Genomic DNA, 72,089 nt, shown 5'->3' on the forward strand with positions numbered 1-72,089 from the left:
GGTGGATATTGGGTAAGCCTTTCACCATCTTCTTGCTTCCCAATTGTTTCAAACTTTGAAAATTCATATGTCCATACCTAAGATTCCATAGCCAGTCTTTGTCTCTGATGATAGTGCTAAAACACCTTGGCGTGTCATGTTGGATGGTAAGCGGAAATATTCAATTCTTTGCCATTTGAACTCGAGTAACAAGCTTTCCTCGAGCTTCTGTTATCACCATCTGCTTATCACTAAGGCTAATTCAGTAGCCTCTCTCCATGAGCTGTCCGAGACTAAGTATATTAGTCTTCATGGCTGGCACATAGTAGACGTTGGAGATGTAAGCATGATCTCTGGACTTCTATTTGATCAAAACGTCTCCTCTCCCTCGAACTGAGAATTTAGAATTATCGCCAAAAGAGATCTCGCCTCTGAACTTTCTCATCAAGTTCAAAGAATAGGTTCTTTCTAACAGTCATATAGTTGCTGGCTCCAAAATCAAGATACCACACACTTTGGTCTTGAGGAGTTGAATCGTGTGCCATCAGCATCAACAACTCTCCATCTGCATGTTCAGTTTAGGCAAGGTTAGCCTCCTCGCTAACCTTTTCTTATTGTCGCCCCCAACACTTATTGCTATAGTGTCTGTACTTATAACAGTTGTAGCATTGAACGTTTCTTTTGTCTACATTCAGGCGATTATTGTATCCCCCTCTTCTTCCTTATCCTCTGCCTCATGGGACATAGTTATGTTGATTGCATCCTTCTCTAGCGGGACCTCTTCCGCCTCTGCCACCTCTTCTGGAGTCAAAATTTCCATAATTTCTTCCACGGGATCCTCGGCCTCGTCCTCTTCCTTGCTGTGACGTCCCCCTTTGTCGTATCTATCTATAGTGAGTGACAGCTTTGTTTGGAGGGCTTGCTCTAGTGCTTTATTATCACTTCTTTTTTTAACTTTCTGTTCATGGGCTTGGAGTGAGTCCACAAGTTCTTCTACAAACATGGTTTCCAAATCTTTTGTTTCTTTCAGGGTCACAGCTATATAATCATATTTTGGATCTAGAGATCACAAAATTTTCTCACAAATTCTCCCGTCATTGAGAGTCTCTCTATTTATTCTCAATTGATTTTATACTACCATAACTCGTGTATAGTAGTCAACAATAGATTCAGTAGATTTCATTTTTAAAGATTCGAACTCACCTCACAGTGTTTAAAGACGAATTTTCTTCACTTTGTCTGCACCTTTTTGTATTTGATGGAGAGAGTCCCAAACTTCTTTGGATGTCTTGGTGGAGGAGATAATTTTGAACATGGCCTCATCAAGACCTTGGTAGATTATGAACTTCGCTTTGCAATCCTTCTTTCAGTCGGCTCACAAGGTCATTCTTTTAAGCATCCGACATAGCTGCTTTGGCTTCTTTTGATGGGCTTCCTCTATACCCATATTTAATGATGTCTATGACATCCTGAGCACCTAGAAGGGCTCTCATTTGAATCGACCAGTTGTCATAATTCTCCCGGGTCAAATTTGGAATGACCACTTGGGCAGCACCATTCGCCATTGAATTTAACATATAAAAACAGAGAGATGGAGGCTGATTTTGGAAAATCTGATCTCACCAATGTGTTCAAAAGGTCGAAAAACCTTAGGAACTAGTTTTGGGTTGCAACAAATCGGTCTAAAAATTACTGAACCAACTACAAGAATTTCGGGTGGTTTTTAAACTGGCCAGTTTAACTTAATGGTCGTTTAACGGCGTTAATCCTTACCGTTGAGCCACATGGCAGCGTCTCCACGTGCCGCATGTTGGTGCTGGATGCAGGTCGAAAGCAGGTCGGGTCTTGGGTACTAATCTGGGTTGTAGGTCTCGGGTTGCTAAGCCGAGTCCCGGGTTGATGGGTCACGAGTTGCTGGTCGGGTCGGATCTCACCAAATTAGCGAGGAAGACTCGTGCGAGGCATGTGGAGCGCGTGTCACCAGCTACCGGAGTCTACGTCAGCACGTATGGCACGTGGTAAAGGCGTTGACGACGCTAGAGGCGCGTGTGAGCGTGTGTTGCACTTCCTGATGTCTGTTGGAGATGTGGTTTCCACCGTTGGAATCGTCTTGAGGCGAATTTCATAATGGTAGGCTCAATTTTGGATTTTGAGCAACCTCAAATCTGAGAGGAAAATGAATTTTTTCTCTGTTAGTCTCTCTTTGGTAGATTTCAATGTTTTTGGACTCTCCAATACCACTAATGGGTGGAGTGGAACGCTCAGTCACTAGTGTGACTGAAACTCAGTGAGAAACAGATAAACACTATCAATTTATTTCAAAATTGAATTAAAGAGGAATCAAAACACTCGCTCACTGGCTACTCTCTCTACACGCCATCTTACACTGCACACAAACACACCTATTTATAGCAAATTGTAAATCAAATAATCAACAATTGTGGGAGTAAATCTTCAACGGAGTTGTTGTCACGCCCAAAACCCGAAAATGGGATGCGGGGGTGAATTTGAGTAACCTAACCTGTCTCTGTATCAATTTAAACGTACATGATACAATACAAAAAGAGGGTCCGACCCCGTGGGGTGAACGGATGCCCACATACATACATACAACCATCCATACTCATCCATAATATGCAGCGAAATACGGTCTTTTATACATAAACAGTATCATACCAGAGTCTATACAAACTAGGATATACATTCCCATAATTACAACACATACTCCAAGTGTCCACAAAACTATCCCGACAACCTGGATACCAAAACTTGTACCTAGTAGGTACTAGCAATAGCTACGACACCCTTGCTCCCAAATGCTAGGATGCTACTTACGGCTACTTAAGGGACCTGAAAAACATTGTATGTACATTCAGGGTGAGACACCTCTCGGCAAGGAAGAAAGTAGGTTATATCAGTGTATGGTATACCAGTGTTATTTTACATAATTCATAACACTATGAAAGATACGATACAATTGAAACATTTCTATACAGTTTCATACATACACATACAGTTCTAGTATTTTCAAAAAAACCATTCCAGTACATACGATGCCCAAAACATACGGTCAGTGTCGTCACACTAGTTCGCAACAACACAAAGTCACCTCGTCTCACAGCGATTACATTGCTACATACGCAACTACGCTATGACGCCCGAGGCCCAACAGTGATTACATTGCTCCATACGCAACTACACAAGGTCACCTAGTTTTACATCGATTACAATGTTATATACGCAACTACAATGTGCTAACTCAGGCCCAATAGTGATTACATTGCTCCACACGCAACTACACAAGGTCACCTAGTTTCACAGCGATTACATTGCTACACACGCAACTATGAAGTGACAACTCAGGCCCACAGTGATTACATTTCCACATACGCAACTACACAAGGTCACCCAGTCTCACCACGATTACATTGTCACATGCACAACTACGCTGCGAAGACCTAGGCCCACAGTGATTACATTACTACATACGGTGTAGAACACACCCTTCTGTGACCAGCCGGATCATATTGGTGATATTTCACACCCTGGATATAGAGCCGGCCACTCTCGCCCACGGCAGTTAACTGATACATGACTATTTTACAAATCCCTGGAATCATTTTCGAACTCACGTTCCTATACATTTCAGCGTACGGTAATTAGCCACCACATAGCTGTTTTACAAACACCTGAAACAATTACATACAACCATACATACCACACTTATTTGGTTTACAGCAAATCATATCATTTACAATTTCAAGTATATAGTTTATGCAAATATGGATTACGGTTAGCTCAATAATACAGTTTTAACACAATTAACAGTTTTCCAAACAAAATAGAGATGATACCTGAAATCCCCAATTTTCCCAAAAAATTGTAACCCAAAAATCCCTCATTTTTACCCGATAGATTTCCCCAAATAAGTAGTCAAAACATACATACGATCGTAGCCTACAATCTTACCGATCCTGATTTCAAAAATGAACTGATATAAATAGAATCCCCTTACCTTAACCTAAAAACCAACTACGAACTCTACGGTCCTCAAAACTACGAACCGGGACTCCAAAACCTTCAAACCACAGTAAAGTTCATGCTTACAATCCGTACTACTACTCATATACCGAATCAGAAATGAAAACCGAGTCTTATCTCGATTTTAGCCCGAATCCCAAAATCCTCCGAAACGAGATTCAGATCTACTAGAAACGTAGAAAATCCTTCATTGATCCTAACAGTAACTTTGGATTTGCGATTCAGGCAACAAATGGCAAAGAAATCGAGGAGAGAGAGAGAGAGAGAGAGAGAGAGAGAGAAAGAAAGAGAGGAAAAAATAACTTAAGCAAGAAGAAACTACAAATATCCTTATAAAGACCTTTGACTCAGGGGATTTCATCGACGAGATGGCATCCTCATCGATGAGGCCTTCAAAAATTTTATCAACGAGACGGCAATTTCATCAACAAATCCTGATATTTCCAACTTTCCAGACCTCTCGGCTTTTTCTAGTCAACGAGCCTCTAAATTTCATCGACGAGAAGCCTTCTACCTTCGTTGATGAATTATGACCTCGTCGACGAAGTCTGTGCAAATTCCATTTTTACCCCTCTTTTACATAATAAACCCACATCTCACGGTTCGGGTTCTTACAACCTCCCCTGCTTACAAAAATTTCGTCCTCGAAATTTGCCATCTCTTATTTATATACTCATACATACCATCACACATACGTACCACTATAGAGCGAAACTGGCAGCCATTACAGCATAGCCCCATCACAATCCATATATACATACTCTGAGGTGAAACGGTGGCCTTTTGTACGTAGCCCTGTTATGATACGTGCATACATACTCTAGAGAATACGATGGCCATTTATACGTAGCCCTATTATGATACATACATACATACTCTAAAAATATGGCGACCATTTATACGCAGCCCTGTTACGATACATACATACATTTCCTCACTTATGGCGGAGGAATACTGTGGTCACATACATACAAGGTCTCGGGAGCTTATAATACCACAAGACCCTCCCAGAGACTAACCAAACAATACTAATATGATAACAGAGGTTTACATATATACATACATACTCATACCACCTTGTTATCCAACTACTACTAAGAATATCTGCGGATACTTCCACCATATTTCCGTTTCCAGTTCCTAAGAAGCTTCCTCAACTTCGTGGTTTTGCCACAATACCTTCACCAATGGTATTTTTTTAGTACGAAGCTTCTGAACTTTACGGTCCAAAACTTGAACAGGTATCTCCTAAAACACTAAAGTATCCCCGACTTCCAACTCATTATAACTAATAACATGAGATAGATCCAACACGTACCTTCTCAACATGGATATGTGAAACACATCATTGACCCTCGAGAGTGTTGGGGGTAGTGCAACTCTATAGGCTACCGGACCCACTTGCTCAATGACTTCGAATGGTCCAATATACCTCAGGCTCAACTTGCCTTTCCTTTCGAATCTCATCCCTCCCTTCATCGAAGCGATTCTAAGGAATACTTTACCCCCTACCTCAAACTCCAACTCATGACGGCAAACATCCGCGTAACTCTTCTGCCGACTCTGAGCTGATCTAATCCTCTCCCGGATCAAACCTACCTTCTCAGATGCCTACTGCACGAGTTCAGGTCCTAAAACATGATGTTCACCGACCTCATCCCAATACAAAGGGGATCAACACCTCCGACCATACAAAGCCTTGAATGGTGCCATCCCTAAACTAACTTGGAAGCTATTGTTATAGGCAAACTCCACTAGTGGCAGAAACTGAATCCAACTACCACCAAAGTCTAATACACAAGCCCGTAACATATCCTCCAAGATCTGTATTGTCCTCTCCGACTATCCATTAGTCTGGGGGTGGAACTTTGTACTAAAAGTAAGCTTCATCCCCAACGCTTCCTGTAAGCTCTTCCAAAATCGGGAAGTAAATCTCGGATCCCGATCGGAAACAATGGACACCGGCACTCCGTGCATTCTCACTATCTCATGCACATACAGGTTCGCTAGCCTACTCAAAGGGTAGCTGACCTTTATAGGTACAAAGTGAGTAGATTTCGTCAACCTGTCCACGATTACCCAAATAGCATTCTGCCCGTGAAGCGCTATCGGTAATCCGATAACAAAGTCCATGGAAATATGCTCCCATTTATACACCGGTATAGGTAAAGGCTACAACGGCCCTGTTGGCCTATGACGTTCAACTTTCACCTGCTAACACGTCAGACACTGCTCCACAAACCAGGAAATATCCCTCTTTATACCACTCTACTAGAAAGACTTGCGCAAATCTCGATACATCTTCATACTACCCAGATGTACCGTATACAAAGAACAATGCACTTCTTCCAGAATCATCCTTTTGATCTCATCGTCTTTTGGAACACACAGCCTAATCCCAAACCTCAACACACCTCTATCAGAGATGTTAAAATCTGCAGCCAAACCTTGTTGCACTTTCTCCACAATCTCAGCCAACTCTGCATCACTAGCCTGTGCGGCTTTAATACGCTCAAACAAGGTCGATTGGATCACCAAGCTAGCAATGAAAGTCTGATGATCACTAGATACCAACTCTACGCCAAGGCTTTCCAAATCTCGTTTGATATGATGCTGAGCTACAACTGCAGTTATTTTTGCATGTTCTGACTTCCGACTCAATGCATCTGCTACCACATTAGCCTTCCCTGGGTGATAACTGATCGGGCAATCGTAGTCCTTAATCAACTCTAGCCACCGCCTTTGCCTCATATTCAACTCCTTCTGCATAAAAAAGTACCTGAGGCTTTTGTGGTCAGTGAAAATCTCACACTGAACAACGTACAGGTAGTATCACTAGATCTTTAAGGCATAAACAATAGCAGCTAACTCTAAATTATGCGTAGGGTAATTCCTCTCATACTTCTTAAGTTGTCGAGAAGCATAAGCTACCACCTTACCCTGTTGCATAAGCACACACCCCAAACCCTTCAGGGACGCATCACTATAAATCACAAAACCCTCATTCCCCGAAGGAATGGTCAATATTGGCGCAGTAACCAGCCGGTGCTTCAACTCAAGAATACACTGCTCGCAATCACTAGTCCAGTCAAACTTCACTCCCTACTTAGTCAATCGTGTCAAAGATCCAAACAATTTAGAGAATCCCTCCACGAATCGACGATAATAACCCACCAGTCCTAGAAAACTACGAACCTCCTATACACTCTTCGGTCTAGCCCAGTCGATCACAGCTTCAATCTTACTGGGATCAACAGAGATACCGCCCTCAGACACCACATGGCCTAAGAATGTGACCTGATTCAACCAAAACTCACACTTCTTCAGCTTAGCATACAGCTTCTTCTCCCGCAGAATCTATAACACTAACCTCAAATGTTCCACATGCTCTTCCGTACTCCTCGAGTATACCAAAATGTCGTCAATGAATACCACTACGAATCGATCTTGGTACTCATGGAAAACCCTGTTCATTAGATCCATGAACACCGTCGGAGGATTCATCAACCCAAAAGGCATGACTAAGAACTCGTAATGGCCATATCTGGTTCAGAAAGCAGTCTTCGCTACATCCTCCGCTCTAACCCTCACCTGATGATATTCTGACCACAAATCGATCTTTGAAAAGACCCAAGTTCCCTCCAACTGGTCAAAAAGATCATCTATACGAGGATAAGGGTAACAGTTCTTCACGGTCACTTTGTTGATCTCACGGTAATCAATGCACATCCGCATCGACCCATCCTTCTTCTTCACAAAAAATACTGGAGCTCCCCAAGGCGAAACACTAGGTCAAATGAATCCCCTGTCCAGTAATTCCTACAATTTCTCCTTTAACTCCCAAAGTTCTGCTGGAGCCACCTGGTACAAAGCTTTAGAGATCGGTGCCTTACCAGGCAGCAACTTTATCGCAAACTCCACCTCCCGATCTAGAAGTAAACCAGGTAGTTCTTTAGGAAACATATCCGGAAACTCGTTAACCACCCGAATGTCCTCGAGTCTCAACACATCCCGTGGTGGTTTCTTTATGAAAGCTAGGTACCCCTGAAAACAATCCAAGAGTAACCTCCTCGCTTGTAGTGTCGACAGAATTTGTGGCGTCGAACGCACACACGATCCCACAAATTCATACTCTTACTCCCCAAGAGGTGTGAACACTACTACCTTCTTACGACAATCAATCACTACATAGCTGGAGAACAACTAATCCATTCCCAATATGACATCGAAACCCGACATGTCGTATACCACAAGATTTGCCAATAGCAGTCTCTCCTGAATCACAACTGGGAAGTTTCCTAACATCTTAATACAAATTGTTACACTCCCAGTAGGCGTAGTCACAAACAATATTTCATTTATCACAGCAGATTCCACCCCACACAATTTCACAAAACTAGCAGATATGAACGAATAGGTTGCCCCCGAATCAAATAAAACAACAGCTCTATTCGAAAGCAATAACATGGTACCTGTCACCACATTCCCAGCGTGTTCTGCATCTGCTGGAGTAAGTGAATATACTCTCGCCGGAGCCGTGGTTGCCTGGTAGTTCCTTCGACGCATTTGATTACTCCCACGGTTCTACCTCTGTGCAGGCATATCCTTCCTCAGTTCCTAACAGCTATTCGCCATGTGGCCTGACTTGCCACAGTTGTAGCAAACACCCTAGAATGGCTGACATTCGCCATCATGCCATTTATGGCATTTGGAGCATGGTGCGGAGGATAGATCCCCCTAAGAACTTGGCCACTTGGTGTTCAACTGATAACCATAATTGTAATTCTTCTTCTTCTTCCACTGACTCTACTGATGCCCACTCTGAGGACCAGAAGATACTAGCCTCTTCCCCTGAACTTGCACTACCTCATCTCCCCGAAGGTCGGTATCAACTATGGTGGCTTTATCCACCAGAACAGAGAACTCACAAATCTGCAGCATCCCCACAAGACAGTGGATGTCTTTCCTTAGACCCCTCTCAAATCTCTGAGACTTCTCGTGCTCATTTGGAACTAGGTACGGAACAAATCGAGACAACTCAATAAACCTGGCAGCATACTTCTGCACCATCAAAGTTCTCTATATCAGGCCCGAAAACTCATCGACCTTCGCATCCCGTGTGGAGATCGGAAAGTATCTTTTGAAAAATACCTCCTTGAAGTGGCCCCACGTCATACCATATAGACCAGCTCTCTGCCTCTCCAGCAGGCTCACTACTGTCCACCATCGCCCTACCTCCCCAATCAGCTGGAAGGTGATGTACAAAACCTTTTGCTTCTCAGTGCAGTGGAGAACTTCCAAAATCCTCTTGGTCTTTTCGACCCAGTCCTCCGCCACCATAGGATTTGGTCCTCTCGTAAATGTCGGAGGGTACATGCGTGCGAACCTCTCGATGGTACACCCTGCATCAGTAGAAGAGCTCTTACATCTCCTAACACTCTGCCCAATTTCTCAAATCACCTGTCTTGCTAAACCACGAGACACAGAAGGAGACTCATCACTCACTGTCTCCTCGGAGCCACTCTCTAAGTTATTATCTTTGGGCTCCATTCTAAAAACAGAATAGGAATCGGTTAGAATTCCTATATCGTACACAGTTAACACAATCATACACCTAATCATGTCAACTATTACTCTCACAAGTCTAAGCCTATCCCGTCACACCGACACGAAAGTCATCAATGGTCTGCCCTGCCTTTACTGGAATCATCATCCTAGGAAAAACATGGAATACTGCCGACAAATTTGGGTCTAGCAACAGAACAATCCTCAACTAACACTACCCATTTCCTACATCCTATACTCTGGTATGTACATGTCAATACTCCTAACCAAGTCTACAAGACCTAACAACCTGGTTAGCTCTGATACCAAACTATCACGCCCCGAACCTAGAAATGGGACACGAGGGTGAATTCGAGTAACCTAACCTATCTCTGTATCAATTTAAACGTACATGCTACAATACAAAAAGAGGGTCCGACCCCGTGGGGTGAACGGATGCCCACATACATACATACAACCATCCATACTCATCCATAATATGCAGCAGAATACGGTCTTTTATACATAAACAGTATCATACCAGAGTCTATACAAACTAGGATATTTATTCCCATAATTACAACACATACTCCAGGTGTCCACAAAACTATCCCGACAACCAGGATACCAAAACTTGTACCTAGTAGGTACTAGCAGTAGCTATGACACCCTTGCTCCCAGATGCTAGGATGCTACTTACGGCTACTTGAGGGACCTGAAAAGCATTGTACATACATTCGGGATAAGACACCTCTCAGGAAGGAAGAAAGCAGGTTATATCAGTGTGTGGCATACAAGTGTTATTTTATATACTTCATAACACTATAAAAGATACGATACAGTTGAAACATTTCCATACAGTTTCATACATATACATACAGTTCCAGTATTTTCACAAAAACCATTCCAATACATACGATGCCCAAAACATACGGTCAGTGTCGTCACACTAGTTTGCAACTACACAAGGTCACCTCGTATCACAGCGATTACATTGCTACATACGCAACTACGCTGCGACGCCCGAGGCCCATTAGTGATTACATTGCTCCATGCGCAACTAAACAAGCTCACCTAGTCTCATATCGATTACATTGCTACATAAGCAACTACAATGCGATGACTCAGGCCCAATAGTGATTACATTGCTCCATACGCAACTACACAAGGTCACCTAGTCTCACAGCGATTACATTACTACACACGCAACTATGAAGCGATGACTCAGGCCACAGTGATTACATTGCCACATATGCAACTACACAAGGTCAACCAATCTCACCACGATTACATTGCCAGATGCACTACGCTGCGATGACCTAGGCCCACAGTGATTACATTGCTACATACGGTGTAGAACACACCCTTCGGTGACCAACCGGATCATACTGGTGATATTTCACACCCCGGATATAAAGCCTACCACTCTCGCCCACTATAGTTAACCGATACATGGCTGTTTTACAAATCCCTGGAATCATTTTGGAACTCACATTCCGATACATTTCAGCGTATGGTAATTAGCCGCCACATAGCTGTTTTACAAATACTTGGAACAATTACATACAACCATACATACCACACTTATTTGGTTTATGGCAAATCATATCATTTACAATTTCAAGTATACAGTTTAGGTAAATATGGATTACGGTCATCTCAATAATACAATTTTAACACAGCCAAAAGTTTTCCAAACAAAATAGAGATGATACCCGAAATCCCCAATTTTTCCGAAAAAATATAACCCAAAAATCCCCCATTTTTACCTAATAGATTTCCCCAAATAAGTAGTAAAAACATACATATCATCATAGCCTACAATCTTACCGATCTTGATTTTGAAAATGAATTGATATAAACAGAATCCCCTTACCTTAACCCAAAATCCAACTACGAACTCTACAGTCCTCAAAACTAAGAACCAGGACTCCAAAACCTACAAACCACAGTAGTTCATGCTTACAATCTGTACTACTACACATAGACCGAATCAGAAATGAAAGCCGAGTCTTACCTCGATTTTAGCCTGAAACCCAAAATCCTCTGAAACGAGATTCCGATTCGCTAGAAACGTAGTGAATCCTTCACTGATCCTCATAGTAACTTCGGATTTGCGATTGAGGTGACAAATGGCGAAGCAATCAAGGAGAGAGAGAAAAAGAGAGAGAGAGAGAGAGAGAGAGAGAGAGATAGAGAGAGAGAGAGAGAGGAAAACCATAACTTAACCAAGAAGAAACTACAAATATACTTATAAAGACCTTTGACCCGGGGGATTTCGTTGACGAGATGGCGTCCTTGTCGACGAGGTCTTCAGAAATTTCGTTGACGAGACAGCGATTTCGTCGATGAATCCTGATATTTCCAACTTCCAGGCCTCTCAGCTTTTTCTCGTCGACGAGTCTCTGAATTTCGTCGATGAGAAGCCTTGTACCTTCATCGACAAATTATGGCCTCGTCGACGAAGTGTGTGCAAATTCTATTTTTACCCCTCTTTTACATAATACACTCAAATCTCACGGTTCGAGTTCTTACGGTTGGTTGGTGGAGTAGGTTGCCTACCGACTCCAGAAAAATTAATAGCAGTGGCCTGCCAACCATCTCCAGTCAAGTTTACTATTTTAACATAATCTAATTTTTTTTTTTTTTTAATCAATATCAGTCTTACAAGTATGAGAAGGGCACGTGATTAGGGATAGAAAAAAAATAGATTGTTTAAATAAATCAAGTCTACATTTGTTGAAGGTGAAGTTTGGAAATCTACCTACCATTTTTGGCAAGTGCAATTAAGATTTAAGGTGGCATTCAATATCCCACGCAGAAAATTTAATGTCACTTAAATTGTATTTGTGGATTTGACTTTGCAAAAATTTAGATAAAATTCAAATTAATTTTATACTTAATTTTGTTTAAAATCTATATAAATTTCAAAGTCAATGTTGAAAATTCAAAGGATTAGAATATAACATAGCAGTTAAATTAAGGGTCTATTTATTTGTGGAAATATTTTTTTTAGGTTTTAAATTTCCTTATACATTTTTTTTTCTACAAAATTAGCTTTTTTTAAAAAAAAATCTAACTTTGTATAAAAAAAAATGTATAAAATAAAGAGTTCATCAAATGTTCAAAATTTATTTTTTTTATTTTTTATTTCTAGATCCAAGATAATCATGAAAAAAAAAAAAACTTGTTTTTGAATTTTTTGAAATTTGTCAAAAGAAATATTTGAAATGATAGATTTTGGACTTAAATTTAGATTTAAGTGAATTTTAAAGAAAAATTATACATAATCTACACAAATTAGAGTCAAATGTCTAAATTCCATACTCCTATGTGTTAAATAAATCAGAAATCTTGAAAAATAATGAAAATGTGTTTTCCAAAATTTCCCTATAAATTTGAAAAAATAGAGAAAAATGTAGCATTTTTATAATTGCTTGAAAATTAAAGTTAAAAATAAAGCTATTTTTACAAGAAAATAGTATCAAAACTGTTGACTTTGGTGTATTCCCAAGAGGGAGGGTGAATTGGGTATTTAAAATTTATTTCAAAGTTCAACTAAGTCAACAACAGTATTTCACAACCTAGGGTCTTTCTATATATACAAACCCAAATGCGTAGATAATATGCGAAAATTAAATCATACACTATGACATACACGTGCAGAAATATAAAGTGCTGAAAATATAAGGTACACGCACGATATGTGTTAGAATTGGTGTATTCCCAAGAAGGGGGTGAATTGGAAATTTAAATTTCTTTCCTAGGTTAAACTAGATGTCAGCTGAATGTAACAACCTAGGGTCTTTCTATTCAGTTCCAAATACGCTAATTTATGCAATATGCGAAAATTTAAATCAAGCGCGTCATTTACATAATAACATACACGTGTGATAACTATAAAGTGCAATGGTATACACAACTCACGATATGTTATCAGAGTTCGGTCAACTGTGCCTACGTCCTCGCCTCTAGCTCGCAAGCCCGAGGATTCCACTAATAGCTCACTTAAGGGTGGAGCGACACCGATTACAACCAGGTCAAATTAACACAGGGCTGACCTCAACCTTAACCAGGTCAATTAGCAGGGCTGACCTCAACCTGCACGCCTTAGTAGGACGACGCACCTAACTTTCCTAACTGGGTCTAAGCCAATCCGGGACTATTCCAGGGCTAGTCTCCCTCTTCAGGCCCGTGCCTAGAAGTACAACAGATGTGTATTACAATCAAACCGTACAGTGATTGTGCTTTCGTGTAAAGCAGATATGTACCCAGATACACGCAATACCATAAACCACAATATGATTCAATATGTAAGCTCAGTGTGGTCTAGTTCAACTCTCAAAGGTATTTTCTATCAATGTAATGTGTACGTGAGAGTGTCAAACAAGCAATCTTTGTTTCACAATATATTCAACCAATAAGTTCACACAAAGATATCAAGTCTCAAGCATTTCAATCAGCAGGATGTCTCAAGCATGTAAGTATCAAATGATGTATATGCTTGGTTTGCAAAAGATGTGTAATCTTTGTATTCAGCAAAATATATAAGTGAGTGAATGTTGCAACAAAGATCACTATCAAACGAAAAAATATCTTTTCAAATATATTTTTCAGTATAAAACACAATAGATATTTGAAAGTAATTATGAAAGGATTTTGCAACCAAAATTCTATACGATCTTCTCAAGATATTGCAATGAATGTACAACCTTAGAAGATCAAATGAAAGTCTTATTAGGAGAGACTTATTAACGAAGCCCCCTAAGAGTACTTAGGTTTTGCTCTCAATAAAATCGTATCAATCAAGCAAGACAAGGAGAGCAAACCTATGGAAACAAACACTCAATCCACTTACAAATGATATAGGCACTAGTAGATAGTAAGCAAGAGTGAATGAGGCTAAGAAATGAGTAGTATAGGCTTTTGGATTTTCAGAGAATTCTCCCCTAATCAAAGTAACTAATCCATTATCATTTTCACAAAATGATCTCATATATATAGGCATAGGAGAAAATATGACCGTTGAGGACCTATTGGGTATTTATTAGGGAAGTTTAATGATGTTTAAAGCATTTTAACCCTATTTAAAAATTATTTAACCGCGATAAAAATCAGGGCAACCCGAGAGGTCCGATCGACCAGATTAGTTTCAGTCGACTAGGACTCATATGGTTCAGTCGACCAGGAGAGGGCGATTTTTTAATTTTTCGAGGTTCGTTTGACCGAGCTAATTTGAACTGGTTGGTTCAGTCGACCAGACCGCTAGGATTTCTCCTAAGGACCCTCGGTCGACCAAATAGTTGGAGTTCATTTTTGTCTTGGTCGACCAGATGGTCAAATATTTGACCCTAGGGGGGTTTTGGTCGACCGGGGCTTTTTGAACTACCTAGTTCGGTTAACTAGGACCTTGGTCAACTGTTGACCCAGATCCGGTTCGGTGACCAGGCCAAAATGAACTATGTTGGCCGGTCAACTGAAAGTGCACCAAGTGTGCATTTTGTTCACATTTCGAAACATATGAACTCTATTCAGGTGCCAAGCAAACATATGTGCAAATGTACATGTCCTAGGATCACTTGGGGTCCAATTTTGAAGACACCGAAAAAGTCCGGTGTCGGTCAACCGAATCCTAAGGTCATTTCTCATTTACGGTTTGTTTGAGCTTACTTAATAAATCATACATGTGATGTGTGTGAGCTTATTACAAACCAGAGCCCTCCTTACTATTACAGACCAATTTTCACAAATGAATTATATTACAATTAAGATCGATAATTGATCTTCAAACTTTACTTGCTTTGTGCCCATCTTGATCTTAACAATCTTAATTCCTACACAAAACCTCAAACACCCATTAGATATAATGAGTATTTGTCATAACCAAAACTGGTCCCCTATAAATTTGAAAAAGTAAAGAAAAATGTAACATTTTTATAATTGCTTGAAAATTAAAGTTAAAAATAAAGCTATTTTTACAAGAAAATAGTATCAAAACTGTTAACTTTGGTGTATTCCCAAGAAGGAGGGTGAATTGCGTATTTAAAATTTATTCCAAAGTTTAACTAAGTCAACAGCAGTATTTCACAACCTAGGGTCTTTCTATATATACAAACCCAAATGCGTAGATAATATGCTAAAATTAAATTATGCGCTATGACATACACGTGCAGAAACATAAAGTACTGAAAATATAAGGTACATGCACGATATGTTATCGGAGTTCGGCCAATTGTGCCTACGTCCCCGCCTCTAACTCGCAAGCCCGAGGATTCCACTAATACTCACTTAATGGGTGGAGCGGCACTGGTTACAACTAGGTCAATTAACGGGGCTGACCTCAACCAACACACCTTACTAGGATGGCGCACCTAACTTTCCTAACCGGGTCTAAGCCAATCCAAGACTATTTACCAAGGCTAGTCTCCCTCTTGAGGCCCATGCCTAGAATACAAAAAATATTCAATATGAATCGCGTACAAGTAAAGTGCTTCTTACACTAAGCAAATTTGTACCAATATGCTCAATCAAATAATGCACTCATAGATGGTAAGATATTAAGTTCAAGTGAGATTTTGTTAACTCAAGTGTTAACTCTCAATCAAATGTATATCAATGTATGTGTGTGAGAGTCAGACTCTTGATATCAACCTAATATGCTTCTTGTGGGAACAATCAAATAGTCTCTACAACTCCAAATAGATATCACAAAAATATTTCTCAAATATCAAGTACAGTAGATAATAGGGTTTATAAGCTTGTTATAGATGCTATCGTCAAAGCACAAATCAAGCTTAAGAACACTTGCAATGAGGATGCAAGGTTCCCAGCCACTCAAGGGTTTTTCCTAATCAAATATTTATGAGTGAAATATAATGGAAAAACCTTAGGTATCTCTTCAAAAATCAATACATGAAACAATTTGAAACAAGAGAGAGAATAACCTATGTAAGAGATATAAGAAATACTACCTTTCAAGTTAAGTAGATAGATGAACCCAAGAGATAGAACTTTAGCAATAGATTTGAAGGATAATAGGAGTATGAGGATTTTGGCCTTCTAAGGATTTTTCTTAATCATAAACTCTAATCTCTTACTAATCTTTGCAAATGATGGGCTATATATAGAGGTTGGAAAAATTATAGTCGTTAAGGACACGCTGGGTATTTTTGAAAAAGTTTTAAGTAAGTTTAATTAAAATGAACCCAATTTAGTTCTCGATAAAAAAATTAAGCAACCCAAGAGGGTCGGTCGACCGAACTTAAGGATCGGTTGACCAAGTGTCCAAGTTCAATCGACCAAGGAGAAAATGAACTAAGAGTTCGATCGACCATCTCAGGAGATTTGAAAGTGATTTTCTAATTTAGCGCGGTCTGGTCGAACTGGACACTTTGAATTATGAAGTTCAGTCGACCAAGACGTTGGGGCATCTCTTGAGGACCTTCAGTCGACAAGGACGTTGAAGTACTTTCCTAGTCGGTCGACCGAAATGTCAAAGTGTTGACTAGGGGAAGTTCGGTCGACCAGCATAATTAAACTAGTCATGTTCGGTCGACTGAGCCATGGTCAAACTGTTGACCACTTCTCAATTCGGTCGACCAAATGCTTTTCAAGCATTCAGGTTCGATCAATCAAACATGCATCTTTGATGCATATTAGTTATGATCCCTTTATATATAAAGTCTATTCATATGATGATTAAATTTAAGAAGATATGACATATTTTTAGGTAGTATAGGGGGTCCTATGGTCAGTTTAAGGCATTTGAGAATTAATCCCAAAAATTTGGTATCGGTCGACCGAAGGGTGATCCTTAAGGTCTAGCTATGGTCATTGAACTTATCTGTCCTATCATGCATGAAATGCATTAATTATTACAGATTATATAAGATTACAAACCCAAATGATAAAATAAAAACATAATATAACTTGAAATATAAATCGATCTTCATGCGTGATTCCTTTACAATTTCATGGAATACACCGAGATATGCTTGTTCAGGTGCTCTTACGCGTCCACCTCTCATTTGTCAACCATGTTTAGAAACATACACCTGTTCATACACTTAGCACATAGATGAAATACTGTAGTTTGTTATAATTACAACAGGAAATAGACTCAAAAAGTCAACAAAAACTATTTATTATTATTATTATTCATTTATTTCATAAAAAAGTTGTAAAAATAAAAAAATAAAAAATTAACTTACCTTTTTGTAATTTTTTTTGAAAAATTAACATGAAAAATAAAAATTATTTTCAAAATGTTTACTTATTCCGTAATTTAAAGGGTGCTTAAATTTGGATAAGTTGTAATATAAAATTGTATTAAAATTTATTTAAATTTAAAATTTAAAATTTACGTTTCTTGTTAGTATCTTCTCAAGAATGAAAAGGAATAAATCATGAATCCTGGCCAGACCTCCAACATAAAAAATTAAAGGGGTGGAAATTTACACAACAATAGGCTTTATGTCCACCCAGCAAAAACCATAACTAATAAATTAGTCTTAGGCATAAAGTGATGATGCTTTGCGCTGTCATTAACCTAGTGGTCCAAATTATTGAGGCGCAGCAATAATGCACACCATCACAATTTATTAATTTGTTGTCTGAAATTTTATTGCATAACCCAACCAACCTTCATGTGATACCCGTGATAGAAAAATTTAAAAAGATTAGATTTTACTATTCATATCAATAATGCATACCTTTTTTTTTCGAAAACCTTCTTATAAGAACGTCACGATTAAGCGTACTTAATTTGGTGAAATCTTGTAATAGGTGATTTTCTAAAAAATTTTCTCTAGGAAATATGTGAATGGGGATAAAACATACTGAAAAAGATATGCGTTGATCTGTGGGACTAGTCATCAGTTCGATAAGACACATTTTCCTGTTGTTTGGTCCAGATAGAGGAGGAGAGATATAATGCTCTCTAACAGACTCAAATTGGGACGTTACAAAAACAAAGTTCATTTTGTGTTAATATTTTATACTTTGCAATGATAACAATAAATTGTGGTAACAAAACGTTTTTGACCTTTGACAATAGATGACTGTTTCAATATAAATTCTATGAGGTATTTCTTCTTTCCTATTATTATATGATTTTGACTTTAAGACTGAAATAAAGACTTTTAAAAGTAAGCTTTGTGGTAATTTATGTCTAAACTAAATAATCAAAAAACAAAAAAAAAAAAAAAATTATGAGCAAAATAATGCATATACACAACTCTACCATATCCATATGAACCCAGAGGATACGTCTAAGTAATCTAGGCTAATGGGTATTATCCACGGCTCACCTTTACTTTACTATAGAAAATTTGAAAAGTTAAAAGTAATTTATAAAATCAAATCAAATTAAATTAAGATATTAGTTAAAATTTTTTTTTTTCTAATTTTAATTTTTGGCTATCAGCTTGGTTTCGGCTAATTCAGCAATCATGGTTAATTGAACTAAATCGATATACTGCAAGTATATAAAAATACTTATTATATATAGTTTTCATAAACTAAATTTAAAAAAATTTATTACTTTAAGATTGACTCTTAGGTTTTTAATAACGATTAAAGTCAACTTTACGTGTGGATTACTCTAAAAGAAAAAAATTAATTTGTAGTGCTTCAAAATTTTAAATTCAATTTAACAATTTGATTCAGCGTACTAATTATTCGATATTAGTTTATTAAATCTTGGTTAACTGTTTGAAACAATTCATTTCGATTGACATTTTTTAGTAGATCAAATCATCAATTTAATTAATGTTCGGAAGGGATGGTTTAGCTACTGGAATCATATCCATCCTTATTACAAATTCTAAAATTACTTGGGCCTTCAATTAATTTATCAAAATAATTTAATTGTATTTTTATTCCTTGTCACTTAAATAGGAAGGTTTTATCTTAATTGAAAAGTTGTAACCTTCACGACGTGAACCTTAGGGTGCTTGGTTGATCTTTCAAAGTTCTTTGAAATGTGACACCTTTGACATTTCATTGCTACATTTACTTAAACATGAAAATCTAACTTACAGGAATGTTCGTAATGAAAGGATCCTCGTAAAACATTAACATTCTATCCCACCCTCAGCCCTACCATGGTTAAATTTCATGAGAATCTCATTTCTAAGAAAGTCTCACTTTTTGAACCAAATTATCATCACTACTCTAGTAGATTGGACAACAATGCTCCTACAATGAAATAATAAATTATTAATAAGATAAAAGTAATATTATTATTATGTCACAATAATTTAATATAATAGATAAAATTTAGACATTATATTGCTCTCAATTATTTCAAGTGTTAAATTTCTTATATTCATGATAGTTAAAAACTTTAGGACATGGATTTAGTTAAGTATCAAAAACTTTAGGACATGTATTTAGTTGACAATATATTCTTAGTAAGTTTTTGTATTTAAAATATAATTACTATTCATATATTGGTTACGCAAACATCATCAAGGGTATAGTGCTCTTCTTCCTAAAATATATGTCAAGATTCCCAAACATTGACATGTGATTATGTATATTTTAGGGAATCTTACCACGTGAACTAAACAAAAATATTTCATGAGGCCGGAATCCCATTCCCAATAATAAGACTTCAAAGAATATCATTCCAAGGGTTATGTAGACATCTAATTTTATCTGGGCCTTATATAGAGAAAAAAGTATTAAATTTTAAAGTTTTAAAATAATTTTGACAAGTTTTTGCAAAATTTTTCAAATGTCAATTTTCCTTTCTTCTTTTTGAAATTTGGTAAAAGTCATGGTTAAATTAGAGATTCCCTCGAGGGTTTTTTCCCATATCATGACTCTTGCCTAGACTTCTAACTCTCTCATCTCCTCGCGCATTTGCATAATTTATTTTACATCATTCATGTGAAGTCCACTAAAATACATCAAAAAATTGAAAATGAAGTTAATGTGGAGACGAGTAAAGAAATTGATGATAAAGAGGTTAAGAAGTCCTTACAATAACGTAAAATTAGTGACTATAGCATTATGGAACGATTAAATAAAACTCTTATTCAAATTTTCTTTCTCAATTTGCTTGCAACTTCAAAACGTCGCAAGAATGCTTTGTTGAAAGTATTGAAGGAAGCTCATGTGTCTTAGAATGTGCCAGTTGAACAGTTTGAAAATATATTCAATTCCATATTGGTAGTAAACAACAGTACTTATATGGATGATGAAACTCCATTGGATGGAAAAGGTCATGTAAGCCCTTTATTCATAACTTAAAACATGGAAAAAATATCATACCACAGGTTTTGGTTGATAATGGTACAATACTTAATGTATGTCCATGCTCAACACTTATGAAGTTGGGAATACACAAGTCATTAATAACAAAGAGTATCACAACAGTTAAGGTTTTCAATGGAACCATGAGAGAAGTTATGGGAAAGATCAATCTTGATATCGAGATTCTTCCTTGCATCTTCACAATTGCATTCCAAGTTTTAGAAATTATTCCTTCCTTTTTAATCTATTATTGGATAGGTTGTGGATCTATACAATTGGTGTACTACCATCCTCATGGCACTAGAAATTGAATATGTTCATGGTGACACTATAAGAAATAAGGTTATTAGTGACGGTTTTAAACCGTCACTAATACTATTAGTCATGGTTCTCAAAGTATTAGTGACGGTTCTAACTTTGTCAGCATATTTGCGGATACTATTACTTATTCATGACAAAATATTCAAACTGTCACTAATTGTGGAGCATTAGTGACGGAAAAAAACTATCACTAATAGCCTACGACCGTCACTATAAATTATACATGTGGTCGATTCAAACTCGTCACTAGAGTGCTTGTATTAGTGACAGATCTAATAATCGTCACTAATGGTACACTTTTTAGTGATGGTTATTAAAACCGTCACTAATAATTAAGTATTAGTAACAATTGTAAAACCGTCACTAATATTTGGCATTTAGTGACGATTTTGGCCCCATAATGTTGATTCTATAGTGACGGTTTCTAAACCGTCACTAATACTTCATTTTCCCATTATTAGTAATGGTTTTGCAAACCGTCACTAATGCTTTGAAAAAATTATTTTTTTATTTTGAAAATTCCTGTAAAAACCTGTAATTACATTTTAACATACATAAAATGAAACAAGAGTTACTAAAACATTCATAAATTATTAAAATTTAAAATACAAATTGTTCAAAATTAAAATACATACAAGTACAAATTAAAATTAAAATATATAAATTAATTATGTTTAGTTAACAAGAAATACAAGAAAATTCAAAACTTTCTCGCATTCGACCTGACTGTAGTGTCTGGCATCGTCGTAGTGTTCTGACAGCCGCAAACCCTACAAAATAATAATTTCACAAGAAACTAGCTAGCTAGTATACAATGTTTGAACATTTATGTACATACTATATTAAGACATGATTTTGTGTTCATAACCAAGAACAATCCATATTTAATCATAAAGCTTTAAGAGTTCGATATGATATTTAGGGTTTTTGGAAGAGCCTCAATATTCAATAAGCAAAACACGTGATGCAAATGGGTTCTTAATGCTCTATTTCTAAGAATGGTGCTCAGCTCCTCTATATATGTTTTTATGCATGCATTTTCAATTTAGGATGAAGATCAATCTTCATTTAGCAATCACTCATCCTTTCAATAATAATTTAACCATGCATCATATTATAAACATTTAGCACTGATTTTTTGGCTTTGATTATTTTGGGAAAAAATTTAACAAAATTTTGGCAGCATGACGTCTGTAAATAAAACATTTTCCAAATCTATAAATCAAAGAGAGTATACCAGATAGCCTAACAGTTTTCTATAGCATACAAAACATAAATTTCTATATCAGCCATGCAGGTGGCATTCCAGATAAGACATGCAATCCAGTAGCTCAAATAATAGTTCATACAAAATATAAATCATCCATCAAAGAAATTTAATCATTCACTCGTTTTGAAAAAATGAGACACAAATTTTCACCTGCTTATTTGAGTGGTCATCCAAGAACACTTTTGAATTCTGCAATAACTTATGGGGCAGACGGATCCAGGATTTTTCTCTCTTCCAATGCAAGCCTTTTGTGCAGTCACTTCTAATGATCCGCAAACTCCACAAATAAATCCCTTAGCTCCTTAGCTATCCTGTATTCTGCAGTTCTTGAGTGAGAGCTTTAATTCTTCGCCATAATATTTGTGCTCTGTAATTCCTGCTGCAAAATGAGAAGCATAAAATCAATTATGCAATTCCACAATAGAGCTCCAACAGTAGCACAAAATCTCACTTTTATAGTTGATGATATTTCCTCAAAAAATATCAAAAATAAAAATGAAAGTACTTGTTAAAGACTTCAGTTTCAGGTTCCCAATTAATGGTCTAAACAATCCAAGCCATAGTATGTGACAACCCGAATAAAATAGAATTTGAATAATTAAGAGGGAGAGAAATAGAAACAAAAACAGAAGGAGGCCGTAGACTTCGTCGACGAAATTGCATTTTGGAAGGAAAAGAAAGGGGAATGGAAACAAAAAAATAATAATAAAGAAGGAAGCTGCCAAGCTTCGTCGACGAACACAGGGTTTCGTCGACGAAGGCTTTAAGAATTTCATCGACGAACACAGGGCTTCGTCGACGAGAAAATACCGAGAGGGGTTATGAGGCAGCCTGAATTTCGTCGACGAATACAGGGTCTCGTCGACGAAATTTATAAAGAACTCGTCGATGAAGATCGGGCTCGTCAACGAATTCTGCTGTATATATATATATATATATGAAAAATCCAATTTTTACTTCCTAATTAAGCTTCCTCTCCATTCTCTCTCTCTCCTCTTCGGCTCTCTCACTCTCTCTCTTCGATTTTGGGCTAGTTTTACGCCGGATCGAAGATTTGAGACTACCACTACGCTCCTGGCGGAGTTCTCTACGAGTTTGCTGGAGCGGATCGTTGGGAAATCGAAGTTGGAAATCATCCTTGGGTTGAGGTAAGGCTTTTTAAGCCAAATTAGACTTTATGGTAGTTATAGAAATTGATGTACGCATGAAAATACTGATGTTTGGTACTGGGGATTTTGCGTTTGAGGGTGTTGATCCGGAAGTCATACGGGGGTTAGCCTAAGATATTTTGGGGGCTTTCTCAGTATTCAGGTAAGGGAATAAACTAAAGCAGTTATTTTCCATGCGTGTTATTATTAATTATGAGCACATTTATTTTCAGAAAAGCCTATGCTATCTTTGGATATTACATATGAAATGTATGTTTGGAAAATACTGCTATTATGATGAAAATGTATATGTATGTATGAGATGCCAGAAATGATAATTTTAGAATATGAAGCATGACTTTAAACAACATATGTGTGGCATGAACATTATTTTTATGTGAAGTGAATCATGATATGAAGGATTTTATGATCAAAGCATATTTTCAGGTATTTTGAAAAGACGAGTTATGTTTTACTAAGTTTGACGAATACATGAAAAATGAGTTATTTTCATAATGTAAATACCTGAAACATATTTATGTTATTGGCGCGAGGTCATGTATTTATATTATCGGCACGAGGTCGTATTTACGATTTTGGCGCGAGGCCATGTATTTATGATTTCGGCACGAGGCCGTATCTATGTTTTTGGCACGAGGCCGTGATGATGTTATGTATGTTCATGTATTATATGTTATTACAACCAGGATGTTAGTTTAGTTCAGTTCAGGGCTCGGTACCATAGCTATATGTGTAGATCAGATATCTACGTCAGATTAGTGCTAACCATCCCAAGAGGGGATGGGAGATGGATAGTCGAAGTGGCTTTCAGTAGAGTGTGGACATCCACCTGGCAGTACGGACTAGGGTGTGGCGGGCCCATCGTACTTACAGACATATTTGATTCGGCAGTGGTCGGCCAGCCATTGTCAGGTCCCGCCTTCGGGTTGCACAACCCATCATGGGGGGTAATACATGACACCGGTTAGTCATTCATCCTGGGTATATTTTCAGTATTACAGTTATAATAGATGCTTATGTATGTTATGATTTATTAACAATATGAAAGTACATGACTATCCAATATGATATTATGATTATTTCCAGAGTTATGAAATGTACTGTATATGTATAAGCACTTTAAATGTTCATGTTGCCACACAGCTGTATTTAGTTTATTTTCCCTTACTCAGAAGTGTCTCACCCCCAATCTTAATTAAATTTTCAGGAAACCCAGAGAAACCGGTGAGTCAAGGCCGCCGTTGAGTAAGTGTAGCTTCCCTACTAAAAGGATAAGCTTTGTACTAGGATCAGTAGATTTTTGTTGTATGATCCTAGGGTCATTTTGATATTTTGATGGTTGTATATAAGTAAAGTATTTGGAGTTATAGAAAGCTCTGATATTATGCTTTTTGATGGATGTTTGGATTTTATTTTACTGCTGCTTAGGTTTCCACTGTGTATAACAGGTGTCCCCGTTACCCACGGGTTCGGGTTGACCATTTTCCATGTATTATGTTATATTTATTATTTAGGAAATTGAGGTCGCTACATTTGGTATCAGAGCCTAGGATACTAGGTTTTGTAGACTCTAGAGTGCAGCAGTAATAATACGAGAGTATAGGATAAGAGGATTTGAGGTCTGGTTTTGTAGTCTAGATGCAGGACTTCTGTGGTGGTTTGTATGATTTTCCTGGGGTGACGATTTCAAGAAATTCGTTGTAAACTATCACCAAGTTGGGTATCTAGGTTGCAGGATTGAACCTTGAATTAAGATTAGGAGTGATAAGTTAATTAGGAGAATATATGATATGAGTTGAGTGATATGTATAGAGAAGGAAGTTTGAGTTAAGTTATCATGTTTTTCAGGATGGACCTTGGTGGCAATAGTGCCCACGCCAGTGGGAGTGAGGGTGCTGGACCCTCAGGCGCTGCGTGTAGTGATTCAGATGCAGTCTTACGCAGCGTAGCACAGCAAGTTATGACAGAAATTACTATGAGTTCGAGGGAACAGGGTGGTCCATCGGTAGGCCACGGTAGTTCAATTAAGAAGTTTATCAAGATGAGTCCTCTGGCTTTCTCAAGAGGGACAGACCCTACAGTCACGAAAAACTGGGTGCAGGAGATAAAGAAGATATTTGCAGTACTGTAGTGCTTAGAGGAGCAGAAGGTGCTGTTCGCCACCTATATACTGACTGGGGAAGCCGAAAGATGGTGGTTGGCCATGAGACTTTTATAGCAGTAGAGGACCATACCTGTAGAGATGACATGGGAATGGTTCAAGGAGATTTTCTTTGACAGATATTTTCTAGCCTCTTCCAGGGAGGCTAAGATTGCAGAGTTCCTGAATCTGAAGCAGGGATAGTTGTCGGTATAGCAGTATGCGGCGAGGTTTATTGAGTTATCCCGCTTCACCCCGTACATTATTCCAGATGAGGTAAAGAAGGTACGACAGTTTGAGAGAGGTCCGAGGAGGGAAATTTATAAGCAGGTATTGATACTAAAGTTGCAGGACTTCGCCGAGCTTGTTGACCGAGCCACTATAGCAGAGATTGGTGATCGGTTGGAGGCTGAGAAGCAGAGGCAGAAGAAGAGGTTTACACCTTCTGGTTCCCAGTAGGGAGTCGGTCATGCTACATGGAAGAGAGGTGGCTATCATAGGTACCGGAGACAGGAGACCGGGAATCACAGTTTACGGGGTGCACAGCCACCTCCAACTTGCCCATCTTGTGGGAAGAGACACCCGGGGGAGTGTCGTGCCGGGCAAGGCGTCCTCTACAGATGCGGGGAGCCAGGGCATATGATGAGGGAGTGTCCGACATAGACTGGTACTGCTCCTGCTCCTAGACTTGCACGAGGAGGTTACCAGGCACCATGAGGAGGCCAGTAAACGAACACGACCTCAGCCAGAGTTTTCGCTTTGACGTCGAGCCACGCGGAGGCGGCCGGCGACGTGGTGACAAGTACTGTTAGTATGTTTTCGTTTAAAGTTATTGCACTCTTTGATTCTGGTGCCACACATTCGTTTGTGTCTTTGGAGTGTGTTAAACTATGTGGGGCAGAAACATAATCATTAGATGTCGAGCTATTAGTGGCTACACCAACCGGGTCAGTGGTGAGATGTAGTAGGGTACTCTGTGGTTGCCTAATTGATGTCCAGGAGAAGATTTTATCTGCTGATTTGGTGGTATTAGATATGCACGGGTTTGATATTATTTTTGGCATGGATTGGCTAGCGGCTAATTCTGCTATTATAGACTGTCGTGCTAGCGAAGTGATATTCAGACCTCCAAGGAAATCAAAATTTAGATTTACAAGGTCACGAGTGCAATCCTTACCTCAGATGGTCTCAGCGGTTCAGGCGAGGAGACTACTTCAGAATGGCTGTTTGGGATTCGTGGCTTTTGTAAAGGAAATGTCAGAAAATGAATTGAAGCTTATAAATACGCCTGTGGTGAAAGAATTTACAGACGTGTTTTCGGATAGATTACTAGGTTTGCCGCCTAATCGTGAAGTAGATTTTCCCATTGATCTACTTTCGGGTACAGTACCAATCTCCAAAGCACTGTACCGAATGGCGCCGACAAAGTTAGCAGAATTAAAAGATCAGTTGCAGGATTTTCTGGATAAAGGCTTTATACGACCTAGTGTATCTCCGTGGGGAGCTCTAGTTTTATTTGTGAAGAAGAAAGATGGGACCATGAAAATGTGTATAGACTACAGAGAAATTAATAAAGTGACTATCAAGAACAAGTATCCTCTACCCCGTATAGATGACTTGTTTGATCAGCTCCAGGGTACACGGGTGTATTCCAAGATCGATCTCAAATCAGGTTACCATCAGGTGAAGGTGAGAGCAGAAGATGTATCGAAGACGGCTTTTAGGACCAGGTATGGGCATTACGAGTTTCTTGTTATGCCATTTGGTCTGACGAATGCTCCTGTGGTATTTATGGACTTGATGAATAGAGTCTTCCACCAATACCTCGACCAGTTCGTGGTTGTTTTTATTGATGATGTACTGGTCTATTCGAGGAGCTATGACGAGCATGAGACACACTTGAGGCAGGTTTTGCAGATGCTTAGAGAGAAGAAGTTGTATGCCAAGTTCAGTAAATGTGACTTCTGGCTCGAGAAAGTTGTGTTTTTGGGGCATTTTATCTCAGGAGATGGAATTTTTGTAGATCCTAGAAAGATTGAGGCGGTGGTGAGTTGGGCTAGACCAAGGAACATCCAGGAGATCAGGAGTTTCTTAGGGTTAGCTGGTTATTACCGTCATTTTTTTGAGGGATTCTCAACTTTATCAAGGCCTTTGACACGACTGATGAAGAAGAATACCATATTTGAGCGGGATGACAGCTGTGAGCAGAGTTTTTAGGAGTTGAAGCCGAGATTAGTCACAGCGCCAGTATTGATTATCCCATTTGGGGTGAGGGGTATACTATTTACAGTGATGCGTCCTTGAAGGGACTTGGCTGTGTGTTGATGCAGCATGGCAGGGTAGTGGCATATGTTTGGAATACATGGTTATTGATATGCTCAAAATGATTTGTATTTGAATTTAAATCTTTTCTTTTCTTTTTGATTGATGTCAAAAGGGGGAGAAGTTGTGAAGAAAAAATTAAGCATAATTGAGCATGAGCATAATATTGATTGAAAAAGCTTGTAAAACCAAAAGAAAGTGATATGCATGATTGATGAAATTAATATTGATTTTATTAAGAAGAAGCTTATTGAAAGGGGGAGCCTTTTTAAGACTTACTCACATTTTCGCCTCCTTGTTTGTCATCATCAAAAAAAGGGAGATTGTTGGCCTTACAAGGTTTAAAACCTTGTTATCTTATTTTGATGCTAACAAACAAGTGAAATTTAATGTATTTTTGTGAGTAATGATATTTCAGGGCTTATATATGAGAAAGTAAAGGTCAAAGCGTTCAAGAGGATCAAATGAAGCTTAAAAGAGTCCAAGCTTGGATTTAAAGATGATATATTAAATCCTGAAGAATATAAAGACATGAATGAGTTGTTGAAAGCCAAGGAATACTAAAATATCCAAAGAAAGGCAAAGTGATAAAGCTCAAAGAAGATGGAAGCTTGAAGAAACAAAACACGAAGACTTAAGAATGAGAAAAGTTTTAGAAGTTTTCATGTAAGTACTTTAAATGTTTAAAATATCGTTTGCAATATTTTGAAGCTCTTAGGTTAACTTCTTGGACCTAAATACCTTTTAAAATATCTGTAAAATAATTTTATAAAGTCAAAATTTATTTTAAAAAGGTTAGAATCATTTTTGGAATAAAAAGCACCAAAAAGGGTTTTTCTGTTTGCTGTCAATTTTGATACAGTCGTATTTAGGTATATTTTTCACTATCAAACCTTCATTATTTTAAAAAGTGATGAACATAAAAGTTTTAGGATTTTCTCTTAACTTTCTTTTGACATCAAGAACACCTAATTTTAAGTTATACATAAAAAGTTATGGCTAAAACACTTAAATGGGGTCACTACTGTCAGTCAACTGAATACTATTCACGGTAGGGACTTCAGATGACTGAACAGATGGCTTCGGTCGACTGAAGAATAGCTGAATGAAGTATTTCACGAATAGGTAGAAAGTTGCAGCAGTGAGTTCAGTTGACTGAACTTGTGACTTCAGTCAACTGAACTTGCGACATCAGTCAACTGAACCCTACTTCAGATGACTGACCCTGTATCTAGCTCTATTTTAAAGGGGTTTAAGGAACTTCAGTTGACTGACCACGAACCTTCAGTCAATTGAACTCTGTACAACGGAAAATTTTTTCAAATTCTAATATTTTAAAATATAGCCGTTTGAGTTCCAAACTTTCTATAATATTGGGAAACACTTAAAGGAAACTTTTGCAACATGGAAACAAGTTTGAAAGCCTATAAATACATGGTTTTGCAAATCAAAACTCATCAAAGAATTGAAAAATCTGCTTGTAAAGCTGAAAGCACTCTTGTTCTTCCAAAAGCTCTCTTGCTCACTCATTGCAAATCTATTTCGCTGAGAAATTCTGAAGTGCTAATTATTCCTCCTTTGAATTCCGACTTCTAATCCTCTTCTAAGAAGGATATTGGAGAATTCTACACTTGAGCTTCATTGTATTTCATATTGGTATTTTACATTCAAAGTATATAGTGCTGAAATTGTACTAACTTGCTCTTTGAGAGAGTATACTTGTATGCAAATCTTATCTTGTGTTTCTTATAGTTCTTTGACGTTCCAAGGGTCGTTTGGATCGTTGGCTAAGCAAGGGGACATTGCTTAGAGAGGCGGACTCTAGCCTATGTAAGGAGTGACCGAAATAGGGAATATCGTTTGGAGAAGGCGGGCTCTAGCCTTAACCAAGGAGTGTTGTAATCGGCGTTGTTTCACCTGTCAACGAAACTGAACTAGTGAATCCTTTGGTGGTTTGCCAAATGCGAGGACGTAGGCTGGGTATAAGCCAAACCTCGTAAAAATCTCCGTCTCATTCTCTCTTTCCCTTACTCTTTATTTTCAGTATATTTAAATTGTGTGGATGGTTTAAATTTGAAAATCATATAAACTACATATATTTGGAAATCAAACAAACTTAAAGTTTAATTTTGATTTGGGTTGCGGAAACCGAAAGGGAGTACGTTGGTTACACCATATCTTGCGGAAACCTTACGGGAGTACGTTACTTGGTTAACATCCCAAAGATAAATTTACCAAGAGTTTATTTGAGTTCTAAATATTTGGAAAGAGTGATTTGATTCATCTATACAGGGCTTTACATCAGCAAGCATAAATTCTCATTCATTACAGGGCTTGGTTCAAATTTGGAAAATATAAACAAACAACCATCTTGAGTTGTTATATTACCAAAGTGCTGAATACTTTATATCTTGGTTTGGTTGTTTGTTGTTTGACTTATACTTGGAAAATAAATTGATTGAAGATTGCGATTAATTGATTGGTTGTTTAATTAAGTTGTTGTGTGATTGGTGAAATTAAACAAATAAGTTAAAGAATTGGTTAAGTGTTTAAAGAAGTTAAGGATTCTTAAAAGAAGTTAAAAGAATGTTTTAAAAGCAAATTCACCCCCCCCCCCATCTTGGGAAGCTATTTCAAATTTCAATTGGTATCAGAGCGGGTTATAGCAACTCTTAAACTAGAAGCTATAAAAAGATCTAAATGGCTAACTTAGGCGTAGCTCCCTTTGGAGAGGGACAATGTTCAACAAGGCCTCCTATTTTTTGTGGTTTGAACTACGTATTTTGGAAAAAGAGAATGCAAATCTATCTCCAAACGATGAATTAGAAAGTATGGGAAGTTGTTATAGATGGAGATCAAATTCCCACCAAGATAGTAGATGGAAAACAAATCCTAAAAGAGAAGAAAGATATGACCGATCAAGATTATAGAATGCTCCAAGCAAATTCAAGTGCTATAAATGCTTTATATTGTGCCTTGGATGCTAATGAATTTAATCGAGTAATGGCTTGTAAATCAGCTAAGGAAATATGGGATAAACAAGAAGTTACTTATGAAGGAACAACGGATGTTAGGGATAACAGGGTTGATATGCTCACAAGCGAGTATGAAGCCTTTAAAATGAACCCGGATGAATCAATTACAAATATGTTTACTAGGTTCACTCACATAATCAATTCACTAAATGCCTTAGGAAAAACTTACACTACTTATGAGATGATAAGAAAAATTCTAAAAGGTCTTCCCTCCATATGGGAACCAAGGCTACTGCTATCACGAAAGGTAGAAATATGAAAAAAAAAACATCCTTAGATGAGCTTATAGGTTCTCTCCTCACATACAAAATGGCAATTAATGAAAAGAGTGGGAAAACCAAAGCCCAAGAAAAAATAGCCTTTAAAACCTCACAAGAAAACTCTAGTAGTGAAGAGATGGATGAAGATGAAGCAGCCTTTATATCTAAAAAGTTAGCAAGGATACTAAGAAGGAGAAACAAATTCAAGAGAAGAATTCAAAAATCTGAATCGGATGAAGAAGAAGAAGAAGTTAGTAAGAAATCAAAGAATAAAACTCCTACGTGTTACAATTGCAGCAAAGCTGGACATATCAAACCGGAGTGTCCACTACTAAAGAAAGAATCTAAGAAGAAAAAGAAGAAAGCCATGAAAGCCACTACTTGGGATAGTACAAGTAGTTCGGAGAATGAAATAAGTGACCAAGAGGTTGCTTACACGTGCTTTATGGCCTGGGATAATGAAGAAAGCTCCTCAACTAAATCTTCAAATAATTCTTGTAATGATGAATCAAGTGATGAGGGTATGCCATCTTATGATGAACTTCAAAATGATTTATTCAAAGTACATAAGATGCTTATCAAAGCAAATAAACAAAATACGTCATTGAAAAATATGAATGAAGGAATAATGAAAGAATTAGAATCCCTTAAGACTGCAGAAAGAGAAAAAGAGTCTAGAATCAAGAAAATGAAAAGTAAGAATGAAACTTTGATAAAGGAGTTAGAAGCTAAAAATCTCGCTGAAAAGGAGAAAGACTTGAAAATCAAAGAATTAGAAAGCAAGAATGAAAAGATGATAGAAGACCTTCGATCCCTATCCTCTACCGTATATGAGAAAGATATGCATATTTATGAATTAGAGGATAGAATAAGAAAATTATCTCTAGAGTTAGAGAAATCACAAAAGAAGGTTGATAACAAGAAAGAGATAGAAAATCTTAAGAGTCAGATTGAAGATAAAGATAAGATCATTCATAACTTTACTAAAGGAAAGGAAAACCTTGATAAGATGATTGGCTTACAAAGAATGTCTCTAAATAAAGAAGGCATTAGTTTCAATGGAATTGAAAATAAAAAGAAAAAGAATTCTTACTTGGGATATTTCTCGAAAGAATCCAAAGACTATACTTGCACATCTTCTAATGCCTACACAAACACCATATGCTATCAATGCAAGAAAAAGGGGCATATAAAGTTTGAATGTCCGTTTAAGAGAAAAGGTGTTAAAACCAAGCAAGTATGGAAAATAAAAGAAACCTTCCTTCAAAAATCCTCCGGACCCAAGAAAATATGGGTGCCAAAAATGAAATAATGACTTCACACATATATAAAATAGAAAATGGCATTGTTGGCCAAAATCTTAGGATGATTTTTTACAAGGCTTAAATTAAGAAAATATTAAGAAATAATCAAATTGAGCTTATTACTTAAGTACCTTGATTAAGAAGGAGATATTTGAGAATGAAAGCTTACATGCCTATATGATAAGCTCCCCTACTTATGTGATGTATTGATATGCTATATGCTACATGAGTATGACTTGACTTAACTTGACTTATATTGATAATTTATGGCTCATTATATTGCAAACTTGAGCATGATTATGAAGCTAAAACTTGATATAAGAAGAATAGAGCATGAGCATGAGCATGAATCTTGATATAAAATTAATTTTTGACAATGCATGCTAATAATAAATTTGATTTATGTTGATCTCTATGTTGGTATCCATGAGCTATGAATGATATTTTTTTATATCCATGAACTATGCATGATATGATATTAAGCTTTGGTATCTATAAAGTATTTTTGGTATCATATGTTAAAAATTTCAATAGATATCAAATCTTAAAAGCTCACTTGGTATCATAAAGTCAAATTATTTATGAGCATGATTATGTCTATGAGCATGATGTGACATTGATGATCTTAGCATGATATTGGTATTTGATGAGTATATTCATGAGAACATACAGGATATGAATCAATATATGAAGCATGAATAATAAACTTAAAAACATAATTGGTTTCAAATCTGAATGTATTGAATTCAGGGGGAGTGTCATAAATCAATTAACATCATGAATTAAATTTTAAATTTTAAATTGATATCATAAAAACCATCAAATTATTATCAGCCGGTATCTTGAATAAATGCTGTGAGTTACACACTATCCATGCAATATTGAAAAACAATAACTTGAGTGTGTACATATGTTTGGAATACATGGTTATTGATATGCTCAAAATGATTTGTATTTGAATTTAAATCTTTTCTTTTCTTTTTGATTGATGTCAAAAGGGGGAGAAGTTGTGAAGCAAAAATTGAGCATAATTAAGCATAAGCATAATTTTGATTGAAAAAGCTTGTAAAACCAAAAGAAAGTGATAAGCATGATTGATGAAATTAATATTGATTTTATTAAGATGAAGCTTATTGAAAGGGGGAGCCTTTTTAAGGCTTACTCACATTTTTGCCTCCTTGTTTGTCATCATCAAAAAAGGGGAGATTGTTGGTCTTACAAGGTTTAAAACCTTGTTATCTTATTTTGATGCTAACAAACAAGTGAAATTTAATGTATTTGTGTGAGTAATGATATTTCAGGGCTTATATATGAGAAAACAAAGGTCAAAGTGTTCAAGAGGATCAAATGAAGTTTAAAAGAGTCCAAGCATGGATTTAAAGATGATATATTAAATCCTGAAGAATATGAAGACAAGAATGAGTTGTTGAAAGCCAAGGAATACTAAAAGATCCAAAGAAAGGCAAAGTGATAAAGCTCAAAGAAGATGGAAGCTTGAAGAAACAAAACATGAAGACTTAAGAATGAGAAAAGTTTTAGAAGTTTTCATGTAAGTACTTTAAATGTTTAAAATATCGTTTGCAATATTTTGAAGCTCTTAGGTTAACTTCTTGGACCTAAATACCTTTTAAAATATCTGTAAAATAATTTTATAAAGTCAAAAATTATTTTAAAAGGGTTAGAATCATTTTTGGAATAAAAAGCACCAAAAAGGGTTTTTCTGTTTGCTGTCAATTTTGATACAGCCATATTTAGGTGTATTTTTCACTATCAAAACTTCATTATTTTAAAAAGTGATGAACATTAAAGTTTTATAATTTTCTCTTAGCTTTCTTTTGACACCAAGAACACCTAATTTGGAGTTATACATAAAAAGTTATGACTAAAACACTGAAGCGGGGTCACTACTATCAGTCAACTGAATACTATTCACGGTAGGGACTTCAGATGACTGAACAGATGACTTCGGTCGACTGAAGAATAGTTGACTGAAGTATTTCCAGAATAGGTAGAAAGTTGCAGCAGTGAGTTCAGTCGACTGAACTTGTGACTTCAGTCAACTGAACTTGCGACATCAGTCAACTAAACCCTACTTCAGATGACTGACCCTGTATCCAGCTCTATTTTAAAAGGGTTTAAGGAACTTCAGTTGACTGACCACAAACCTTCAGTCAATTGAACTCTGTACAATGGAAAAATTTTTCAAATTCTAATATTTTAAAATATAGCCGTTTGAGCTCCAAACTTTCTATAATATTGGGAAACACTTAAAGGAAACTTTTGCAACATGGAAACAAGTTTGAAAGCCTATAAATACATGGTTTTGCAAATCAAAACTCATCAAAGAATTGAAAAATCTGCTTGTAAAGCTGAAAGCACTCTTGTTCTTCTAAAAGCTCTCTTGCTCACTCATTGCAAATCTATTTTGCTGAGAAATTCTGAAGTGCTAATTATTCCTCCTTTGAATTCCGACTTCTAATCCTCTTCTAAGAAGGATATTGGAGAATTCTACACTTGAGCTTCATTGTATTTCATATTGGTATTTTACATTCAAAGTATATAGTGCTGAAATTATACTAACTTGCTCTTTGAGAGAGTATACTTGTATGCAAATCTTATCTTGTGTTTCTTATAGTTCTTTGACGTTCCAAGGGTCGTTTGGATCGTTGGCTAAGCAAGGGGACATTGCTTAGAGAGGCGGACTCTAGCCTATGTAAGGAGTGACCGAACGAGGGAATATTGTTTGGAGAAGGCGGGCTCTAGCCTTAACCAAGGAGTGTTGTAATCGGCGTTGTTTCACCTGTCAATGAAACTGAACTAGTGAATCATTTGGTGGTTTGCCAAAGGCGAGGACGTAGGCTGGGTATAAGCCAAACCTCGTAAAAATCTCCGTCTCATTCTCTCTTTCCCTTATTCTTTATTTTCAGTATATTTAAATTATGTGGATGGTTTAAATTTGAAAATCATATAAACTACATATATTTGGAAATCAAACAAACTTAAGGTTTAATTTTGATTTGGGTTGCGGAAACCGAAAGGGAGTACGTTGGTTACACCATATCTTGCAGAAACCTTACGGGAGTACGTTACTTGGTTAACATCCCAAAGATAAATTTACCAAAAGTTTATTTGAGTTCTAAATATTTGGAAAGAGTGATTTGATTCATCTATACAGGGCTTTACATCAACAAGCATAAATTCTCATTCATTACAGGGTTTGGTTCAAATTTGGCAAATATAAACAAACAATCATCTTGAGTTGTTATATTACCAAAGTGCTGAATACTTTATATCTTGGTTTGGTTGTTTGTTGTTTGACTTATACTTGGAAAATAAATTGATTGAAGATTGCGTTTAATTGATTGGTTGTTTAATTAAGTTGTTGTGTGATTGGTGAAATTAAACAAATAAGTTAAAGAATTGGTTAAGTGTTTAAAGAAGTTAAGGATTCTTAAAAGAAGTTAAAAGAATGTTTTAAAAGCCAATTCACCCCCCCCCACCAATCTTGGGAAGCTATTTCTAATTTCAGATTCTATTCATAAGTGAAGTTTCCCCTCCCATATCTAAATCTTGCTCTATAGACTGAGACAAGCTTGACTTGTTCTTGACATTTGAACTATAAGTATCCTCGTGGTAGACAACACTTCCAACACTAGAACCACCGCCTTCTCTTGAATTTGAACCAAAAGCTAGTAGGGTCGTAGGCTAGTTCTCCATTGTTAAATTGTGTCTAAGCAAAATATGTCCAACTCTGAACAGAGTAAAGTACATTAGTTTATAAACTCAAAAGAGAAGTCAACCTTATACCATATAGAACAATAAGGAGTTAATTTATAGTTTCATTTTGACCACTAAACCCCCTTTACAAGACTATACAAAAAAGAACATCCATTATTTTTTGTTCACAATATATGCTGAAATGATAAAAGCATTCAAAAAAGCAATTAATCAAAGTAAGATATTAATTGATTGGATTATTATCACAAATTTCGAGACTTCATTAACCCCTACTCAGCTTAAAGCGCATCCTCATCACATTTGATGAGACCATTAGTGACCTTTTAACTATCCACATTCCATCAACCAATGTAGTTTTAGTGTATTTTGGATCCTTTAGTTCAACTTACTAACATTGTATAGTAAGAGGAACAAATTGTAAATTTATTTTGAACAACTACTAATAAAATATTTATATATATATATATGACAATAATAATCATAGTACATGTTTTGGGCACCTTGAACCTCCACCCTCCTTTCTTTGCCCGTGCGCATGGTTAGGTTGCTCATGAAGATGACTACATTTTAGTAGGGTTATTATGAGAGTATCTTCATAGTAGTGGGTAGATGAAAACAATTCTTGATATTATCTAGGAAGCAAAACCAGATATATATATCGGGTGATATATTGGCAAACCTTGCCAGTGTGTTTGACACCACATATGAGAATCTGGATGAGTTGAAGATAAAATAGAACAAGCAACCCATGTCCTTTTAAGTACAATGCTTGAAGAGAAAGACTGTCACTAATAGTGATATATTAGTGATGATTTTTACAGCCATCACTAATAATGCATTTGTTGACGGGAAGAAAAGTTTAATAGGTTACAAAGTATAGAGGATTCGCACACTGGCAGTCTCACCAAAAAGAAATTATCCGCTAGCTTCACCTTTATAAGTCGACTCAAGATCCCCCAAAGGGTGGATTATTAGTGTCAGTTTTACAAACTATCACTAATATAGTGGATTATTAGTGACGGTTTTTTAAAACCATCGCTAATAATGCACGTCAACGAAAGGTCTTTCATTAGGTGCTTGGATGCTTGTGAGTTAGTTGGAATAGGTTGTGTAGCGAAGTAACTGCCACATCGGGTGGCTATGCAATTCGAAATGGATCAATAACTTCCGGGCAAGGTTGACTTCTTGCTTGTCCCACAAAGATCATTCCAAGCAGGGGTTTCCATTAGGTACTACAACTGGTGGAAGAGTCATATGTTGACTCGAGCAAATTATAATGAAGTATGTGTTTATGAAGAAGAGTAATCCTAAGACTTCACCATCTAATCATGCAAGAATGCACAGGGAAGGTTGGATTCCTGTACATCGAGGAATCCTAGCAATTGTAGTGAAGAACTTTCGAAGATCAAGGAAGAGATGGTAAGTGAATGGAGCAATAAGGAGGAAGATTTCCCTCCGGACACGAAGGTTCAACCCAGTTATGCAAGTGAAAATAATGTCAAATCAAAAGTGGCACTAATGGTTCCACCTGAAAAGGGTGAAAGCAGTTGTCAAATGAGACCTTGGGTTTGATTGTGGATAGTTGCACCAATGTTTCTTGTGGCACCCAGCGCTTTGTTCTCTATGCTACCGTTGATCAATCATTCAATGCAATATTGAAATTTGAAAACACCAGTAGATCAAGGATCCAATTTATGTTCCGGATGTTAAAAGGATAAGGTCTCATAAAGCTTGTTGGCTTTGTGTTGTAGAGTTCAGACATGTTCTTGGATGGCCACCTAAATAAGCAAGTGAAAATTTCTTAGATTGAAGCTAGCTCCAATTCTAGAAACGTTCCAACCTCCTAAAGACATTCTAGCCTCCTAGAGAACATGAGATAGGTGCCATAAGAAACATACCTGAGTGCACCCAAACAACTTAAGCACCTTCAGTGACATGCAACTGTCCACAATCATCCCCAAGGCCTCATTTGACAACTGCTTTCACCTTTTTCGGGTGGAACCATTGGTGCGACTTTTGATTTGACATTATTTTCACTTGCATCACTAGGATAAACTTCCGTATTCAGAGGGAAATCTTCCTCCTTATTAAGCTAATATTCACTTTCATATATTTTGCTTAGAAGTCTTATTTAAATTAAGGTCATTTTCATAAAGAAAATCATTTTCCATACTCTTATGTTTTAATTAAAAAATATTTTTTGAGAGAAAACCATACTCTACTGAGTTTCATGTTTAATCATATGAGAGTGCATAATAGATCTTCATTGTGTACATCTCTGCTTATATTGAGAAACATTTTTATGGTACAAAAATTGTTTTAATGTACTAGTTGGGTTCAACTTGTAAATTGAACTGGAGAGTCTCTGCCCCATAAAGGAGACCGGTTTGGTTCAACCCGGTAAATTGAACTAGGAAATCTCTGCCCCGTAAGGGAGACCAGTTGGGTTCAACATGGTAATTTGAGTTGGGGTTTACCTTACCTTGTAAGGAGAGGTTGTAACGGTTTCCGCTCCATCCGTTAAGTGAGCAGAGTTAGTGGAATCCTTCGGGGTTTGTCCAAGGCGAGGACGTAGGCAGGATTGACCGAACCTCGATAACAAATCTTCTCTCTCTCTCTCTCTCTCTCTCTCTCTCTCTCTCTCTCTCTCTCTCTCGCTCTCTCTCTCTCTCTCTCATTTAAATTCCACACTTTAATTTCCGCATGTGTATGAATGTTTATTTATTGTCATTCTTATTTTTCATGCACACTTTTATTTTTAAATGAGATTTAATGTGGTGAATTGGTAAAGTTTAAATTAGTAAAATATTTTTTAAATCCCAATATACCCCCTCTTGGGATCACACCATAACTCTCACTACACTCATAAGACTTATGATGAATTTCTTTTATAATTATGATTATTTCAGTCTGTCCATAATCTGTAACTATCGACTTCTTTAAAAGGCTTACTTTTAAAATTTGCTTTTTTAGCATTTTACAAACTATTTCATTATTTTTAAAAATTAATTCACAATATTTAACAGGAAATAAATATAAAACAGGGTAATTGGGGAAAAAATTAAATCTAAATTTTGATTTCTAAATTATAAATTAATAAAAATAATTTTTTGACGAACCAAACTAATTGATCCAAACTCACTCAAAACATTAAATTTGATAATTGTTCATAAACGACTTAGTTGTCATTGCTTGAATATATGTACATTTTGGAGTATTTTATAAGATTTTCGATGGATTACTGACAATGTTTTAATTTATATGTTGACAAATACATATATTTATTATTTAAAAGGTTATTTATTTATTACATTGCATTTGTAGATAATAAATTCTTTAAATATATATTTAAAATATTAGATTGAATATCATATATAAACAATGGACACCCCAAAGGACTTAAATGGAATTCCAAATAGCAAGAGCAGATTTAATATTTAATGACTGGTAATTTGAATAAAACTCATAAAATTCTTAAAATCAATATGATCACAAAGGTCTGAGGAGGAACAATTGCAACAATTCAAATTTTCTTGAAGTGCGATAAATTGCATGTACTAAACAAAATTTTAGATGATCATGTTGAGATTCAATATTTAAAGACATACCCGTCTAAATAAATTGGAGAAAATGTCTTAAAGTTAATCAAATGATGGAGCTTAGAGAAGGGCAATTATGTTCCTTGAGTTTTCATAAGGAGAGATGAATCTTTTTTGCTTGAATGAAATTCCATATGGGCATGGGAAAATTCAATATTAAAAATGTCAGTAATTAAAATAAGTATGAGATAATTGCATGTTATTTTATTGAACTTAAAAATAATCTGATGTTAACTAGTTGTCATTTGTGGAACAGTTGTAGATAAATAAATAAATAAACAAATAAAAGGGAAAAAAGATTATGAATCAAATGAAAGCATAATTTTGATATTAGGGTCCCAACTAATCTAAAATCAAATGAAAAATGTAAATTGAATTTAACAAATTAAATTGAAAAAAATTCAAGTACCTTTTACCAAAATCTTGGTAGTCTTTTTTTTTTTAATTTTTTTTTATTACATAGGAATTCCAGCCACCAACAAGCCCTTCGGACCCCCTAGTGCGGCATCAAATCTACGGATCAGCGTCCTTCCCCTAGGTTTCGCTGATTAGGTAAAGTCCGAAACGCAGACATGACTTCCGTGCATTAGTTGGACGTTTGGCCAACCCAACCCCCATGACACATCTCTATTATCATCTACGGTCCCTGCTGACTCACAGAAAACTCTCACCATCCATGGTCCCCGGTGGCTCACAGAGTGAACTCTCGCTATCCACGGTTTCTGCTGGCTCACAAAATAAATTCTTACCATCCACAGGTATTGCTGGCTTCGTGAGTGTGCATAATCTTAGTTAACTTAGATCCCATGACAAATTTATGTTTGGTCATATAACTACAATGCAAAATGACCTAAACTCAACTTCTGCTAATTTTGTTATTTGGGTCTCAACTAAACTAAGTCAAATGAAAAATTAAAATTAAAATTTTTAAAATTAAATTGAAAACAATTCAAGTACCTTCTACCAACAAAATAATCATTCACTTGTTCATAATTTTAGTTAACTCAAATACCCATGATAAATTTATGTTTGCCCATATTATCACAATGCAAAATGACCAAAACTCCACTTCAACGATAACTCATTAAATAACTTAGATAACCATATGCATTAATGCCCAAACAACTATATATGTAAAGGGGGAGGCAATTTCTCTAGGTATTTGTTTAGAGCATCATTCATGCACTTGAAATCTATTTACAATCTATCACCATATGATATGGCGAAACAATTTAGTTTTGAAAAAAATAAGTGTAGACCGGAGAAAGGATTGTTAGCGGTGAGTAAAAGCCTTTACATAAGTGATGTGTACGCATGAGAATATTGAGCCAACTGGGTAATTTCTTACCAAAAATCATGTTGACATTAATTATAGCAACTTAGTGGAAACCTATTCATGGCAATTGTTTTCCTCAAGCTGACAACATAGTGAATATTAATATTTAAAGGGAGAAATCTCATACTTGAAATAGATGGATTGAAAAAAGATGACTATAAAATTAGAAGTTGCCGAGAAAGGCAAGCTACATAATGGAGACATTAGAAAAGAAACACAATGATGAAATTTGACAATTTCAAAGAGATAGATGAGGGAAGAAGAAGAAGAGTCTTTATTGGAGCATCAAAATGATTAATATCTATAGGGACACGCAAGGAAGTCCCAAAATTGTTAATTTTTATATATTATTATAGGTATTATTATTATATATTTTTGCTCTATTATATATTGCTCCTCTTTGCTTAAATTTGATTTAAGAAAAATAAAAATAAAATAAGAAGTAATAATTTTTTGGGTTTTGATTTTAGTTTGTATTTGCATAGATTTGAACAAAACTTAACTTAGTTTTTAATTAAATTTTATTCAAATCTATACTGTTTTAATTTCAAGATTTAAATTTTACTCCATATAAATATATTTTTAAGTTGAAACTTCTTCCACATTCCTCCACTAAATGCTAATGCTCAAAAGAATAAAAGAAGAGACTCGCAGGAACTAAGCATCTGATAGCCACACAATATATAAAATAAATAAACTAATGTAAAATAAAGATTGATATCCAACGCGTCGCCAACATTTTTTTTATTTTTTTCCTTTTTGAAAGAAGAGGGCACAACGAGGAAGCACTCAGAAAATAAACAAAACAAAGAGAGTAGTTGGAATTTAGAGAAATGACAGTAGGGGGTGACAAAACGGGTTAATGGGTAGAGTTCGGACAGATTATAAATAGGTCCGAGTTAAACGAGTTTGAGTTTAGATTGACCTATTTATTAATACATGACTATTATGCAAATCCAAAGTTGTCCATTTACAAAAATACTATAATATTTTTAAGCAGATAAAAAATGAATAGGCGATTTGGTTTGAATGCATTTAACCCGATTAATAAATCGATCAGATTCAAATCCATTCGTTTATAAATGAATTAATTTATATTAAATCAACTTCGATTTAAATGGTGGATTTATGAATTGGCTTCAATCCGTTTTGCAAACCGTACAAATGCGATATAATTATTGTCCTCGCGATGTACCGCAAGAAGCATCATTGTGGCAGTCGCGTAGTGGGGCGGCAGCGGGCGGAGGTGGTTGGAGGGAACCGCCTCATTGGGTCTTGAAAGTGTCAGCACGGCACATGCCGCTGCCGGCGCTCTTTGGACGCGTCTGTGGGCCTATGGGTGTGAACCCAAGCTGTCGGCTCTTCGCGGGACGACCGTATCCCCCACTGGTCTTCTGGCTCCGCGTGTTTTACAAGATGGTGTGGGCTTAAGCCCTAACCTGCTTCATATTAACCCCACCTGCGCCTCAACATTGGGGACGCCTCTTGTTACTTTCAAGTCCATTTGAAATGCCTTTAACACTACATCAAAATTTCTCTAAACTTTCTAGATCTAGAAGTGAACCACTTAAAATCTTCTACAATATAATATTGAAAACAATCTCATTAGACTCCGCGCAAACAAATTTTCAAGCAACACGGCTTATTAAACCAACGTTAAAGGTTTGAACGTGTCGTTTAATCAAATCAATCTAAGGTTGAACTTAAACACATCATTAATGTCTCGCACTTATAAATACATAATTTCATAAATAATATGCAACAAATCATTTTTTAAAACGCACTTATCTTATATTTTTTACTTTTCGAACTCAATCTAAGATACAAGAAAAAGGTCCAAAAACAGTCCAAAACCTTATAGCATCTTTACAAATGAGTTAGGAATTTTTTTTGGATATTTTAATGGAATTTTATACAATTTTCTTTTATTTTTTAACAATTTATAACAACTAAGACTGGAATAAAAATTGAAGAAAACAAAATAAATGATCTAATAAAAGGGGAAAATTCTAAGATGAATCCTAAAACCTAAAAGTGACCAATAATCTACTGTAGCAAACCCTATTAAAACCATCAAATTACCATTTTTTTCTAATTAAAGAGACTTAAATTAAAGAAAATATTAAATAAATAATACATAAATAAATCATGAAATTGATCCTAAAGTAAAAATAATTTTTTTTCTAACTTCCCTATATATTTTCTTAGAATTTTGCCCAAGAAAAACTATTGAAATTGGTGTGATCCCAAAAGGGAGGGGGGTATATTGGATTTTAAAACTTTTCGGCTAATTTAAATGTTTCGTCGATTCACCACATATCATATCCCATTTTAATTATGATCGTGTATGTAAAATATATAAACTTTAAGTGCGAACATACACGTGCAACATATCTCATTTAAATAAAGGTATGCATGCAAATAACTAGAATTATAAATAAAAAAGCATACACGTACTGAAATTAAAGAGTGGAAAGTAAATGAGATAAGGAAAGAGAGAGCGACACAATATTTGTTATCGAGATTCAGGCAAAATAGCTTACGTCCCCGTACTCCTCCAAGGATTACACTATCCATGCTCACTTAAACGGGCGGAGCAAAAGCCGTTTACATCCTCTCCTTACAGGGTAAGGAAAACCCCAGTTCAATTTTCAGGCTGAACCGAACCGGTCTCACTTATGGGGTTGAGTCTCCTCATTTTAATTTTCGGACTGAATCCAACCGGTCTCACTTACGAGACTGAGACTCCCCAATTCAATTAATGGGATGAACCCAACCGGTACATTAAAAATATTTTTTTATAAGATAATACTTCTGAAAATACAAGTAAAGATGTACACGTTTAAACTCATAAAATACGTGCACTCTCTAATGATATGCATTATGCTTAGTGGAGTAAGGGTGCTATCAAATAATTTTGTACAAATAAAATGTATATGAAAAATGAGTATTATTGTTCTCCTATATATATTTTTGCAAATAAAGAATATTTAGAGAATTTAGGAATTTAAGCTCAAGAAAATATTTGTGCTATAAATAATTTTCTCCCAAAAAAATATTTATTAAAGAAATAACCGAGAGAAAACCTAAGCAATACTCTCAAAAATGTTTTTCAAAGATTGAGTGCTAAATGAGAGTATATGAAAATAAAATGCCCTAAATAAAATACTCTCCTCAAAAAATAATTTTGAAATAAAAGCATGAAAGAGAGTTGGAGAGATTTGTGTAAAAGCTTTTGCCCCAAAAGAATGATTTTATCAATAAAAATTGGTTTTAGGGTAAGTTTGATTAATAAAAGTTTAGAGAGATTTTAGAGTTAATCAAAGTTACTAATTTGAGTTATGGAGGGGGTATTTATAGATTTTCCAAAAATTATGACCGTTTGGGACACGCTCAGTATTTTGGAAAACTTTAATTAAAAGTTAATGACGTTTTAATGCTTTTAAAAAATTTCAACCCAAGCGGTTTGGTCCACCATTAATAGGTTCGGTCGACCATATCAATTTTGAACTACGGGTTTGGTCGACCGTCTTAGGGCGATTCTGAACCCTTCGTGGTTCGGTCGACCAAGGCAAGGTTCAGTTGACCATTCCTCTGGGTTTGGTCGATCGTGGCAAAAATGAACTACAAGGCTCAGTCAATCAAGTAGTTGGGTGTTACACACGTGTTGGTTTGGTTGACCGAGGGCGGTGTGTTCAAACTAGAACAATCGACCGAGCAAAGTCAAATGTTGACTTTTGACCGTTTGGTCGACTGTGGCTTTAATACTGCCACAGGTTTGGTCGACCAAGCAAGTCAAATTTTGACTTTTGGGCATACAGTGGTCCGGTCGACCAAGCTAGTTATTACTAGTTTGGTTCGGTCGATCGACGACATTAACATTGAATATTTTGCCGAAAAAATCTAGCGTTGGTCGACCGAAGGTTGACTGAAGGCTTTGTTTTTGCCTCGATTTTGACCCTAAAGTTATTCCAAAAATTTAGTATGATTTTAGTCTTTTTTTAAAAAATTTTTGGTGAAATGTGCTGGTTCCTAGGGCCTATCTACGATCATTCTGAGCATTTAAACATATCATGCAGATGCATGCATTATTACAAACGAGAGACATATAAAAAATTAAATGTAATACATTAAAAACAAAATGTCTTCTTCTTTTGCTCTTCACTCCATGGAATGCGCTAGTCGAAGTAAGCTTTAAGTCTTCTGGCTTCCATTTCCCTTTTTCCTTATGTATGTGTTGAATAGTAAACATGTTCAAGCACTTAAAAACATAAGAAACTGGTGCTTTGTCAGCATCAAAACAGGGATCAGACTTAAAAAGTTAATAAAAAAATTTTTTTTAATAAAATGTTTAGAAATTTAGAATAAATAAAAGAAAATGAAAAAAAAAATAATATAGAAAAAAAAAAAAAAGGGAAAACTAGTTGGCCAATCTACATGGACCCATAAACCAGTCTACATCCAATATGAATGCAAGTTGTTGCCTCTTTTTGGTTGTCTTTTTTAGCGTCTTGATAGAGAAACAATTGAACCTTAACACTTGCAGGCCTGATTCAGGCCAATCTAGATGATGAAAAAAAACCTCTATCACCATTCAACTCTTTGAACTCTTTTGGACATACAGAAAAAAAAAAAGCCAAAAACTTCTTGAAATTACCTTCCCTAGCCTATATTGGTCGTCGTTCGTGAGAATGGCGGCGACTCTGTATGTCTTTATTCCAATGACCATTCTAGTCTCCTAAACTCACAACTAGACCCCTCTAACCTCACCTAAACCTCCCAAACTAGACTAGACTAACCATGCACATGAAACAAGCCTAAAATCTTCCTACATTCTATTTTCTTTGATGGATTTGGTTCCTCTTCTATAGGGGTCTTAAAAATCTCAACCACAACATGATGCTCTCTACTTTTTCACACTAACATTACAAAGATTCAAACATTATCACAAAAATTTAGCTTTAAGTTACCTCAAGCATAAACAATCCTATGTCTTATTCATGAACACCAAGCAACCACATACATGCCCTGGACATCTCCTTTTATCTAACAATGCTATAAAAGCTAAAACTTTAATACTCAAATATGCAGTAAAGATGAAACCTTTGGTTTGTATGTGAAGAAAATAATAAAGACTTCAATTTGAGCATGCAACCCAAAAGATTTCAAACCATTCATCTAACACAAACCACAAACTCTAAGAAAAGATCCATGTAATCATATAAAAGTATGTGAGAATGGTAGAGGTACCTTGTCTTTCCTTGAATGATTGAATATTATAAGAACTAGAGCCCACTTTGATTCCCCTCTTTCAGCTTGAATCTCCATTATTCAAGCTTACCATTTCCCTTCTTCAATAGATTCTTTCTTGCTCGCTTTCTTTTTCCATCTTCATTTGTTCCCAAGCTCCCCCATGAAGTCCCTTCTTGAATTGAAAGCAAACTCTCTTTTTGTGATTCAACGTATATATGTCTCAATTGAACATGTTCTCCCCTCTGTGATTCAACATGTGTGTCTTGTTGAACGTCCTAGCCCCGGGAGTATATAGTCTAAAGGGGGGGTGAACAGACTCTTTTTGTGAAATGCGTATTTCTCTACAAAATAAAAAACTCTTGTTAAGATACAAGAAATTATATCACAATATAAGTAAATGTAAATCATGCGCAAGACAAATAAAATGAAGAGAAGGGTAGAGAAAATTAACACCGGTATTTTTACGTGCTTCGGCACCAAGCCTACGTCCACGCCTTTGGACCAACTCAAGGATTTCACAATCCACTAAGGAAATCCTTCACCGGGGGAGAAGCCTTACAACTCGGGAATAAATCCCTACATGCTCACCAAGAGCCACAAAGATCACCAAGATGCCTTGCTAGGTTGGTTCACAAAGAACCTTCACCAAATGGTTCACAAAGAATCTTACAACAACTAGATGATCACCAAAATGCCCCTCACAATGAGCTAATAATAATTACAACACAATCTCACACTACTCTCTCAAGTAATGATTCAAACAAGATGAATGAACAAGAGAGAATGAGCACTTGGTGAATAAGTAACTAAAATACAAGTGCAAAGTGTTAGGTTTTGGATTCAAAGATGTTTTTCACTAAAATGCTTATACTAATTATCAAAACCATGTTAATACAAGTCTAATATCTTGTATTTATAGCCCAAGAGCCAAAGGAGTCATTAACTAGTCGTTGGGGAGAGGAAAAATTATTTTATTTTGGAAAACTAGCCGTTTTCCGCCCGTTGGAGCAGTGCTGTCTGTTGGACTTGTCAACGAGTCCCCTGTTCTCGTCGATTAGTCACACATTGCCACTCATGTCAATAAATCCCTTGTGTTCATCGATGAGTGCCCTGAATTAGAAAATGTCATCAACATGAAAGTTGTGGAATTTTGTCTTAACTTTCCAGAGACACTAAGATCGTTCTTTTTTTACTTTTCTAGAAAAATTTATGCCCCAAATAACGAAAAGTGTTTAGGACTCAAGGCTGCCCTACAGTAGTGACGATTGTTTTGTTTTTCTTTATCAAAAAGCGTTTTAATTACTTAAAACATTATTGGAAAAAAGTATATGAAATATATTAATTCTAATGAAGATTAAAACTTGTCCAAATGAGTTTCCTTTTGAATATAAGATATCTTGATTAATAAAACATGTTTGAAAACCCATTTTGATATCTTATATGCTTAGTATGTCCTTTTATAAATATACTTGACTTTATTTGACGCTTTAAGACATAAAACTTGTTTTAACATAGTCGAGGCTAAGTATAAAAATGTTCTTAAAATTAGGATATTAAAAACTTATCCCTTTGAAAACATATTTGAGTTTTAGGATTCATTTGACAACTTCTTGTTTTAACTTAGAAAACTATTAATATTGAGTTTGTGACTTTAGTGCAATCCTAGTATGCATGCATTTGCTCAACTCTTACTTAGAAATCATGTAAGAAACATACTTGCAAGAGTTACAAAACATGCTACCTCACACAACCCTTATTACAAATAAGTCTATAATTAAGCTTCCTTTGGTTGTGCTTGGGTCCTTCCGAGTACGTGTCCATTTGATCTTTCCTTCTTGACGCCTACTCAGTCCGATCTTTGCCTTCGATCCAATAATTCATATATGAGCACCTGTACAAAACATGATATGCAAAGATAGGAAAATACTAGGAACAACATATAGGTTAATATCATAAAAACACATTAAACAATGATGGTGTAGCCACTAAGGCTAACATTCTCCCATTTTTTGATGATGTCTAACCTATTACTAATTTACTTAATCTTTGCATTTGTATTTATACTAATAATGGCTTTATAAGCAAAGATAAGTTTACCTAGAACCACTAATGGGTTGTTATCATCAAAAAAATGCAGTTAAACTCACATAACCTCTAAGGCTAATGTTCCCCCCCTTTTTGATGATGGCAAACCATTGGTGTTCTCCAATAGGGTGAAATTTAAAGTTCCCCCTTAATTTATGCATATTCTAAAATGGTACTAAAATATTCTCCCCTTTACTATATGCACAGCTATAATTTGCTCTCCCTTACTTTATGCATATAAGGTTTAACTATATTTTTTCATATCTATGAAGCTTTTGACCTGTAGTGCACAAGATAGAAAGTTCATTCAAAATAAAACAAGTAAGCAAAATGAACTTTTATGCAACCATATGCATTCAACCACATATGCATTTTCCATGCATTTACTTCTCCTCCTCACATAACACCACACAACATTTTCCTAACAAAGAGGACACCAAAAATCTTCTCCCCCATTTGATCATCAACAAAAAGAGAGGTACAAAAAAAATTTTATCCCCCTTAATATAAGATTCCATGGTGGTGAGGTAAGTGTGTGCTAGACACATATACCGAATATTTGCTAAACCATAACATTGGATAGCCTAGAAGGGCTTTCTTGCAAATACATGAATGTTGATTTTTAATAAAATGCCATATGATGTAGATCAATTATTCAATGCAATTTTTTAAAATGACCACAAAATATACGTGCTTGTAATTCAAGCATGGTAAATGTATCCAAACAACTTGGTAAAGAGCATGTGTATAATTTAGAAAATTCTAGGAAAATTCAAAGGATTATTGAAAATTTTGCATATTTTTCAATATACCATACAATGTTTAGGATTCAACATGCACCACTACCTATTCAATTATTTAGCATGCATTATAAAAATATTCATAAAGTTCAACCCACATGCAATGGATTTCAAGCCATGATCATTCAACATGCAAAGACTTATAATTACCATTGAATCGTCATGAAAATGATCTTTTTATCTTGCATCATTTATAAGTATTCATTAATGACAATGTGCATGAACTAGTCTAAGTGACCACTTAAGGTTAAAACACTAAGTTCAACTTGGTCACTATACTGAGACTACATAAGACTTTCAAAAGTATTTAGAATTTAAAAATAAGTTTTATGAAGTCATAATTTAAGTCGACTAGCTAGCATGTATGTCTAAAATAGATAAATGAATTCAACATGCAAGACCCTAGTCAACTATCAGCATGTAATGCACATATTTGCATCAATCAAGCAAATGATGTTCAAATCAGGCATGCAGTTCAGTATATCCAATCAATATCAAATAATATAACATTTAGAAAGTAATGGATAGTAAGCATTTAGTTCACACAAAGCATCCTATATAAAAAATAAGATATTTCTAAAATAAGCACAATACAATGAAGTATTTATTGGATGAATTTTAGATTTGCTGCTTTCCCTCAATTATACAGTCCACAAACTAAAATTTTATGATCTTCTGAAAATATTAATCATTTAAGCTTCAAGATGAGTTTAGGGCTATATGATGCAAAGTCTACAATTAATTCCCTAAAGCTCAATTTTGTATGATGGACAAAATATGCTATATTTTAAGATATTCATGCAAAAGCATATGTATATAGTATTTAAAAAATTATTTAATTAGTTAAGATCCTTTGTCCATTTAGGGGGTTTACTTAATTATGCAATAGCCAATACTATCATATAATAACCAATGATAATGATATATATATATGATAAGTGAAATAGATTGGATGTTTCACTAAAGTTCTTATATTGGCTTGATTTTCCTAAGGTTCTTATTATAATAATAATGTATATAAAATTTAAAATTTTAAGCACAAAATACTATTTAAGCATTTAAAACATTACTACCCCTTATAACCTAACAAGAATCTTATGAGTAAATTTTTTTTTTCTTTTAAGATATCTCCTAAGATAGCATGCAAATATAATCCAAGATTCAATAATGAATTTAACACAAGATGTAAATCATGAATCATGGCATGAGATAAAGTAGAAGGAGGAAGATATACCTTTTCAATTAACTTGACTTTATTTGACAATGCTCTTAGAAAATAGGAGACATGTTCTCTTAATTTGCACACGAATGGGAAGGTATTCCTCAAAGATATGATATCACAAATAAATGCTTTATTTTAGAATGCCACTTGTTGTTATGATTATTTTTACTAAAATTCAATTCATGACTGCTATGTTTAGATATTCTACTATGTATTCAAACAAGAGTATATATCATCAAAATGAATTAAGCGACTAAGAAATACATCTCTTTTCCATAAGAGATGGATTTACCTATCATAGCTTGCCTTTGAACTTAAATCTTATATGAGAAAAATAAGGTATTTCCTTTTAATAAGCTTGGAGCATATGCTATTTCAATCCATAAAGCAATAGCCAATATTTCAAAAGGAGGTTGACCAATTTTCAAAATAAAAACAATTAAAGCATTGTATTGGTTTTAATCAAATGAACTTATCAATATTGGCATGATTAAAAAAAACTCCAGAAAAATGATTTAAACAAATTAAGATGCAAAATCTGGAATTTTCACATTTTGAGCTCTTTCTAAAAAAAATAAGTGTTTTTAATTTAGCACAACGTAAATTCTCTTGGTCAACACTTATTCTATTTCACCTAGGTTTCTACCTAAATCCTATTTCCTAAACCTAGGTCCTAAGGAAGCAGTTCAAGCAATTTATGTGACTCCTTTTGGTACCCATTCCTCCTTGGATGCCAAGGGTTTTTTCTTCACTGCCCATTCAGGCTTCCTTGCTTTGCCTCTTTCTCCTCTATAAAGGCAAATATATCTAATATGACCCTTTCTTTCACAATATAAACAAATCTTGTTTTCAAGGGTGTGGGTCTTGACTTATCTGCATTATTTTTGCTTGTTGAGGCATAACCTTGTGATTTATAAGAGGATTTTGAATTCTTTTTGGAAACATAATTTTTTTTTGAACTTCCAAAGATTTCTTGGAGTTTTCTTTTCCTCTTATTACTTTGCCATGATCTTCATTTTTCTTTTTCAAGATAGTATTTTCCTTCAAAATATTTTCGATTTGATTTTTCAAAATTTTCACCTCAATTTGAAAAGATCCATGATCTTTTTGAGCCTTTTCCCTAAGACCCTCATTTTCCCTTTTTAAAGTGCAATTTTCTTCTTTCAAGATAGAACAAAGACAAGGTTCATTGCCTTTGAATTTTGACAAATTTCCTTCCAAATTTTCTATCTTTTCTTTCAAAGTTTCATGCTCTTTTTGAGAATTTAAAACAAACTCTTCATTTTTCCTTTCAAGGGATTCATTTTCTTCTTTCAAAGAAAATTCCATTTGTTTTGACAAAGCAAGCTCTTTCTCAATATTTTTATTCTTCCTTTTTACTAAAAGTAATTCATCGAATAATTTAACACAACTATTCACAATTTTATCATATGAAGGTGCATAATCCTCCTCATCCGAACTTACTTCATCTTCTTGTTCATTAGCCATGAAGCAAGGGTGTGCTTCTTTTTCATTTTCATCATCAGTGGCTAATCTATCAATTTGATCCTGTTAGAATTGGTGTATTCCCAAGAGGGGGGGGGGGGGTGAAGTGGAATTTTCAAATTTATCACCTAAGTTAAATAAAATACTCATATAAAACAACCTAGGGTCGGTCTATAATTCCAAATGCGCGGATATAAAAGATATGTGGAAATTTAAATTAAGCGCGTCATTCACATAATAACATACGCGTGCGGTAAATGTAAAGTGCAGAAATGTAAATAAACACACGATATGTTATCGAGGTTCGGCCAACTGTGCCTACGTCCCCGCCTCAAGCTCGCAAGTTAAAGGATTCCACTAATAGCTCACTTAAGGGTGGAGCGGCACCGTTTACAACCAGGTCAAATTAACACAGGGCTGACCTTAACCTTAACCAGGTCAATTAGCGGGGCTGACCTCAACCTACACGCCTTACCAGGACGACGCACCTAGCTTTTCTAATCGGGTCAAAGCCAATCCGGGACTATTCTAGGGCTAGTCTCCCTCTATAGGCTCGTGCTTGGAAATACAATAGGTTTGCTTAATAAAACAAACGGTACAGTGATTTCGCTTTCAAGTGAAGCAGATTTATACCTAGTTACGTTCAATTACATACACCACAATATGAAATAATATGTAAGCTCAATGTGGTCTAAACGGTTCAACTCTCAAAGGTATTTTCTATCAGTGTAATGCGTACGTGAGAGTGATAAACAGTATGATCTTTGTATCACAAGATATTCAGGTAAGATGTTCACACAAAGATACTAGCTAAGCAATATATGTGTATATTTCAAAGAGCGGGTTTTCTCATTCGTATGATGCTCTTGAAGTGTATATGTTTGGTTTGCAAAAGGATATTCAATCTTTGTATTCAGCAAAGGATATATGAGTTAACGAATACTGCAACAAAGATTTTATCACATAGGCAAATATCTCATCAAATATTTTCACGATAAAAACACAGTAGATATTTGAAAATGTTTTTGCAACCAAAATACAAATACGAACTTCTTAAGATATTGCAATGAATATGCAATACTCAGAAGTTTTATATAAGTCTTCTTAGGAGAGACTTATTAACAAAGTCCCCTAAGAATACTTAAGGTTTAGCTCTAAAAAAAATAAGTCAAACAATTCAAAGATAGGAGAGCAAACCAATCAAGACAAACACTCAAAACCAACTTACAAATGATGTAGGCAATATGGGAAGGTAAGATTGAGTGTGTGGAGCTTGGAAATGAGTATTATAGGGTTTTTATTTTTCAAAGAATTTTCCCTAATCAAAGTGGCTAATCATACTTAATTTTCTCAAATGAACTCATATATATAGGCAAGGGAGAAAATATGACCGTTGGGGACCTATTGGGTATTATTAGAAAAGTTTAATGATGTTTAAAGCATTTTAACCCTGTTTAAAAATATTAACTGTGGTAAAAAAATCAGGGCAACCCGAGAGGTCCGGTCGACCAGGACTCAAATGGTTCGGTCGACTATGACTCAAATGTCTCGGTCGACTAGGGGACTTTTGAACTGAAAGGCTTAGTCGACTAGGGCATTTTGAACTGCCTAGTTCGGTCGACTAGACTGCTGGGAATTCTCCCGAGAACCCTTCGGTCGACTAGGTAGTTGTAGTATAAAAGTTCTCGGTCGACCAGATGGTCAACTGTTGACCCAGGAGGGTTTTGGTCGACCAGGGCCTTTTGAACTACAGGTTTCGGCCGACCGAGTGGTCAATCTTTGACCCAAAGGAGCTTCGGTCGACTAAGGCCTTTTGAACTACCTTTGCTGGTCGACTGGATGGTCAAACTTTGACCCAAGATGTCTCGGTCGACCAGGCCAAAATGAACTGGCTTGGCTGGTCGACGGAAAGTGCATCGTGTGTGCCTTTCGGTCTCGTATTGAAGCAAACAAGCCCTATTCAAGTGCCTAACACATATATGTGAAGGTGTGAGTGTCCTAGGAGCACTTGGGGTCCTATTTGAAGACACCGAAAAAGTTCGGTGTCGGTCGACTGAAGGGTACATCCTAAGGTCTTTCTAAGGTCCTTTCTTATTCATGGTTTGTTTGAAATTACGTAGTAAATCATACATGTGATGTGTGTGAGCTTATTACAAACCAAGTACCTACTTACTATTACAGACCAATTGAATATATTACAATATGGAATAAAGCTTTGGTCTTCGGGCTTTACTTGACTTTGTGCACATCTTTATTTTAACATTCTTGATTCCTGAACAAAACCTCAAACGCTTATTAGATACAATGAGTATTTGTCATAATCAAAACCGGGCGTGACCAATAAGGTCAACAGATCCCAAGTAGCACCATTTATGGCATTATGATTCCCATTTAGAAATTTTTCTTCATTTTGACTTAGAGGGCAATTTATCATGTCATGTCTAAAGTTAGTACAATCACAACATTCAATGCATGACTCTTTTTTTTTTTTCTTTTTGTTGCATTCTTTTACTTAAAAGTTTCTTAAGTTCTCTTGTGAAGAATGTAATATCATTATCTTCAAATATTTCTTATTGATTAGCACAAGATGATTCTAAGACAAGACCATTTTCTATCTTAGGTTGTTCTAGATTTCTTGCTTCTTCAATGGTCATAGATGACTTAGGTAAAGATTGGAGAATTTTTTGAATATAATCTTCTAATGAATAAATTCTGCCAAATGCTTTTAAGTTGTTTATGAGGTGTGTGAACCGAGTGAGCATGGAAGAAATTTCATCACCACCATTTAATTTAAACAACTCAAATTCTCTAACTAGCATGCATATTTTTGTTTGTTCATTTTGAGATGGGTTTCCATAAATGTTTTCAAGTACATCCCAAATTTCTTTTGCGGTTTTACATTCGCTAATAAGACTATGTACAACATCATTTAAACCATAATAAATAATATGCATTGCTTTAAAATTGAGTTCAACTAACATTTTTTCGCTTGATAAAGCCTTTGGAATATCCTCATTCTTATCATTTTTCTTTGTGATTGAGAAGTCTCCTTTGGAGATGATCTCCCACAAATTCAATTGGTAAGCTTGAATGAAGACGGCCATTTTATTTTTCCATGCCGAGTAGTTGGAACCGTTGAACATCGGTGGTTGATAAATGGATCGTCCATATGAAGAGGTGCTCACTGAATACTCCATTGATATTTTAGGCTCTGGATTTTACTCCGAAAAATGTAAGCGCCTCACTCTGATACAACTTGTTAAACATCCCAGCTCTGGGAGTATATAGTCTAGAGGGGGGGGGGTGAATAGACTCTTTTCGCGGAATGCATATTTCTCTACAAAATAAAAACACTTTGAAAGATACAAGAAATTATATCACAATATAAGTAAATGTAAATCATGCGCAATACAAATAAAATGAAGAAAAGGGTAGAGAAAATTAACATCGGTATTTTTATGTGGTTCGGCACCAAGCCTACGTTCACGCCTTGGGACCAATACAAGTATTCCACAGTCCATTAAGGAACTCCTTCACCAGCAAAGAAGCCTTACAACTCGGGAACAAATCCCTACCATGCTCACCAAAAGTCATAAGGATCACCAAGATGCCTTGCTAGTTTGGCTCACAAAGAACCTTCACCAAATGGTTCACAAAGAACCTTACAACAAATAGATGATTACAAAGAAATGCCCCTCACAATGAGTTGATAACAATTATAACACAATCTCATACTACTCTCTTAAGAAATGATTCAAACAAGATGAACGAGTAAGAGAGATTGAGCACTTTGTGAATGAGTAATTAAAATGCAAGTGCAAAGTGTTAGGTTTTGGATTTAAAGATGTTTTTCTCTAAAATGCTCGTACTAATGATCATAAAAACCATCAAAACCATGTTAATACAAGTCTAATAGCTTGTATTTATAGCCCAAGAGCCAAAGGAGTCGTTAACTATCCATTGGGGAGAAGAAAAATTATTTTATTTAATAAACTAGCTATTTTATACCCGTTGGAGCAGTGCTACCTATTGGACTCGTTGACGAGTCTCCTACTCTCGTTGACCAGTCACACACTTCCACTCATCGACGAATCCCCTATGTTCGTCAACGAGTGCCCTGAATTAGAAAAAGTCATCAACATGAAAGTTGTGGAATTTTGTCTTAACTTTCCAGGGATACCAAGATTGTTTTTTTTTTTTTGGACTTTTTTAGAAAACTTTATGCCGCAAATACCGAAGGGCGTTCAGGACTCAATGCTGCACTATGGTAGTGACGATTGCTTTGTTTTTCCTTGTCAAAAAGCATTTTAATGACTTAAAACACTCTTGGACAAAAGTATATGAAATATATTAAATCTAGTGAAGATTAAAACTTGTCCAAATGAGTTTCCTTTTGAATATAAGATATCTTGATTAATAACACATGTTTGAAAACCCATTTTGATATCTTATATGCTTAGTATGTCCTTTTATAAATATACTTGACTTTATTTGAAGCTTTAAGACATAAAACTTGTTTTAACACAATCGAGACTAAGTATAAAAATGTTCTTAAAACTAGGATGTTAAAAATTTGTCCCTTTGAAAACATATTTGGGTTTTAGAATTCATTTGACAACTTCTTGTTTTAACTTAGAAAACTATGAATATTGAGTTTGTGACTTTAGTACAATCCTATATACGCATGTGTCCTAGTATGCATGCATTTGCTTAACTCTTACTCAAAAATCATGCAAGAAACACACTAACAAGAGTTACAAAACATATTACCTCACACAACCCTTATTACAAATAATTCTATAATTACGCTTCCTTTGGTTGTGTTTGGGTCCTTCTGAGTACGTGTCCATTTGATCTTTTCTTCTTGACGTCTACTCGGTTCCATCTTTGCCTTTGATCCAATAAATCATGTACGAGTACCTATACTAAACATGATCTGCAAAGATAGGAAAACACTAGGAACAACGTATAGGTTAAAATCATCAAAACACATTTAACAATGATGGTGTAGCCACTAAGGCTAACATGTCTCCTTCAAGTTCTCTTGAATATACCCCCCCTTTTTAGCCTTATTTTTGCTTCCTTTTTATAGAGAAATGGAAGCAAGAGTTGTTGCCCTAATCCCCAACTTCTAAAAATGCCCTTTTAAGACAAGGAAACCCTTTCCTGGTCTTATAAGGGTGTTTGGAAGAAATCTTTCTTAAAGCTAGAGAGAAAATCCCTATCCAAGATAGGAATAAGCCCCTATTGGGTGGGAAAAACGCAACTAAACACGGAAAAAAATAACATTAGAAGCCTCAACTTGGTTTAAAATCAAATTGCACAACAAAAGGGATTATAAAAAGGTAAGGAAGTCATAATTAATTGTTTCTTAACCAATTATAGTCCAGCGTTTCCCAATTAATTAATAAATCCCAAAGTTTATTAAAGTCGACCCTGGACAAAATTAGGTATCTACAAATGTCATTAAAGTCACAAATTGAAGCACGAAGAAGATGGTAAGCTCAAAAGAAGCTTCAACTTTATTACTTGTTCAAATAATATGACTTCATTTTTTAAATTTAAAGCTTTAAGTACAATACAAACTTACATCTAATACAACTATAGATAAAACTTCTTAATTATATCTGAGTTGGAAGATTGTTGAAATTCTTCATCATCCATATTCGCTAGAAGCACAAACTCCTCTCAACAAAAACTTCTTCACTACATAGGGACCTTTGTAGTTTGGAGTGAACTTTCCTCTAAGATCATTTTTATGTTTGATGTGGACCTTCATCATCCATTTAAGGAACATTCTTTTGAATTTATATTTCACAAGTTTACAATTTGGCTAAACTAGTATTTTATAAGTTACCATATCTGTATCTAATCTATGCATATCCTTATAAGATCAAGAAAATACATATTTAAACACATGTAACAATGCCACCACTTCTTGTCTTTTCTAAGGGCTCATCGATACTAATATTCACCTTTTGTGGAGAATCTACCATTTCCAAGTTCACAACTTCTACAACTTCTGTATGTGGTTTAGTTTGCTTATTCGCATGCTCCAATATCCTTAAAAGTTCCTTTCATTGCTTTAATTCGTTTTCTCCTTTACTAAGGCTAATTAAGGCACTTTCATTGCAATCAACATCATTTTCGTGGTAGAGGGAAGATTTTATTTTATTTTTTGCATGGAAAAAATAAAATAACTCTAAAAGAACAAAATAAAGAAACTAGGATGGTACAAACACAAAAGAAAAGTAAAGGATAAGCTGATTTACTACAGAGAGTCTTTCTTTGGTCACAACTCAGACCAAAGAAAGAATAATCTTTAGCAAATCATTCATACATGGGTAGGACCACAGTGGTCCAATTGTTAAGAGACCCAATGCAAATCTAGGAACATCTAGATGATGTTCCTTTTGACCAATCATGTCGATTGACATCTTGTTATCTAAAGTATTAGAAAATTCCTTGGACTTGACATCCTCCTATGGTATAGTCTCTAATCCATGACGTATAACATATGAAAAAGGCTTTGGAAAAGTGTAACAAATATATGGGATCACCAGTCCAAGCTTAATTGATATTCTTCCTTTAATTTTGGCCAACCTTTTCTCTATATGTAAAGCAATTGCCTTACTTTTGTCTTTCCTAGATGGCTAAAAACCTAAAACAAATGTATCTCTGTGGGTTTTTAAAACTATTGGCTTAGTTATCCTTTGTAAATGCTTTTTCTATTCCTTTTCCAATTTCATACTTTTGTTTCAACATTTATCTAGTTGTCATTATACTAACTTCTGTAAACTTCAATTTTGGAACGTCTGCATTGTCGCTACCAAGATCTAAAGAGACATTATTCCAAAGGTATTGTAAGGACAATCCATTTGTGTATCCTTAGTTTCAATAAAGGGTACCATTCCTAGCTTAACAGTGCCAATATATTCATCCCTTGTTATGGTAATCAGATGATATCCATAGAAAAATTTTAGTTTTGATGCAAAAAAAGACTATTGCACGTGCTATACGGATCCATAACCTACCTAGTAATATGTTGAAGGAAAGCAAAATCTCTAGGACTTGGAAAGCACCTGTGAAATTGCATAAACCAATTTCAATATACAAATGAACTTATCCAACTATTTCTCTTATAGTCCCATCAAAGGCTCTAATTGTTAGTTTAATTTTCCCTATTAATGACTTGCTTACTCCCAAGTTTGCCAATGTATAGTACAAACAAACATTAACAACTAAACCATTGACTACCAAAACTCGAGGTATGATCATCTAACCATGTTTCAAAATTATATGCAGTAGGGTCACTTGACTTCATCCATCAACTAGGATCTCTTCATTTGTATAGGTTATGTTATTGAATAAATTCTTAAACTATTCAACTAGCACATTCTGGGGAAAGTGAGCTTTAGTAAAGCATTTTGATGACTTTTTGATGTTGTGAGTAAGTTAAGTGTTGAAATCTAGTTGGTATTTTGTTCAACTGCTCCATGATAATGTATTACCTAGTATTGTATTTCTATAGAAACTTCATCATTTCTCCATCACCGATTTTACTTTATTTTAATCAATCACTTTCTCTTTTTTTTTTTTCTCCAATTTTTATTTTACCATTTAATCTTCTTTCTAACTTTTTTGGAGTGTAGCAACGCCCGCTTCTTTTCATACCTCTAGCTCTGGTAAGAATAGTTACACTAGTTGACTTAGCTGAACTCATAATTTATTTCTTATACTTCCAAGGCATGGCCTTGTTTGAGGAATATGGAAATAGAATTGGTGGCTTGAAAATTAAAGGTTAAATTTTAGGCATGCACATTGGGTTATATTTGGATAAAGGTTGGTGTATAAGTGACGGTGATGAAATATGTTAGCTGGCTGATGACGTTGAATTCAAATACTTCGAAGGCATTAAGGGATGAGCTTAAAGGATTAGGAAATGGATTTTTATTTTTATTTGTATTTTTAACATTAGGATTGAAATGTCTCCAGCTAGTTGGACTTTCATTATATTGGTATCAATGAGGTCTTGGTCTCTATGTTTAAAGGCTAAACAAGTATTGGTTGAATGACCAAGTGCATTTATATCTATGCTCAAGTTATGTTTAGATTATAAAATCTTATATTTTTTCTTGGTTTCATAGGTACCAATAAAATATTCTGTTTAGCTACAAGTTGGTGATATAAGTCAATCAAAGGAATTGAGAGTAGTGAATTCCCTTATTGGTCTGGGAGTATGATTGGTTTGGTTTGGATTGACATTTGATGAGCTAAGTATATTACTTTATGAGTTGAAAACTGGTTGAGTAGTATAAGTGCAAACAATAGTTGGGGTTTGGTTGCCTTGAGGTACTATACTCAATTCACCTTCTTTCTTTTCCTTCTTGACAAGGATTTTTTTTTTCTAGTAACTTGTTCTGATGACCACATAGTAGTGTAATCTATCAAATTCCTTGACTTCAAACCACTTTCTATCCTCTCATCAATAGTCAAAACTATTGCAAAGTTAGGAAAACTTTGTGAGATCTTCTTATCATAATACATCCCTTTCAATGTCCTCACAAAAGTGTTAACCATTGCAATGTTTGACAAAGGTTGATTAACTTGAGCAACAACATCTCTCCATATTTGAGCATTATCTTTGAAGGTCTCTAAGCTATTCTTTTCCATGTTTTGAAGAGTCACCTGATCAATTTCAGTAGCTACATTAAAGTCATATTGCTTTAGGAAAAAGTTAGCCAAAACCTTCCATTTTTGAACTTGACTTTTGTTCAGTGAGGCATGCCATTTCATACTTGGATTAGTAATGCTCATATGGAATACACACATTAAGAGCTTTTGGTTCTTAGCATAAGGAGTCATATTCTATGCATACATCTACAAGTGGATTTTAGGACATCCTACCCCATTATACTTGTCAAAGTCAAGTACTTTAAACTTATCTGGTTAGGCATAAGTCCTCAAAATCCCCTTACACCTCCATCTTATTTTCCTTGAATTGATCTTTACTGCTCTTTATGCCATATGATCTTTATTACCCACCGATTAACCCTATTATTCTTTTGGCTTAGCATACTTAGGTTGCTTAGTGCTAGCCCCTTGTCAATTTATGTGAATAAAAGTGGATTATTGGGAAATTGGTGGTGCAAATGATGGTTAAGCTTCATTAGTTACTATTGATTGCCCTTTTATTAGTCAAACTAGATCTATTATATATTCTCCAAAGCCTTTATCTTGTTTTTCAAATGGATACAATTCATTTTAACTAGATTTTGGAAACTCCTTGCTTTGTGACCGAGTTTTAGTAATGATTAGGTCACGAGTAGCTTGAGATTTTTTCTTTCATCGAAACTTTTTGATAAATATATGAAGTGAATTACATAAATCAAGATACATATAATAGAGAAAAGTAAAACATTCCAAGCAACAAACACATGGAAAAAAAATTTTAATTGCATAATTAATACCACATTCCAAATAACCCTTGGTTTCGTAGTCCATATGAGGATTTTGCTTTCCCACGAGGTATATGCTACTACTTTTCATGTAATAAAAATTACACTAAAAATATTAAATGGAGACAATAAACTAAACATTTCATTAATCACTAAAGTATTTGATTACATATTCTACTCATTTGAAGGGAGTGCACTTACATTCTTTGCCTAAAATACATCATTAGCCCTTTTGAAATAGGCTAGTACATATGAAAGCAAATCAAGTAAATAAGTTAACTTTAATGGAATCACCTAATCTAAAGCACCCTGCACCATATGAGAGAGAACTTGAGCTGGTTTACCAGCCTATTGAAATAGAGGATCTAATGTCAGAGCTTATCCTACATTACATGGTATACCAACATAATAATATGAAGCTTCTCCTAAGTATTTTTTTTTTTGTAAGCTTGAAGCTCAGAAAACTATTTCTCTCTAAAGTTTATAACCATCACTTGTTCCTGGATGTAAGTTTGTTGAGCTTCCATCTCTTACTGCTACTTATGAATCACAACCTTTGACTCCTATAGATTTGTCCCTAAATCCTAGTTTATAGCCAAAAGTTTATGTACTTTATCCTCTAAATCTTCTACTTGTTAAGCCTTCTTAGCTAATTTAGCTTTCTTAACCTCTAAGTCCATCTTCTACCTTTTAAGAACCTAATTTTGCTTTGTTAGCTCATCCACCTCATCTTGAAGTCTATTTTTCAATTCTTTATACTATTTCTTCTTGTTCTCTATAGCTTTCCATCCCCTTTTAGTTACCTAAATAATTGTATCCAAGTCCATAATTTGGGCTCCTAGATTCTCTCCTTCTTCAACCTTGTATCTTAGCTATTTAATTAGCTTCTTCTTTGATCCTTCTAGCCTAGTTACCTACTCTTGCCATTTTTTATGATAGACTTGCCACCTAGCCTATAATTCTTCATAGTAATCCTCTATCTTAGTTGGTTGAGGCATATACTTATTTGGTCTCTATACTTTGGGAACCTTATAAGCTTTGCCTATCCCTATTTGCCAAGTTGGGTGTCTAAGTGAAGTATGTGTGGTGCTTCCTTTCCTTCTTAATTTTTTTTAGAGTCATTGAAGCTAACTTAGCTTCCTTAATCATTTGTGGAGTTGTAGCACTTCGGTACTTGCACTAAAATTGATGCAAACCTATTATCATTGGTGTCAGCCTGGGTGTGCATCTAGAGCGGGGGTGAATAGACGTATTTCAGGAATATATAACTTTTTCTACAAAATAACTTTGGGCTAGAAACAAGTGAAATATATCACAATAAATAAATAAAAAAGATTCATAACAAATAAATAGTGAAGGGAGAGAAAACCTCAACACAACAATGTTAACGTGGTTTGGCACCAAGCCTACGTCCACGCCTTGAGAGCAAGTCAAGGATTCCCAAAATCCACTAAGCAATCCTCCTTCAAGATGGAGAAGCCTTTACAATCATGGGTACACACCCTGGCTACTCACCAAGAGCTACAACAAGATGCTCACCAAGAGTCACCTTACAAAGGCTCTTTGAACCCCCTCAATACAATGAATCAAATCAAATAGATGTAACTTCAAAGTTCTCCTTCTTGAGCTGATAATATAAATCCAAACCTCACACTATTCTCTTTGTAAATGATGTGTAAGACAAGAGTAAAGAGAAAAAAGAGTTTGAGAGCAAAGATGAATCCCTAGAACAAATGCTTAATGAATGTGCTCAACAACCAAGTGTTTAACTAGCTTAAAATGAATACACAAGACTCATATTAAAGGGCAAGGGGATGAGAAGCTCACTAGAGCGCTGTTGGGCAATAATGGACAAAAGATAATTTAAAACTAACCATTGTTGTGCATTAAATGTGTTCTTCCGCCCAACACTCATCGAAAATTCCATGACTTCACCGACGATTCCATGACTTCATCGACGAGTCTTACTCATGCATCCATTGATGAATCCCTTGTGTTCATCGACGAGTCTTTTTTGCTTAATTCAGATAGGTCTTGGTTTCTTTTCATCGATGATTCCCCTATATACGTCGACAAGACACTCATATACATTCGTTAACGAATCCCTGCATTCGTCGACGAGTCACCTCTGAGATTTTAGGTGGCCTCGAGATCTCTTCATCAATGAGTCCAATACACTCATCGAAGAGTCACTCTGTTTTTTACTTTAATAAAAACTTAAATGAAATGGACAAGTTCCAAAAAATAATATTTTGTTCAAGTTAAAAACAAATCTTGTCCAAAATTATTTTTACCAGTTATAAGATGTCTTGATTTGATAAAATACATTCGAAAGCCATTTGACATCTTATCCAGTTAAGTGGCTCAATATGCATGTGTGAACTTGGTTTTCATGTCTTAGCCTTTTGTGAACTATATGCACATGCAATTTGCTCATTTCTTGGAAGATACTCTTGACCACACCATATTTACAAGAGTTCTAACATACGTCCTATCTCTCACACACACAACCCAAAAAAAATACAATTAATTTAGAGTTTTATATATGCTTTGTTTGGGTGGTTAAGCTCCGGATGTGCAATGTGTGGAACTTTATTGATGGTCATTTGCACCTTTCTTGTTCGATATATGTTTGACCCTTATGATTACCTTGGAACTGTCCTGTATATCTGAACTAAACTTGAGGAAAAATGTTAGTATACTTAAGAACCACTAATGGGTTGTTGTCATCAAAACAAGACGGAATGAAAACCCTTAGCCACTAGGGCTAACAATTGGTATGAACTAAAAGTTACCAAGCTAATGGAGAGCTAGAGCTAGAGCATAGCTGATACATCATCTAGCACCTGAAAGTTGAATTCATGACAAAGTCCAATGTATCAACAACATAGATTTGACTGGCATTCACTTAGCTACCCACTTGATCACCTTATTTTCTAGCTTGTTTAACACCTTATCAGTGTTAACATTTTAAGGTCCTAAAGTGCTATCAAATATGTTAGCCTTAGTGGCTACATAATCCAAATTGTCAGATTTTGATGATAACAACCCATTAGTGACTCTGAGTAAACTAATCTTTGCATATCAAGTTATGACAGGTACAAATTCAAGTGCAAAGATCAAGTAAATACTTAACATGTTAAACATCATAAAAAAGGGGGAGATTGTTAGCCTTGGTGGCTACATGATCATATTTGATGTATTTTGATGATATTAACCTAATAGTTCCAAGTTTAACCTATCTTTGCAAATCAAATTAGTACAGGTAAAAGTGAAAAATACATGAAGGTACTGGATCAAATGCAAAGATCAGATTAAGTGGATATTCGAGTAGGAAAGATTAAAGTGGACAATTACTCGGAAGGACTCAAGCACATCCAACAAAGTCTTAGTGTAATAGGGAGTGTTTGAGGTAGGTAACTTTGGCGGTATTGTTTCACCATTGAGCAAATGCATTTCATATTAGAATACAAGTATATAGGATATCACCAAACTCTTAGAACAACACTTAATGAGTTTTCAAAAAAAAAAAACAAAGAGTTTCTTATATATATATATATATATATATAAATATCTATCCTATACTTACTATGTTTTTATAAAGGAAAAGTTTTAAATCATTTTAGCATTGTAAATCTTTTATATACTTAGTCCTAGTTGGCAAAACCATTGACGGTTTTGGGCCAAGTGCATCGATGGTTTCAGGCAAAGAGTTAATTCATTTTTTTCCTGAAGAAACCGTCGATGGTTTGGGAGAATTCGTCGATGGTTTGCGTCGGGATTCTACACCCAACGGCTATAAATGACTAGTTTTCAAAGTAAACAAATAATATATTAGTCCAATAACCATAAAGCGGCTAGTTACTCATTTTGCCTATAAATACAAGTCTAAAGGCTTGTTTAAAGATTGGTCTTAGTGATTAACTTATTTTGACTATCATTCACAAACACTTTGCATTTAGTTAATCATCTCAAGTGCTCAATATCTTTTTTGCTCTCTAATCTTGTGTTGATTCATTACTTGAGATATTTGTGTGAGGTTTTTATTGTATCAAATATCCACTCATTCAAAGAGCTTTGTTGTATTTCATATTCATCTTGTAATGGTTCTTTGTGAACCAAGTTTTAAAGGGATTGGTTCCCTTGTTTGGGCTCTTTGTGAGCAATAGGGATTGGTTCCCGTGTGAAGGTTCTTAGTGAACCGAATTGCATGGATTCTTGGTGAACCTTCTTGAAAGGCTATGGGTAGGAGTTAAGGGATTGGTTCCCTTGGAAAAAAACTTAGTGAGAAAAAGGGATTTGATCCCGTGTGTAAAGGCTTCTCCGCCGGTGAAGGAGGTTGATAGTGGATTAAGAATCCTTGAGTGTACCTCAAGGTGTGACGTAGGCAAGGGGCTGAACCACATTAATATCGTTTGTCAAGCTTCTCTTCCCTAATCTTTAATTTACGTCTTGTGCATGATTTATATTCTTTATATTGCGATATAATTGTTTACACCTTGGCAAGATTTTATATTTTGTAGAGGAAAACTAATATACGCAAAAGAGTCCATTCACCCCCCTCTAGACTCAACTCTAAGGCCAACAATTCATATCAGAGCAAGGCACTTACATTATTGGAGTAACTTCTAGAGCGGAAAGATCGAATGGTTTATATGGTGAACACCTCTTCTTCCCTAGGACAATCAATAAACAAAGTACCGGAGTTTGACGACACCAACTACTTCTTGTGGAAAAATTGAATGACCGTCTTCATTCAATCATATGTTTGGATTTGAGGGAGATCATATCAAATGGAGACTTCTCATTCACAAAGAAAAATGACAAGAATGAAGATATTTCGAAGATGAGAATGGAGCTATGAACAAGCGAAAAGAGGTTAGTAGAACTCAATTTTAAAGCAAGACATTGTCTTAACATTACTTTGAATGATAATGAATATAGTTGTATTTGCGGATATAAAACCACAAAAGAAATGTGGGATATGCTTCAAAACACATATGAAGATACATATCAAGATAAACAATCAAACATATGCATGCTAGTTAGAGAATATGAGATGTTTAGAATGAATGAAGGTGAAGAAATTACATTTATGATTACTTGGTTCACACACCTCATAACCAACTTAAAAGCACTTGGTAGAACTTATTCATTAGAAGATTATAATCAAAAAGTTTTCCAAACTTTACTTGAGTCATCAATGATCATTGAGAAGCCTAAGAAATAAATAGGCTTTACCTTAGATTCATCTAGTGCTACTCACCAATACACATTAGAAGAAGATGAAGATAGTGAGGATGATATAACACTCTTCACAAGAAAACTTAAGAAACTCTTAAGTGAGAGAAGGCAGTGAAAACTAAGGTGTAGGCCCAAGAGGGGGGGGGTCAATTGGATTTAAAAATTTCTTTTACTTCTTTTTAATGTATTCTTGACTTCTTGTTGATTTACCAAATACACAACCAATACTTAAAATAATATCCAATCCACAACCATATACCAATAAAGTATTTAAACAATCAAGTAATCAATCAATCAACCAAACCAATCAATTTTTCCAATCAACCACAATATCCAATCAAGATGGTTATTTTGTTTGCAGCCCTCCATATATGAATTTGTAAGTCTTGTAGAGAATGTAATTTGTTTCACAATTTAATATTCAACAAAACATTCATACTTTTCCCAAAATTCAGAATTCAAATAAACTTTTAGTAAATTTATCTTTGGGAGTTAACCAAGTAATGTACTCCCTTATGGTTTCTGCAAAGTATGGTTTAACCAACGCACTCCCTTTCAGTTTTCACAATCCCAAATCAAAATTAGAATTTAAGTTTACTTGATTTCCAAATATATGTAGTATATATAATTAAGAAATTAAATCATCCACACAACTTATATGTGCTAAAAATAAAGAGTAAGGGAAAGAGAGAGTGAGATCGGGATTTTTACGAGGTTCGCCTTATACCCAGCCTACGTCCTCGCCTTTGGTAAACCACCAAAGGATTCACTAAAATTAGTTCCTTTTCTAGGCGAAATAACACCGTTTACACACTTCTTCAATAGGCTAGAGCCCGCCTCTCCAAACGATGTACCCTCATTTCGTCACTCCTTCAATTAGGTTAGAGCCCTCCTCTCTAAGCGATATCCCCACACTTAGCCAACGATCCAAATAACCTTGAACCGTCAATATCTACAAGATACAAATCAAATAGATGTGTGCAAAGAATGCTCTCACAAAGAGCTGATTAGTACAAGTTAAATCTATATACTTCAATCAAATTCACAATATAGAAATATGAAGCTCAAGAAGATATCATTGTAAGCCTTCTTTCTAGGTTGAAAGAACTAAGAGTAGACTCAGAATTTTCTTAATAAATTCACAGCAAATCTCAGTAGTGAAATTTAGAAATTGATTGCACAAGAGAGCTTTGAGAGAATTGGGAGATTTGAGAGCAAGAAAGCTTGTTTGCTGTATTTTCTTGGTGTGATTAATCCTTAGCCTTGGGGGGTTATTTATAGATGAGAAATCAAGTCTATTTTGTGTTGCCCAAGTGACTTGGAGTGTTTCCCAAGCTTATAGAAAGTTTGGAGCACAAGAAATATAAGTTTGAATTTTAAAACTTTTAAAAAATATGACTGTTAATAGTGTTCAGGTGCCTGAAGTCTTGGGGTTAGTCGCCTGAGGTTCTTCTGTCTGCTATTTAGGCACCTAAACAGACAAGGTCAGTCACCTAATAGCTTTCATCCCCTTTTAGTATTTTGGCCATAACTTTTTCTATACAACTCCAAATTAGGTGTTATTGGTGTACAAAGAAAGGTAAGATAAATCCTACAACGTTTATGTTGAACACTTTTTAAAATAAGGAGCATTTGATAGATAAAAATGCACCTCAATGCGGATGTAAAAAAAATGGTAGCATTTGAAAAACCTCTTTTTGGTGCTTTTCATTCCAAAAATAATTTTAACCTTTTTGAAATATATTTTGACCTTATAAAAATATTTTTCAAGTATTTTAAAAGGTATCTAGGTCCAAGAAGTTAACCTAAGAGCTTCATGTATCCATATTGAAATTATTTGAAGTACTTACATAAAACTTCCTTAAGATTCCTTGAACTCTTGAAGTCTTCATGTATGTCCTTACTTTGAGTCCATCTTTTCTTCAAGCTTTCAATGTACTTTAGGTTTTTAGCAAGTTCTCTTTAATATGCATGCTCTCATAATCTTCAAGCTTTTTTTAAATCACCTTTAAATCCATGCTTTGACTCTTTTAAGCTTCATTTGATCCTTGTGAACACTTTGACCTTGCTTTCACATATGTGATCCTTGTCAGTTCTGAAATATCACCACTCAACCAAAAATGTTAAGTTCCGAGCACTTTGACCTCTTTCACATATGTGATCCTTGTGAGTTCTAAAATATCATCACTCAACCAAAAATGTTAAGTTCCACTTGTTTGTTAGCATCAAAACAAAATTTTATGCCTTGTAAGGCCAATAGGCAGTAGGGTAGGCAAATAGGAAAAGAAGAGTCAAGTAATAATAGTATTGATAGTTATGGTGTGATCCCAAGAGGGAGGGGGTGAATTAGGATTTAAAACTTTTTGGCTAAATTAAATTTACGCCGATTCACCACAAATTATATCCCATTCAAAATATACGCGTGTATGTAAAATAAGTAAACAATGAATACATACATACACGTGTGGAGCATATCTCATTTAAATTAAATGTGTGTATGTAAAATAATTATAATACTAAATGAACAAGAATACTTGTACGAAATTTAAAGTGTAGAAATTAAATGAGAGAGAGAGAGAGAGAGAGAGAGAGAGAGAGAGAGAGAGAGACACACACACACACACACAAACACACAAAAGATTTGTTATCGAGGTTTAGCCAATTCTGCCTATGTCCTCGCCTTGGGCAAAACCCCAAGGATTTCACTAACCTACTCATTTAAACAGGTGGAGTAGAAGCCGTTTACACTTCTCCTTATGGGGTGGAGTCTCCCCAGCTCATTTGCTGGGCGGAGTCAAACCAGTTCTCCTTACAAGGTGGAGTCTCCCCAACTCAATTACCGGACTAAGCCAAACTAGTTCCTCTTTACAGAGCGGAGTCTCCCTAGATTAATTACCAGGTTAAGCTAAAATGGTACATAAAATGGTTTTTGTACAAAGAAATACTTCTGAAAAAGCTGAGTTGTACACATTAAAATCTAAATGCACTCTCATATGATTTAAAATGAAGCCTTGTACAGTTTATAAAAAAATCCTCTCAAAATATTTTTCAAGCAAATCGGTGAGAGTATGGAAAATGATTTTGCTTTTTTGAAAATGACCTTTCAAAATTCCAATACTATTAGGCATTGAGCAAGATATATGAAAGTGAATATTAGCTCAAGCCATTGTCAAGAAACTTTTTAAGCACAATATATTCTCAAAGCATTCTTGAACTAACCCCAAAGTTTTTCTCCCAAAAATATATTCAAGAATAAGATTAGGAGAAACTAGGGTTTTCTTTAAATGATTGACCTTATAAAGATAAGAAGACTTAAGAGCAAAATATATATGAGATTTAAATATATGCTCAAGTCTTACTTGGATAAACATAATATTTCTCCAAAAAAATTTTTTACAAAGAAGAGTATGGGACAAATATTATCTTTGAAGAACATTTAAAAATCAAGGAAATCAAGCATAATATATATGAAAGATGATACATGCTTGAGCCTCTTCAAAATAAAACCCCCAAAAAATTTTCCCCAAAAATATTTTCAAGAAGGAGTAGGAGAAATAGCATAAATGGGGTATAAAGATGTGGGAGAATCAAAATATAATCAAACCTATTAGCAAGGTGATTCTCCAACTCTTTTCAAGTGTATAAGGCTTGTATTTATAGGCAAATACCATTTCTTGCCGTTTTGTGGCCGTTGGGGGAGTAATATATATATTTTTTATTTTGAAATCTAGTCGTTGAGCATTCTAACGCCGTACAAAATCGTCAATGGTTTTTCTGGGCTCTCCCAAACCGTTGACTGTTTTTTCCTAAAAGCCTTCAACATGAAAAGAATTTTTTGCTGCGGATACCTTCCAGTATTTGGGCATAACGTTTTCTATAAAACTCCAATTTGAACGTTCTTGGTATCAATAGAAAACTAAGAGAAAATCCCAAAAATTTCATGTTGGACACCATTTAAGATAAGGAGTGTTTGATAGAGAGAAGTACTCATTAATGCGATCGAAGAAATATGAAGGGGTTTTTTAAAAGAGCTTGTTTTGGAAAACTGTTTACTAAAAAGTTTAGGCCCCTAAGGTCAATCTAAGGTCAGGTAGAGCTTCAATTTAAATCAAATGATATACATGCACAAATTGAAACCTAATTACTATTACAACTTAAAGAATAAATAAAATCTTCCTGCTTTTGTTTCTTAATACTCCATGGAATACACCAAAATTTGTGCTCGATTAGGTACTCCTTGGCTTCCATTTTGCATCCCTCATTTGCGCCTTCTGCATCATAAGTCTGTTCAAAGACTAAAGGCACAAAATGAGATGTTGTGGTTTGTCATAATCAAAACAGGGATCGGACTCTAAAAGTCAACAATTTCCTTTTTTTGATGATGACGAAAATAGGAGAAAAATTGGGATTGCCTGACAAGGCTCCCCTTTACAAAATGCATAATTTAAAGTGATATTAAATAAAGTTCATATTCATAGATGAAGACTTTAGAAATTTATATGTTAAGCATTTAAGTTTAGTGATTGAATGTGCGTTTATGTATTGAAGCTTACTTTAAAAGATATTCAATTTAGCACATTTATCATTTTCCATTTTGAAAAACAAAAGGATAGGGAGATATCAAATTTTGCTCCTCAATCTTCTCCCCCTTTTTTCATCAGCAAAAGGGCCAAAAAAAATATTTTTAGTTAATATTCTCCCCCTTTTGCCTTTGAATTTTGAAACTTCAAGACAAAAAGAATTTAAGAAACACAGGTCATGAAAGTCTTTTAAGCACACAAGCAAGACATAAGATTTATCTATTACAAGTTCATTCATTGCTTTAAAAATAATTTAAATTCAACTTCCCTTTATGATATTACTAATAAGTTCTATGGATTGTGCTTGTTGAAAAAGAAACTTTAAAGATCATGCAAGCTATGTTTTTTTGGTAAACATTTAAGCACAAGACATTATATATATATATATATATATATATATATATATATATACTGGAAAAATACGGCCATATAGATCCTAAGGATATGGCAATTTAAATCAAGATCATATGGCTACACAAATGATTGTGGCTAAACAACATATTTCAAATTAATATTTTCAATAAAATCATCACATTTAAACACACAAACCACACAAAACTTCTAATCTAAGCTAAAATATGGGCGAGTACGACAAGATATGAAAATTTAATTTCAAGAGCTCCCCCTATTGATTTGAAAAGCGGG

Source organism: Malania oleifera, chromosome 4 (assembly GCF_029873635.1).
Source record: "Malania oleifera isolate guangnan ecotype guangnan chromosome 4, ASM2987363v1, whole genome shotgun sequence".
Taxonomy (NCBI): domain Eukaryota; kingdom Viridiplantae; phylum Streptophyta; class Magnoliopsida; order Santalales; family Ximeniaceae; genus Malania; species Malania oleifera.